General features: G+C 40.9%; 2 protein-coding genes across 2 annotated transcripts; both read right to left on the reverse strand.

The window, feature by feature from the left end:
• Positions 1–24,820: 24,820 nt before the first annotated feature.
• LOC130293256 (nicotinamide N-methyltransferase-like) lies at positions 24,821–47,215 on the reverse strand. The gene is made up of 3 exons (XM_056541757.1): positions 47,125–47,215; positions 26,604–26,811; positions 24,821–25,667 (listed from the first exon to the last, which is right to left on the reverse strand). The coding sequence occupies exons 1-3, from the start codon at positions 47,213–47,215 to the stop codon at positions 25,238–25,240; spliced, it is 729 nt and encodes a 242-aa protein (XP_056397732.1). The 3' UTR covers positions 24,821–25,237.
• A 597-nt stretch (positions 47,216–47,812) lies between these two features.
• Positions 47,813–59,790, reverse strand: LOC130293257 (nicotinamide N-methyltransferase-like). Its single transcript, XM_056541758.1, has 4 exons — positions 59,643–59,790; positions 55,966–56,173; positions 50,953–51,367; positions 47,813–47,890 (listed from the first exon to the last, which is right to left on the reverse strand). Exons 1-4 carry the CDS (start codon positions 59,788–59,790, stop codon positions 47,813–47,815), a joined length of 849 nt encoding a protein of 282 aa, XP_056397733.1.
• Between the last annotated feature and the right edge of the window lie 1,158 nt (positions 59,791–60,948).

Below are 60,948 nucleotides of genomic sequence, written 5' to 3' on the forward strand. Positions count from 1 at the left end.
GTTAGTGTTCAACTCATGTACAAAGAGGTCAGCTTCATGTTTGGTACCTACCCAGATCAAAAAAAGGTCGTCTATATAACGACGGAAGAAAAAAACGGACTTAAAATATAGGGACTGTGCCATGACAAGGGACTCGAATCGCCCCATGAACAAATTAGCGTAACTAGGGACGAATCGAGTCCCCATGGCACAGCCCCTATTCTGCCGATAAATAGTATGATTGAATTCAAAAACATTATTGAGAAGAATAAATCTAATAGACTCCAGTAAAAATTCTGACTGACTGGGGTTAAGTGAGGGGTCCTCTTGCAAAAAGTGTTTAATTGCAGGAACACCTAAATCAGTGGAGATGTTAGAATAAAGGGAGCACACATCCAAGGTAAGAAAACTATAATAAGGGGGTAGGGATAGAGCATGTAATTCAGAAATAAGTTGGGCTGAATCTCTCAGATAAGATGGTAATTGTAAAACAAAGGGTTGAAGAAATAAATCTATAAAGTGGGAAAGGTTTGCAGTAATCGAACCAATACCTGAAATAATAGGTCTACCGGGGGGATTGGTTAAACATTTATGTAATTTGGGTAGATAATAAAAAATAGGTAAATTATAATTTTTAATATTAAGAAATGTGTGCTCCCTTTTATCCAACAATTGTTTTTCTGTAGCTCCACCTATAAGCAAACAATACTGTGAAAAAATATGAGGGGAAGGGTCATAAGAAAGCGGAGTATAATATTCAAGGTCTGATAAAATTCTAAGGGCTTCATTTTTATAATCAGCCCTATTCAAAACAGCAACCCCCCCACCTTTATCTGCAGGGCGAACAATAATAGATTTGTTGTTCTGTATGGATTTAATTGCAATTCTCTCAGCAGAAGTTAGATTATCATTTTCCTTAAAAATAACCGATTTATCACATAAATTTGAAAAATCCTGCATGACCATATGGTAAAAAGTCTCAAGATGGCTGCCACGATTGTGTAGAGGGTAAAACGAAGATTTGGGTTTTACTGGTACATGACGAGCTGGGGTCATGTCAACTAGTGTGGTAACAGGAGTTGAAGTGTTATCAATATTAGAATTACAAACTCCCAAATTCGAAATTTGGGGGGTATTAGTAGTTTGATGGTCCGATCTGTTCTGGATAAAGAAGTGACGGCTCAATGTTAATCTACGAATAAAATCGTTTAGATCTAAAAATAACAGAAAATCGTTCGGACGTGCAGCAGGACAAAAAGACAGCCCTTTCGCAAGTAAATTCGTTTCATTTTCGGAAAGTATATAGCTAGATAAATTGAAAATTTTTATGATTTCTTTTTTTGTTATTAATTTTTCTGTCTTTGAGATAATTGTAGAGGTGGGTTGGCGTTTTCTCTGACCTCCTCTGCAACCTCTGGGTTTTCCTTTCTTTTTATAGATTGTGTTCGATTTGATGTCTTTATGAGGGGGTAATACTGGGTGATCGTGCGTAAGCGTACATCCAAATTGGCATTGCACGCTAAAGTGGCATCTGTAGTGAGAGGGCAATTGTAAAAAGAAGATGAGGAGGTGGAAGCAGGAGTAGAACTCCCTGGAGTGTCAAGCGTGTCATATTGTGAGCTATCAATAAGTGTGGAACTCATGTCAGACATGGAAACCTCGTGCACCGTGAGAAGGGAGGGATCAATGGAGCAGTCGAGAGAATTACAAGGCTGCCCAACATAGAGACCCCCCACTGCCCCGGAACCTGGGTCCAACCCATGACAAGGATCCGAAAAAGTGAGAGAAGGAAGCAAAGGACAGACCATGTTAGGTGCTGGTCTGTCTAATGATGAAAGAGTATTAGTGGTAGTGTTGTTAAGCACATTAGTGTTAGAATTAGCAGGGGTAATACATGTACTGGTAATGATTTTTTGGTTACAACTTGCATTGGTATTAGCAATAGGCATAAAAGATTTATTCGCTGATGATTTGGTTTCAGAAGTAATATGATTTTTCTTGTTATTAGAATTTTTTGAATTAGAGTGTTGGGAATTATTACGAGCTGAATTTACTATAGTTCTGCTGTGTTCAAATTTTCTGTCAGTCCCCAACGGAGTGACAGACGATGTTTTAAGAACAGAATTAATTGGGTTTTCCTGTTTTTTAGAGGATAAAGTGTTATTAGGCATTTGTTTCTGAGGATTATATCTTGGCCATTTATGTATTTGGCCACACATGTAATCCTGTTTGTCACGATTAAACTTATGTACTTTTTTATTTATGGTTTCTATCTCCAATTTTTGCAGTCTATTAGATAGAAGTCCTTCAAGTTTATGATATTCAGAATAACCCGAAAAGGTTGCCAGAGTATTTTTAATGGACCTAGCTTTGTCCCGATAATAGAGGACTAATGTATTTCTTTTGTCCAGGAGACGAGTGACAAGTCCCCTTGAACAATTTTCCGTAAATTCATCCCACTCTTTAGTAAAAAGAGGATCCTCAGGAAAGGAGGATTCAAAGGGTAATCTCAGACCCCTCGGAGTGAAACTATCATTAAGATATCTTTGTAAAAATAAAACATCTAAATTATGCTGCAATTCAGACTTACAACAACTTTCATAATCATTAAAAAGAGCCGTCAATTTACTAAGATCGTCCTCTGTGAGGGCTCCCGGAACAAAGCCACCAGGTGGTGCAGGTGCCACCTCTACAATTATCTCAAAGACAGAAAAATTAATAACAAAAAAGAAATCATAAAAATTTTCAATTTATCTAGCTATATACTTTCCGAAAATGAAACGAATTTACTTGCGAAAGGGCTGTCTTTTTGTCCTGCTGCACGTCCGAACGATTTTCAGTTATTTTTAGATCTAAACGATTTTATTCGTAGATTAACATTGAGCCGTCACTTCTTTATCCAGAACAGATCGGACCATCAAACTACTAATACCCCCCAAATTTCGAATTTGGGAGTTTGTAATTCTAATATTGATAACACTTCAACTCCTGTTACCACACTGGTTGACATGACCCCAGCTCGTCATGTACCAGTAAAACCCAAATCTTCGTTTTACCCTCTACACAATCGTGGCAGCCATCTTGAGACTTTTTATCATATGGTCATGCAGGATTTTTCAAATTTATGTGATAAATCGGTTATTTTTAAGGAAAATGATAATCTAACTTCTGCTGAGAGAATTGCAATTAAATCCATACAGAACAACAAATCTATTATTGTTCGCCCTGCAGATAAAGGTGGGGGGGTTGCTGTTTTGAATAGGGCTGATTATAAAAATGAAGCCCTTAGAATTTTATCAGACCTTGAATATTATACTCCGCTTTCTTATGACCCTTCCCCTCATATTTTTTCACAGTATTGTTTGCTTATAGGTGAAGCTACAGAAAAACAATTGTTGGATAAAAGGGAGCACACATTTCTCAATATTAAAAATTATAATTTACCTATTTTTTATTATCTACCCAAATTACATAAATGTTTAACCAATCCCCCAGGTAGACCTATTATTTCAGGTATTGGTTCGATTACTGCAAACCTTTCCCACTTTATAGATTTATTTCTTCAACCCTTTGTTTTACAATTACCATCTTATCTGAGAGATTCAGCCCAACTTATTTCTGAATTACATGCTCTTTCCCTACCCCCTTATTATAGTTTTCTTACCTTGGATGTGTGCTCCCTTTATTCTGACATCTCCACTGATTTAGGTGTTCCTGCAATTAAACACTTTTTGCAAGAGGACCCCTCACTTAACCCCAGTCAGTCAGAATTTTTACTGGAGTCTATTAGATTTATTCTTCTCAATAATGTTTTTGAATTCAATCATACTATTTATCGGCAGAATAGGGGCTAATTTGTTCATGGGGCGATTCGAGTCCCTTGTCATGGCACAGTCCCTGTATTTTAAGTCCGTTTTTTTCTTCCGTCGTTATATAGATGACCTTTTTTTGATCTGGGTAGGTACCAAACATGAAGCTGACCTCTTTGTACATGAGTTGAACACTAACACATGGGGTATAAAATTTACCATGCATTATGCAGAAAATTCCATCCAATTTTTAGACATCCACAAAACAGTCGATGGCACTATTTCTACGAAGACTTTTTTCAAATCTGTCGATATTAACAGTTTTTTACAGTTCGATAGTGCACATTATCCAAGCTGGCTAAGAGGGGTGCCATTCGGCCAATATTTACGAATTCGTAGAAATTGCACCTCTGATTCAGATTTTATCTCTCAAGCTGAGGTTTTAAAACAACGCTTTATACAAAAGGGCTATCCTAAATCGCTTCTTACTAAGGCATATATGAAGGTGAAAGATAAAAAACAATCTGATTTGGTTACATCTATTTCTAAAAAATCCAGTTTTAATCAGCTTCATAACCCCTTTAGATACAATTTTGTTACGAATTTCAATATTGAGGCATCTAATATTAGAAAAATATTAACTAAAAACTGGCCCATTATTCAAAATGATAAAATTCTAAACCAATTAATTCCCCCAGTCCCTAATGTCACCTATAGACGTTCCAAAAATCTCAGCAATTTATTAGCCCCCAGCAGATTTTCCGAATATCGTACGCCACAGAATTCCTGTTCTATTAAACCATATTGTTTTCCTTGTAAAAAAAAGTCGCTGCCTCTGTTGTGAATGGATTATCCAAACTGATACTTTTTCTTCCTTTTTTACACAACAAACATTTAAAATTAAGGATTCACTAAATTGTGACACCACTTTTGCTATCTATTTATTAACCTGTGGTTGCGATCGCCAATACGTTGGCCATACCACACAAACGGTGCGCTCCAGGATGAACAAACACAGATGGAACATAAAACATGGTTTTTTGTTGCATAGTTTTTCCCGTCACTTCACTCTTTATCATCAAAAAAACACTGAAACTTTAAAATTAATTATTTTAGAAACTATCCCCATTCATTTACCCAATAGAATACAAAGACTGAATAATCGCGAATCCTTTTGGATTCACAAACTACATACTTTGCACCCTCAAGGTTTTAATGAATGTATCGATACAGTTAAATAATCGTTCCTTCTGTACTGTTCACCCTGGAGCGCCCCACGGTGTATTTATTTATTCCTTATGTTTTATTATTTAAGTTTTGTTTATTTTTCTTTCTTTTCTACATATAAACATTTTTTGTAATTTCAATTTATTCATTTCTGGATTCTTGTACGAATATTCACACCCTGCGTTTTCGCCGGTTGCTGTATTCAATACCGCATTAGTTAATTGAGTTCATCTTATTTTCTAAGTAGTGTTCATACATTTCCTTTTTGATCAGTTGCGGTTTGGTTTATCGCACTGTCATTATTTTTTATTATTTTATTTTTTAATAAGGTAGCGATATACAATTAAATAATAATTTTTCTATCTCTTGAATCAATTGACATAACTCTTTATATCATATATATTTTTTGAAATAATATCCAACTTGTGTTGTTGAATGCCGCACCGGCGATTTAGCGGTGCGACTTCTTGAGTCGCTTGTGGTGTTACACTCACATCATATGCGATAATTATAATTATATTATATTATATATATTTATATACATATGTTTATAGGATTACATTGTGCTTTCATATTGCTGTCTTATTACTATTTTTGTGATTTCTGTTTATATTTATCTGTATATTTTCTTCATACATTGTTATATGGATATGTAATTCTATGTAACAACTCTTTTCAAAAAGCACTCTAATGGTTAATTCCTGGAGGTATATATACCTGTTACCAGCCTCCCCTTGTCATGCCTGATGAAGCTGCGCATGCGCAGCGAAACGCGTTGCATCTAATAAATCCATTGATTTTACTTGGCTGTCTGATGGTTCCTCTCTGCGCCAGACAAACTCCTGACTCCCTGGTCATTCGCCTTTGATTCTACACCCTGGAAAACGGAAGACTATTCAACTGATCTCGCGACATTACTGGTGACCGCACCTTGAACGCGATGTCACAAGTCTTGTTCGTTCCTGCGTTTCCTGTGCCCATAACAAAACTATTCTACAGAAACCTGCGGACCACTTACAGCCTTTGCCCACTCCTGAAACCCTCCAAGAAGAGGGGTAGACCAAAGGGGGGGGGGGGTACTGTAACATGAGTGGGGACAAGTCACTCACCTCCCTGGTCTTATGTGCCTGCCTCCTAGGGCGCGCAAATGCCGGAGCTCTGTGATTTAAAGGGCCAGTACACCCTAATTAGTGTGTGCTCTGCCCCCTGCCCTGGGCAAGATCTTTGTTGCCTTTGTGCCTGAGAGAAAGCTCCTGTGTTCCTGTGATCCTGTCTATCTGTGTTCTTGACCTTGTTCCGTGACCTGACCCTGCTACTGTGCCGCCTGCCCTGACCTTCAGCTATCCTTACCTCATCTTGTACTTATCCATCTGTACCATGCTTCATCCCAGCCAGCAACCTGTTTGGACAAGTCATGCCAGGGGTAGCGACCTGGATGCTGCCTGCTGCAGCAAGACCATCCTGCTTTATGGCGGGCTCTGGTGAAAACCAGTGTCACCTTAGACTCCGCTCCCTGGCTTGGCTCACGTCATCATCCACACAGGCCCAGAGGATCCACCACCTGCCGTGACCCTTACAGTTACATTAAAGGGGTACTCCGCTCTAAACATCTTATCACCTATCTAAAGTGGCGGATAAGTGGGGCAGTGGCAGTGTCCGGAACACAGAAGCTTGCAGCTTCCACGTTCGTGATGTCACGCCAAGCCCCCTCCATTCTTGTCTATGGGAGGGAGCTTGACAGCCAGTACAGAGTTTGCTCCGTGCACCAATTGACTGGAGTGCCACAGCGGAGATCATCTTATTGTGTATCCTTTGGATAGGGGATAAGATGTTTACAGTGGAGTACCCCTTTAAGTACCCTCTTTATTAAATAAAAAATATAAAAAAAAGATAGAATAAAATATTGCAGATGTTCAGACGTAATTAAAGATAACACCTATGCAAGAGTAACAAACATACTTTAAGATTGTAAAGATCAGTTCAAATAGATTTTTTCCACTCACTTAGGATCTATTGGCATTATGCATCTGCTACAAACAATAATTATTATTCTGCTTGTATTTATGCCCTTTAAATCATTTTTTGGGAAGAAAATGATACCAGTTCCACTATGAGGATAGATTGCTGTAGGGAAAAGTTTGTGATATGAACAATTATATTCTCTATGGAAGAAGTTGACTATGTCCCATACAGTCTTCAGGAAGTGGTGGTGCCAGGCACCCCTCACCAATCTGGCATGAGTAGAATCCTAAGCGCCATTCTTACCGTTATCCTTCTCCCTGCTCAGCCGATTGTGCCTGGCTGCTGCCCAATGGCAGGCTGACTTCACAAGTGAGCGAGGGGAGATTAGTGGCATCCTTGTGATCCTGGCATTGTTTGAGTGCGCTCTCGATGGTACATGGAGTGGGCCCAAAAAAATCCAGCAGGGCAACTACACTGTAAGACTATTCTCTAGTTAGTAGAGGATGGCCTGACAGTGTAGTTGTTGGTGCAGCAATATAGTGATAGATACTATTGCATGGCACAGTAGCATAGATTGTGGGCAAGTGATGAGAGTATCAGTTATGCTAATGACTCTTGGTGGATGCGGGTAGAAATGCTAGACACAATTCAGGGGCTCCTCCCCCTTTACTCAGTTGCAAGCTTGTGTGTTTTGGCCAAAATATTAACTAATACCTCATGTTTATCATGTCTTGTATATATTTTTCATGATGAGGTCTGGCCTTGTGATGCTGGGGGAGCATAGGGTGCCAGAGCTTTGTGGGTTGCCTACCTGATCGAATAGTATGGGCGTCACAAATAGGTTGTCAGCCAGCATGGTGTACTACACCCTGTCATGTAACTGCAACCCTTTGTATGCCTTATCTGTGTACAATTATAATACTAAGCAGCTACCCCCTCATAAATAGTAAAGTGTGAGTGGTTGTTCATCTGTATTTTGCACCTGTGCGACCTCCCCCATATAGTATTTTGGCTGACCTGCATCATGGTGGGAATAAGTGTCTAACCTGCCCTTGTATCAGTAACCAGTAAGTATGGCCTCTTTACTGTAATCTTTGAAAAATTAGATAAAAGTCAGAAAAAACAAGGCAGATGGAAAGATAGAAAAAATTGATAAAAAGAGCTGAGAAGCTGAGTGGTGCTAGCTCCCAGGGCCTGTCCCAGCACTGAATATGCAGCCTGGCAGATATGGGCCATGGATAAGAGCCCTGCCTAAGGGTCTTACAGTATATCCTAAAAATAGGGGTAGAAGCAGAGAATAAGAATGGTTAAAATGCAGTGATAAGGGGTCATAAAAAGCCAAATAACTCTAACCCTGTGTTCAGGCCTTTTGGTTCAAAGCTTTTAAATTCGTAAATTTTCTACAATTCTGCCTGAGACCCTTGGGCAGTTTAGTTGCCCCATGTCCAATTTTCCATAACATTTTGTATGGCTTCAAACATGAGGTCTTTGTTATGGTAAAGTGTGAAGTGAGTAGATACTGGGTGTTTCATGTTACTTCTTCTTATATTAAAGATGTGTTAATTATAGACATAAGAGTTTTCAATGTTCTCTGGGTTTTGCCAACATACTTTTTAATGCAGCCACATTGCAAATATCATTCCTTTACTGTTACTGGTCAAGAGTTCCAAGATTCCATTCGAAACTATATAGCAACCAAATCCTAGAGGATTCCAGGGTAATTAAATAAACACATCAACCTTTAGGGGTAACCTCACCAAAGAGGTAACCACCTTAACGAGAACCCCCCCCCCCCACACAAAACGCTTAAAATGTAACTTTTATTGACTCTTCCATGGCTTTCTGTATTCCTGGAGAACTGATTAGAAAGCACAGCAGAGGGTAAATAACCTTCGGCCATCATTCTAACCGGTCGGGACCTTGATCAGCCCCACACCCACCATCCCCAGAAATGTTATCGCTTACATTCTGCAATCAGCTTTGATAGCGGAATTTAAAGGGTTAGTACCAGGCATCTGCATTATCGCCACCGCCCGGCATTATCGGTAAGTCTTGGCTCCTTATAGCAGGCATTTCTCACTGTCTATGAACAATTATCACTTCATAAAGTGGTAAAATGGCAGGATGTAAATATATACATCCTATCATGTTAACATATTTATATAGGTTTTATTTTGTTTTACTACTTAAAAAAAAAAAAAATTATAACTTTTTGTACAAAAATTAGTATACCTAAAATCATCCTCTTCTGACCCCTATAACTGTTTTATTATTCCGTATACGGAGATCTATGAGGGCTCATTTTTTTCAACATGATTTGTAGTTTTTTTTATCTTTACCATTTATTGTAATGGGACTTTTTGATCTCTTTTTATGAATTTTTTTATGATATATAAAGTGACTAAATGTATGCAATTCTGGAATTTGGTATTTTTTTACACGTGCGACATTGACCGTGCAGTTTATTTGACATCATATTTTAATGGACATTTACGCAACACCACATACAACACCACATACAGTGTGGAGAACAAGTTTTTGATACACTGCCAATTTTGCAGGTTTTCCTACTTACACAGCATGTAGAGGTCTGTCATTTTTCTCATGTGTACTCTTCTACTGCGAGAGACGGAATCTAAAACAAAAATCCAGAAAATCACATTGTATGATTTTTAAAAAATGTATTTGTATTTCATTGCATGACATAAGTATTTGATCACCTACCAACCAGTAAGAATTCCTGCAGTCACAGACCTGTTATTTTTTCTTTAAAGGGGTACTCCGGTGCTTAAACATCTTATCCCCTATCCAAAGGATAGGGGATAAGATGCCTGATTGCGGGGGTCCCGCCGCTGGGGACCCCCGGGATCATGCACACGGCACCCCGTTTGTAATCAGACCCGGAGCGTGTTCGCTCCGGGTCTGATTATGGTCGACCGCAGGGCCGGCGGGGTGTGACGTCACGCTTCCGCCCCCGTGTGACTTCACGCTCCGCCCCTAAATGCAAGCCGACGGGAGGGGGCGTGATAGCTATCACGCCCCCTCCCGTAGGCTTGCATTGAGGGGCGGAGCGTGACATCACACGGGGGCGGAGGCGTGACGTCACACGCCGCCCGCCCTCTGGTCGACCATAATCTGACCCGGAGCGAACACGCTCCGGGTCTGATTACAAACGGGGTGCCGCGTGCATGATCCCGGGGGTCCCCAGTGGCGGGACCCCCGCAATCAGGCATCTTATCCCCCATCCTTTGGATAGGGGATAAGATGTTTAAGCACTGGAGTACCCCTTTAAGAAACCACTTATTACCTGTATAAAAAATGCCTGCCCACACACTCAATCAGACTTCAACCTCTCCACAATGGCCAAGACCAGAGAGCTGTGTAAGGACATCAGGGATAAAATTGTAGACCTGCACAAAGCTGGGATGGGCTACAGGACAATAGGCAAGCAGCTTGGTGAGAAGGCAACAACTGTTGGTGCAATTATTAGAAAATGGAAGAAGTTAAAGATGACGGTCAATCTCCCTCAGTCTGGAGCTCCATGCAAGATCTCACCTCGTGGGGCATCAATGATCATGAGGAAGGTGAGGGATCAGCCCAGAACTACACGGCAGGACCTAGTCAATGACCTGAGGAGAGCTGGGGCCACATTCTCCCAAAAAACCATTAGTAACACACTACGCCATCATGGATTAAAATCCTGCAAGCATGCAAGATCCCCCTGTTCAAGCCAGTGCATGCCCAGGCCCATCTGAAGTTTGCCAATTACCATCTGGATTATCCAGAGAAGGAATGGGAGAAAGTCATGTGGTCTGATTAGACAAAAATAGAGCTTTATGGTCTAAATTCCGTTCGTCGTGTTTGGAGGAAGAAGAAGAATGAGTATAACCCCAAGAACACCATGCCAACCATGAAGCATGGAGGTGGAAACATCATTCTTTGGGGCTGCTTTTCTGCATAGGGGACAGGACGACTACACTGTATTAAGGAGAGGATGGATGGGGCCATGTATCGCAAGCTCTTGGCCAACAACTTCCTTCCCTCAGTAAGAGCATTGAAGATAGGTCGTGGCTGAGTCTTCCAGCATGACAACAACCCACAACTCACAGCCAGGGCAACTAAGGAGCAGCTCTGTAAGAAGAATCTCAAGGTCCTGGAGTGGCCTTGCCAGTCTCCAGACCTGAACCCAATAGAAAATCTTTGGAAAGAGCTGAAAGTCTGTATTGCCTAGTGAAAGCCCCGAATACTGAAGGATCTGGAGAAGGTCTTTATGGAGGAGTGGGCCAAAATCCCTGCTGCAGTGTATGCAAACCTGTTCAAGAACTACAGGAAACGTTTGATCTCTGTAATTGCAAACAAAGGTTTCTGTACCAATATAACGTTATGCTTTTCTGATGTATCAAATATTTAGGTTAAATAATAATAATAATTGAATTTTTTTTTAATCATTTATTGTGATTTTCTGGATATTTGTTTAAGATTCTGTCTCTCACAGTTAAAGTGGTATTCCAGCTTTAAGCCATCTTATCCCCTATCCAAAGGATAGGGGATAAGATGTCTGATCGCGGGGGTCCCGCCGATGGGGAGCCCAGCTATCTCGCATGCAGCACCCACCTCTGGGAGCTGCACGCAGCGCTGCAGCCTTGGAGTCTGCCGGGTCATGACTACGGGGCCGGAGTATCATAGTAACATAGTAACATAGTTCATAAGGTTTAAAAAAAAGACCAGAGTCCATCAAGTTCAACCTATAACCCTAATGAGTCCCTACTGAGTTGATCCAGAGGAAGGCAAAAAACCCTCATACTCGAGGTAAAAATTCCTTCACAACTCCAAATATAGGAATAGATCCCTGGATCAACCTTATGTCCCTATAGATTTAGAATCCATAACCTTTAATGTTATTATTCTCCAAAAAAGGAATCCAGAGCCCTTTAAGTTAACCACCTCGCCAGGCAGAGAATTCCACAGTCTCACTGCTCTTACAGTAAAGAATCCCCATCTGTGCTGGTGTAGAAACCTTCTTTCCTCTAAACGTAGAGGATGCCCCCTTGTTATAGATACAGTTCTTGGTACAAATAGATCATGGAGAGATCTCTGTATGGTCCCCTGATATATTTATACATAGTTATTAGGTCGCCCCTAAGCCTTCTTTTTTCTAAACTAAATAACCCTAATTCTGATAGTCTTTCTGGGTACTGTAGTCATTCCATTCCCCAAATTACCCTTGTTGCCTGTCTTTGAACCCTCTCCGGCTCCACTATATCTTTCTTGTACACTGGTGCCCTGTACTTTACACAATATTCTATGTGTGGTCTGACCAGTACTGTACACAGTTTTCTATGTGTTATCTGACTAGTGATTTGTACAATGGTAGAATTATTACCTTGTCGTGGGCATCTATGCCCCTATTGATGCACCCCATGATTTTATTTGCCTTGGCAGCAGCTGCCTGACACTGGTCACTACAGCTAAATTTACAATAAACTAAGACTCCCAAGTCCTTTTCCACGTCAGTCGTCCCAAGTGTTCTCCCATTTAATACATAATCCCAGCCTGGATTTTTATTCCCCATGTGCATTACCTTACATTTATCAGTGTTGAACCTCATCTGCCACTTCCCAGCCCAAACCCGCAACCTATCCAGATCCATTTTTAACACTTCGCTGTCCTCTATAGTGTTTACCGCTTTACAGAGTTTAGTATCATCTCAAAGATACTATTCAACCCCTCTACGAGGTCATTAATGAATATAACTTTAAATAGAACAGGACCCAAGACGGAGCCCTGTGGAGTCCTCCACTAGTAACAGTCACCCAATCAGAATAAGTACCATTAATAACCACCCTCTGTTTCCTATCACTGAGCCAGTTACTTACCCACTTGCATACATTTTCCCCCAGTCCATGCATTCTCATTTTATGCACCAACCTTTTATGTGGTACCGTATCAAATGCTTTGGAAAAATCCAGATATATGACATCCAGCGATTTCCCCCTGGTCCAGTCTGGGGCTAACCTCCTCATAAAAACTGATCAGGTTATTTTTACGGGATCCATCCCTCTTAAAGCCATGCCGATATGGAGTCATACATTTATTTTTATCAAGATACTCCAAAATAGCATCTCTTAGAAACCCTCAAACAATTTACATACAACAGAGGTTAAACTAACAGGTCTATAATTCCCAGGGTCACTTAATTACTTAATTCCTTTAGAACACAGCGGTGAATGCCATCTGGACCTGGTGATTTGTTTATTTAGATTTTTTGTAGGCGGCACTGTACTTCTTCCTGGGTTAGACAGGTGATCTGTACTTCTTCCTGGGTTAGACAGGTGACCTGTACTAGGGAGTTTACCTTATATCGCTGTATTTCACCTGGCATTTAATTTTCTTCGGTGAATACAGTGGGTAAGAATTTGTTTAATATATTTGCTTTTTCCTGATCTCCATCTATAATTTCTTCATTATCGTTTTTTAAAGGGCCAACACTTAAATTTTTAACCTTTCTTTTTTATCAAATATGTTTTTATTTTTCAAACAATACATACAAAGAACAAACTGATGAACATGGAGGCAGACGCAGCTGCCTAAAAAAAGGGAATATGTAGTGTATACCACAGGTGGTAAAATAATGAGCATCAAGATAAGGTGTACAACATATTCAGTACTATGTCTAATATAGGAAGTGGAAAGACGGATTTTGTCGAGCAGCAAACCAGCAACTTTAATAAGGGATGGGGGGGGGGGGGGGTTGATAAAGAGTATTGTCAACAGAGCATCTCACAAGCACATAACCTCAGCACGACTCAAGGCTTGCTTCCTGGTCGACCGATAGAAGAGAGAAGCCAGGGTCTCCACATATCTAAAAATGTATGGTGTGACCTTGAGGACATTTCCTCAAACCTACACACCTGATGGACTTTTGTGATCCATTCCTGTACTGTAGGAGGGTTCTTTTGTAGCCAATGAAGCGGGATTAAAGATTTTGCTGCTGCTACCATATGGGCAATCATGGGATGTTTGATTGGGGAGAAACCTCCAGCTGAGAGACCAAGCAGGACCCCCTCAGGAGTAAGAATGATATTATTCTGTACGATAGAATTAATCATGGTACCAACCTCCCTCCAGAAGGATGCTATCACCGGGCATGTCCACCAGATGTGCAGTAGCGTCCCTGTGTGTTGTGCACATCTCCAACATAAGTTCGAGTCAGCCAATCCGTGATTATACAAAAACTCAGGGGTTCTGTACCAACGTGATAAGACCTTGTAATGGGATTCTTGTAATCTGACACAACGTGAGAACCCATGGGAATTACACAAGATCACTGCAGCTTCCTCCTCCGTAAATGATCTATTTAGTTCCTCCGCCCAAGAAGCAATGAAGTGAGGTGGAGACTGGCTACTCGCGTTTGTAATAAGTTTGAGGCACTTAGACAAACCACGTTGTCCGGGGCGAGTATGAGATATGGAGAATTGTTAGAAGCTTGTGAGATTTCTGAGAGGTAGATATTGTGATATAAATGGTGTGCAGCAGTGAGTGAAATGTCTACGGTGTAAGAAGGACAACCTTTGCATAGGCAACATTGACTCCAATGTGTCAATCTGAGGGACTACTCCATCCTTAAAAAAATTTAGTTATCGTAAGACCACTCAATCTATCCCACATCGCTTGAAAAGCAGGAGAATGGCATCCAACCGCCGCAGGTATAAGACTAGCAGGAAGAAGAGGGGAGAGAGAGGGAGAAAGAGAAAAGGAGAGATCCGGCCATGTGGAGGTGATTCCTTGATAAAGGAGATTTGCTGAGTCATACCAATATCTCGATCGTGTCACAAACCAAAGGTCCCTCAGTAAGGAGCCAGAGTGGTGGCCAGTCCCTTCATGTAAAGAGGTCTCAGGTGGCGTTAACGGCCTGACAATGTCAAGCCATCTCTGTAACCGGATCGATTTATATTTAGTTTTTACATCAGGGAGGCCGAGGCCCCCGTTCCTCGGCTGACGAAGCAGGAGTCCACGGGCCAGTCTAGGTCTACCCGATCTCCAGACATACTTAGAAATTATAGTCTGAAACTGGTTAAATAGAGACTGGGGAAGAGCGATAGGAAGCATTCTCATTTTATATAATATTTTGAGAACTATGTAGCATTTCACCATGTTCTTACGCCCAAACCAAGATATAAGCGGGATGTCATATTCTGAAAGGAGTTGCTTAATTTCCTTAACTAGAGGTGCGAAGTTAGTATCGAAGATTTCATTTATAGATTATGGGATATTGACCCCTAAGTACTTGATGGAGGTTTGTGCCCAAGGGAACTGGGAAATCATCTTAAGTTTGGACATCTGCGATGGAGGCAGAGTAACATTCAGTAGCTCCGATTTAGTAACATTCACCTTGAAATTTGAGAGATTTAACCAAAAACATCGAATAGGTGAGTAAGACTGGGTTTTCCCTCTAAAGGTTCACCCAATAGGAACAAAAGGTCATCCGCAAAAGCGAGTACCTCTAGTTCTTTTCCCTCTGTGATCAACCCCCGGATCTCAGGCGTCTGGCGAACTTTTTGCAACAGGGCCTCCATCACAAGTACAAACAATGTGGGTGACAAGGGACAACCCTGCCTTGTCCCGTTACTGATACTAAATGGCTAACAATGAGGCAGTGGGGCATGAGTATAGTGCGAAAATCGCATCTATGAAAGTGGGTGGAAAGCAAAATTTCTCTAAGACTAATCTCATAAAGGGCCAGCTAACCCTATCAAACGCCTTCTCGGCGTCAATACCGAGAAGGACGAGCGGGAGTTTGGAAACATGTGCATCATGTATGCCTGTCAGGAGTTTGATAGTGTTCATCCTTCCCTCTCTCCCAGGGACAAATCCAGATTGCCCATGTGCTATCAGCTGAGGAAGGAATTGTTTCATTCTCAGGGAGAGCAATTTAGCCCAAAGTTTTAAATCTAGATTCAGGAGGGAACTCGGTCTATAACTACCGCATTCCTCTGGATTTTTACCTTCCTTAGCCAACAAAGTCACATGAGCACTCAGAGTCTGTTGCGGTATGTGTTCCCCCTGCATAAGTGCTTTACATAGATCTGTGAGACGTGGAACTAAGATGTGAGTAAAAGCCTTGTAGTAGGAAAGAGGCAGACCATCAGGGCTTGGACTCTTTCCCGGAGGGAAGGAGGAGAGGAGTCTCTTAACTTCCTCCTCTGTCACCGGTGTCAATAGGACCTTTGCCATTGGGACTGACAGGGTTGGCAGATTGAGATCACGGAGAAAGGCTTCTGCAAGTCTCCTTCGGTCCTCCTTTTGTGACTCGGATTCGGTTAATCCAAGATCGTAAAGTGATGAGTAATACCCTCGAAACACCTCCGCCATGGTCAAGGAAGTAGTGTGAAGAGTACCTGTTGGTGACTTAATAGCATGAATGTGTGATTTAGTACGTGCTTCTTTCAGTAGAGCAAACATGAGTTTCCTGCCTTTATCCACGTGGGCATAAATCTTATGTTTATAATGTAAATAAGCCTTGGAGTGTTTAAGTTTTAAAAAGTCTCTCAACTTCTCCCTCAGGGCTCCAAGTTCATTTTACACTTCCAAAGCTCTCGAGCATTTGTGAGATCTCTCCAAAGTAGCAATTTGTGACAGGAGAGATGAGATAGCCTCATTCTTTTCTTTTTTCATCTTGGAGCCCCAAGAAACAAGTATGCCTCTTATATAGGATTTATGCGCCTCCCACCCTACGGGAGTCGAAGGACCAGAATTAACGTTAAGGTCAAAGTATGTATTGAGGTGCTTACTTATATCCTCCCTAACCCTAGAATCCTCCAAAAGGCATTCATTTAATCGCCACCTAGAGGCTGAGGTGGCGGTGAGAGAGATAGAGAGATAGTGATAGGTGCATGGTCCGAGACCGTTATAGAGTCTATACCTGCCGCCGTTAGGGAGTTGAGTAGAGGTGCCTGGATGAAAAAATAGTCCAGTCTCTGGTAGGAGTTATGTACGAGTGAGTAGAACAAGTAGTCTTTGCTCTTTGGATGAAGATAGCGCCAGGAGTCTAAAAAAGAAAAATCAGATAGTTTAGACTGCAGTTTTGCTAGTGCACGATATGAAATATGAGATCTGTTAGAAGTGGAGTCTATAAGAGGATTCATGGTAATATTGAGGTCTCCACCCAGCACAATGGGACCGTCTGCAAATAATGCTAGGTCGTCTAGTGTCTTTAACAGCTAGTCCACCTGTCCCGGGTTGGGGACATAGATGTTGGCCAAAGTGAACTTAAAAGACTGCAACTGTACTCTCATAAAGATGACCCTACCTTCGGAGTCAGAAAAGGAACCTAAGACTTTTAGTGGTAGGGATCTATATATGGCAATGGATACACCTTTTGATGCTGATGTGATGTTAGTGGAGTGATACCATCTATCATAATGCTTGAGAGGTAATTTGGGGAGCTTCCCCTCTTTAAAATGGGTTTCTTGCAGAAACAATACAGTAGCATGCTGTTTTTTGATGACTTCAAGTATTTGTTGTCTCTTTCCCGGGGAGTTAAAGCCCTTAATGTTGAAGGACAAAAGTTTGAGGTCTGACATTGAGATGCTAAGTTATAGTGTAATTAGAAGGATATATAAGGGAGAGGGTGGGGACGGGGAGGAGGAAACTGGAGATCTGCTGAAAACAACAATATAAGTAACCAAAAGAAGTGGGAAAATAGTAAGGGATTAAAAGAAATAAAAGAAAGGAAAAGAAGAAACAGAGAAAATAAACAATAAAATCAAGAGGGATTCAAATAGTACAAATCTGAGTGAACTAGGTCCCACAATAATACGATGTAATAATAGAGATATACTCAAGGGTTATAGCAGGGGGAAAGTAAACGGTATCTTCCACTGTATTCCTAGCCTTTGCAGTACAGGCCCTACACCTAGTGACATGGGCAAAAAGGCTGCTCAATGATAATACTCGCGGCCCTTTCAGGTCCCAGCAATGTCGTGAAGATGGTCGTAGATACTTTACGCAGCGCCTCAGGGGCCCACGACTCTGGGAGACCTTTGAAGCGAATATTATTTCTCCGGCTTCTATTTTCTTGGTCCTCAATTAGTGAGAGAGCTGAGTTAACATGGGCTTCCAATCGGTGTTGTCTCCCCGCCAGCACCTCCGAGTGAGCTGTGATTCCTGAGCAGGTTGCCTCCAGCGCTTCGGTGCGGTAACCGATGGCATGAACCTCTGTTTTAATTTCAGTGAGGTCCGCAATCACAGGTTTTAAGGCATCAGATAGAGCTTGTCTGAGGAAGGTCTTGAGAAATTGCTGCGATACCACAGCGGGAGCGACATCCTCACTCTCTTCTTCTGAGACCATGTCCTCTTCATATGATTGAGGGGAGGCTGTCCCCGGGTCTAGGGGATTCATTTGGGTCACAGTAAGTTCCCCGACCTATCTTGCCCATTTTTGAAGCTGATAATAAGGTAGAGTTAGGTGTAAGGAGCGTGCTATGGAGGAGAGCTCTCACTCACACATCCAGCTCAGTCCGCGGCTAGGCTCTGCCCCCAATTTTTAACCTTTTTGCTATTTATATAGTTAAAGAACATTTTGGGGTTAGTTTTACTCTCTTTAACAATGAGTCTTTCTGTCTTTATTTTGCAACTTTTATCAGTTTTTTTTTTTTTACATATTTTACATTTTTCTCTGTATCTTTTTAATGCTTCTTCACTGCCGATGTGTTTTAGTAGTTTAAATGCTTTATTTTTGTCGTTTATTGCCCCCTTAACCTTTTTATTCTTCCATATTGCTTTTCTTTTATTTCTGACCCTTTTATTCCCATAAGGTATATACATCTTATAGTGAGAATTTAAGATATTTTTAAAAGTCTCCCATTTAGTGGCAGTATTCTTATTTTTGAGGACAATTTATACTGTTAAAAGCTTCTCTGAGTTGATCAAACTTTGCCTTCCTAAAGTTCATTGTTTTTGTGGCCCCTCGAGAGATTCCCTTATTGAAGAACAAGTTATTTTTTTTTATTATTTATTTTATGCGCACTCTTAATTACATTCCAACAGAAAAAGCAAGCAAAGAATAAGAAACAATTATAATACATAATTTTAACCTGATTACAGCAAAAACTACCCTGCTCACATGCCTTATAATACTGTTGTTACTTTATCAATCACTCTATGTACTATAACTTTTATTTTTTTTAATCCTTTAACCCCCTTCCTCTCTCCCCACTGCCCCCCCCACAAAAAAAGAAAGCCCCTCTCCCTTTAACCCCCCCCCCTCATATTCCCACCCTCTCCTCCCTCTCTCTTTCCCCCTTGTTTTGGACATCCTCATACTCCAGTGAATCTTGACATTTTTCCATGCCTCCCTAGTACCCCAGAACAGGACCTCTTCATCCCTGTCTACTGAATGTACGTTCTCCAAATTCTTAACATCATTAACTCTTCTGTACCAACTTATGTACCAACAGAGATGGAGCTCTTTTTTGTCTCCACAACCCGACACAACTTCTAGCGTGGTTATCAAAAAACTAAGAAGTGAGTATCTATAATTCTTTAACGGGATATCATTATATTGTAATAAGAAAAATTCTGGGGTAAGACTAGAGGAATAAGTTGTCCAGTTACTTCACCAATAATCTTATGGACCTGTTTCCAAAAAACCCTTATCAAAGTACAAAGCCAAAAAATATGTAATAGAGTCCCTTCCACCTCTCCACAGCGCCAACATGTGATATCTGATCCACCTTGAATTCTACCTAGTGCTTTTGGCACTCTGTACCACCTCGCCATTATCTTGTAGTTGGACTCCTGTATACGAGGGGAAATAGCTGAACAATGTGTGAGACTGAACATCTTAGTCCATTCTTCTAGCGAAAAATGTCTGTTTAAGTCACTTTACCATTTTTGCGTAAATCCCGGTAGAATTTGGTCTGCTGATGTAATCCATATTGTATATATTTATGAGATAGCATGTTTAACCTGTGTCCGCGACAGACACATATCTTCAAATCTAGTGTTCACGCTCCTAAACCAATCTGGATTTGGGATTGAGGCCATATAGTGTCTTAACTGTAGCTCCCTCCAAAATCCCAGCTTGACTCCTACTCCTAATTCCCCAACATCCTTCCATTCCTTAAATTGTTCTTTTCTCCTCATGTGCTTTATTCTAAAGCTATCTGCTGCTATCCATTGTCTAAAGACTGGATCTTCTAAGATAACGGGGAAAGCTGGGTGTCCTATTATAGGCGTTTGTTGTGAATTACAGGGCAGAAACACTTCCTGTACTCTATCCTTTGTACAAATCGCATACGTGGCACCAATGGTTGGGTGTTCTTTCAAACTCCCCAAACAGCTCTTTTTGCACGATGGAAGAAATCTTAAAGAAATTTTTGTTTCTGCCTCCTCAACTCCCACCCAAAATTTGCATCTTGGTTGTCTACACCATTCCAAAACCCGTGCCAGATGTATGGAAATATAATAGCCCTTTAGATCAGGTAAGCCAACACCCCCTTATCTTTAAGACGGGCACATGGTCTCTCTTTTTATCCTAGCCTTCTTCCCCCCCCAAATAAAATCCTGTTGAATTTGAGTAATTTCCTTAAAAAAGGCTAGGGGGAACTTGATTGGAATGCATTGAAAAATATATAGAATTTTTGGTAGGATAGTCATCTTAGAAAGTGCGCATCTCCCGAACCAAGAAAAAAGGTTAGGAGACCATTTCTGACACTGTTGTCGTACTTCATTAAGTTATACAATTCTTTTTTTATCAGCCGATATCCAGACCCCCAATAATTTGATCTGCCCATTTTGAACTAAAATTCTTCTGCAAGAGAGACACAGTATCTGTCTGTAATGATACATTTAAAGGGGTTCTCCGGTGAAAACCTTTTTTCTTTTAAATCAACTGGTGGCAGAAAGTTAAACATATTTGTAAATTACTTCTATTAAAAATTCTTAATCCTTCCAGTACTTATTAGCTGCTGAATGCTACAGAGGAAATTCCTTTCTTTTTGGAACACTGATGACATCACGAGCACAGTGCTCTCTGCTGACATCTCTGTCCATTTTAGCAACCATAGCAGATGTATGCTAAGGGCAGCATGGTGGCTCAGTGGTTAGCACTGCTGCCTTGCAGTGCTGGGGACTTGGGTTCAAATCCCACTAAGAACAACAATAAATAAAGCATTATTATAATAACATCAGCAGAGAGAACTGTGCTTGTGATGTCATCAGAGAGCATTCCAAAAAGAAAAGAATTGTAGTATTCAGCAGCTAATAAGTACAGGAAGGATTAAGATTTTTTAATAGAAGCAATTTACAAATATGCTTAACTTTCTGGCACCAGTTGATTTAAAAGAAAAAAGGTTTTCACCGGAGTACCCCTTTAATGCTGAAGACATTCTCAAATTTATCATATAATTAGACAAACGATTGTAGCTTTCAAATTCCTTCAAGAGCGTAGGCAGTGACATTTTTGGTTCTGTGATAAAAAAAAATCAAATCATCGGCGAACGCTGCGACTTTATGGGTAATACCCTGAACTGTAGTTCCATGCAGGTCTATGTTTTGTCTGATTTTATATTAAAAAGTTTCCAGCACCAAGGTAAAGATCAGTGGTGAGAGTGGGCACCCTTGTCTAGTACCATTTCTTAACTCCAACTCACCCGAAAGGATCCCGTTAACCCTTAGCCTAGCCGCAGGATATCTATTATTTCCATGACCCAGTTTAGGAAGCTTTTTTTGACTCCCAGATGTTTAAATGTTTCTTCCATAAAAATACAGTTCACCTGGTCAAATGCCTTCTCAGCATCTGTAGATAATAACATTGCCGGGATCCATTTCGACCGGGCGAACTGGATTAGATCAATTGTCTTAGTGGTATTATCCTTTGCCTCTCTACCTGCCATAAACCCCACTTGGTCTAAGTGGACAATTCCCTCCATTGCATTAGCCAGTCTATAGGCCATAATTTTAGTAAACAGTTTATAATCTCCGTTTAACAACGACATTGGCCTATAATTTCCACATTGGGATACATCCTTCCCTTCTTTAGGGATAACCACTATTATTGCCCTAGTGGTATCTTTAGGTAGGGGTACCCCTGCACTTACAGAATTAAATGTTTTTAAGAAGTAAGGAGCAATATTTCCTTTATGCTCTTATAACAACACAGCGAAAACCCATCTTAGAACAAATTATAATGTATTATATTATGATCACAATTTCCTAGGTGTCCTTCTACTTGCACATTAGTTACTCTGTCAGGTCTGTTGGTTAATATTAAGTCCAATAGGGCACCCCCTCTGGTTGGGCCTTCACCATTTGGGACAGATAATTGTCTTTAGCTATAGTCAGAAAACCGTTTCCTTTATGAGATTCACAGGTCTCAGTCTCCCAGTTAATATCAATGCAAGTCATGCCCCCTCCCATCGACATAGATTTTCCATTATGGGGGCGGGGCGTGACATCACATGGGGTGGAGTCGTGACATTACGATACTCCGGCCCCGTAGTCATGACCCGGCGGACTCCCAGGCTGCAGCTCCCAGAGGTGTGTGCTGCATGTGAGACAGCAGGGGTCCCCAGCGGCGGGACCCCCGCAGACAGACATCTTATCCCCTATGCTTTGGATAGGGGATAAGATGTCTTAGGGCCGGAGTACCCCTTTAAAGAGTACCTATAATAAGAATTACAGACCTCTACATGCTTTTGTAAGTATGAAAACCTGAAAAATCGTCAGTGTATCAAATACTTGTTCTCCCCACTGTATGTTTATATTTATTTTTGTTTACATTATTTTATTTAAAAAATAGGAAAATGGGGGTGATTCAAACTTTTATTAGAGAAGGGGTTAATCAACATGCAATACCCAGATTGCATACATTGTGCAATGCTATGCCATAGCACAGCATTGATCAGTATTATTGGCGCTCCATTGCTCCAGGCTGCCATGGCTTCCTGGAGCATTGGAGCGCCAATTGCACAGTGAGGAGGCAGTCAAGGGCCCTCCCACCATCCTCTAAGCTGATCGGGACCCAGCGATTTCACAGTGTGTTCCAATCAGCTCCGCTGACTAGCCGGGGAGGAATTTTTAGATGCAGCGATCAACTTTGATTTTGGCGTCTAAAGAATTTATCTTGGATATCACCCAGATTCGTGATGTCCAGCATTAACCACAGGTCCCAGCTGCTGATAGCCACCTTGACCATCTCAGCTCCTTAGCACGTTTCATAGAACGGTAGCGGGTGCAGGGTGTGCATTTAGACCCTGTGTCCTTGAGGATGAGGTGGTTTCCAATATAATTGTTCGATTTCCCCAGAGTTGATGCGTTCCTACAACTTCTGTCTACCATATTAGCCCCTCTGCTGTACTTTGCTTTGTGCAGATTTGTGCAGTAATGTGTAAATGCAACAATATTGAAAGATATGGTGGTGCGTAAAATAAACCTTAAAGAAGATTGTAGATGACGATGGAAACTGTATTCACATTGATATTAATTCTGATTTATTATATTTAAAAAATATGGACAAATAATAATCACATAATATTTGTTGCTTTATTGATCATTCACAGCTGTATTATTTTGTAGGCAGATAAAGAGGAGTTACAAATAGATGAAATTTCAAGCACTAAACAAATATGTAGCAACTATCTGAATCTAAATAAAGATATGACTAGGATATCTGTATTGCTATTGCTTATGAGAATTGTCTGACCCAAATTTTTTGTATTATTATCAATCATTTTTGTCTGGAAAATCCCTTTAATATCATGTAGGTTATAGCTTGCAGTTTTGCAACTTATAATACTTCCATAAAAACTAAGCATTTTACTAATATACTTCATGAAAAAAATATGATTGCTAAAGATGTGATTTAAAAAAAAAAAATGCTGTCTCTTTAATTTTGCAAATGAACCCTGGTATGCAAGTCTTTTTAGTCCTAATAACTATTTTGGACCTATTTTTTTGAGAGGGGTGTGACTATGTCCCTAATGTGCCTCAGTGCAGTGTGAGCTAAACCACTGTAAGTTTGAGACAAATATCCAGACAGCTTGCAGTATTTGAAGAGGAGCAGTTCCATGCACACTGACAAGAAATACAATGTGCTCAAAAATTATATATATATATATATATATATATATATATATATATATATATATGCAAAGTGATTTCTCTTTGGTCATGTTATGAACTTATTTCTTGTGATTTGCACCATATAGGTTCCACATGGCTGCCTTAAAGGGGTACTCTGGTGAAAACCTTTTTTCTTTTAAATCAACTGGTGGCAGAAAGTTAAACATATTTTAAATTGCTTCTATTAAAAAATCTTAATCCTTCCTGTACTTATTAGCTGCTGAATACTACAGAGGAAATTATTTTCTTTTTGGAATGCTCTCTGATGACATCACAAACACAGTTCTCTCTGCTGACATTATTATAATAATAATGCTTTATTTATTGTTGTCCTTAGTGGGATTTGAACCCAAGTCCCCAGCACTGCAAGGCAGCAGTGCTAACCACTGAGCCACCATGCTGCCCTTAGCATACATCTGCTATGGTTGCTAAAATGGACAGAGATGTCAGCAGAGAGCACTGCACTTGTGATGTCATCAGTGTTCCAAAAAGAAAGGAATTTCCTCTGTAGCATTCAGCAGCTAATAAGTACTGGAAGGATTAAGATTTTTTAATAGAAGTAATTTACAAATATGTTTAACTTTCTGCCACCAGTTGATTTAAAAGAAAAAAGGTTTTCACTGAAGTACTTTGGGCACAAAGCTTTGCAAATGTAAAAATATTTAATTTCCAACACAAAATTGAGGTTTTAAATGTGTACTTATACCATGTAGGTTCCACATGGCTGCATTAGGGTTATATAAAGCATACACTTTAGGCAAAAAACTTTGCAAATGTAAAAATGTTTGTACAAGCCTCATGACAAGGGAGAGGGAGGGGGGGGGGGGAGGAGCAAGTTATTCATGCTCCTAAATAAACTCCTCCAGGAGAACTGCTAGAAGAGAGAGCATAGCTAGCCATAGATCAAAAGGTATTTTACACATAAAAACATGCATATTATCATGCTTACAGGTCTTAGGGCACATTACTACACTGACTTGTGCATTTTATTTTAAAATGTTCTTACTAATGACAGTAAATCTTAAATTGTTTCTATTTAAGAATCCAGTTATCATATATTTTTCAACTGTTAGTGATTATATTGATATCTTTTTTAAATATAATTTATTGTAAATTTTGCATCTTTTTTATAAGCATTAAGCATCTTTTACCTTGCGGGCTACTATGAAGTGCAAATCCTCATAATCAACGTTATCACTCTCCACTGAGGTGGGGATGATCTTGTCTTTCTCAATGACAAAGCCAGCATTATTTATGGCTTTTCTTACAAACTTCTCATTTACTGCCAGTGTAGAAAATTTGTGGTCACCAATCTTAAAAAAAGTCATATTGAGAGCAATAAAAAAGACCAGATATCCACCAACTTTCAGCCAGGATGTAAAGGTTTTCAAGTTGACCTTAAAGTCCTCTTTAGTCCTGCAGACGCCGTTTAAGAAGTAAACCATGAGCACGCAATCCACTTTAGGTATAGGCACCGATTCCTTAGACCCTTCATCGGATAAATTATACCTAAAGACCCCTTTAACTGCTCTTCTCACTTGCTCTTCTTTTTCCTGCCATCCATCTCTAAAAAAAAAATAGAATTTAAGAATTATGACAGATAATTTCATAGTTTTATGCACAAGCTAAACCAGTCTAAATGATGTCCAGCAGGATAAAAATAGTTTCTCCTGGGGGTCATTAAAGTGGTAAGGGACATTAAATTCCTCATTATATTAACCCCACCTCCCCATATTCATTGTATTCGTTATCTGAATAGGACAGTCTGCCAGATAAGAAATACTTTATAACACGTAACAAAGAGAGGGGAGGGGGGGGGGGGGGGTCATCTGCTATAAGGGTCGTCTGCTATGAAAAGAATTCTGGACCTTTTACCAATTTTAGATATTTCTGCCGGATGGGCATGTTATTTTCAATTTAACAGAAGACTATTAAATTAGGCCAAGCTGATACAAAAAATTTAAGGTTATTGTTTGATTTTTCTGGTATAGTAGTATCATCCACTACATTAAGGCTGCAATCACATACGGTGGCTTATTAGCGGCTTTGCTGCAAATGACCGCAATTGCTTTTTAAAAATGATGCATTTTATCCCAATTAACATAATTCTTCCATTTTTCTTACATATAGGGAGAATACCAGCAGTTCAATAACAGGAGGGAGAGCACTAAAATCACCTTGACACTACTCTAAAAGGTTAATGTGACAAAACCATGCAGATTTTTAAAAATATTTTTAATGGACCAGCACGCTTTAATATATCATTTTTGACTATTGAAATAAGTTATACCCTGGCCAAGTGTATCTCTCTATTGCTCCCATATTTCAATACTTTTACTCTCATTCTGGACAAACCATACTTTTGGAACAAGGAAATACTGGCTATGTGAATGGTCAGGAGGATCTCATTTATCGTGTAATTTTTAAACAAATGAGTATCTTCTGTATCTATTAGTTCCAAAATACCCAAGTTTTACAATTTATATGAATTAGTCTACATACGCGTTGCCTTCAAGTTCACATGTTAATTTTGCAGCATGTGACCAGTCTGTTGCCTCGTCTCCTTTTTCCAGCCATTTCTTGATGTGCCTGACACTGGTATTCGTGGTGTCCATGACATAGATATTCTTGAAGACGTTGCTGGCAGAGAAGAGTGGGAAGACCATTCCGGCAGCACCCATTTCAAGCAATGAGTCTCCTTTCACGTGTCCTGTAGAAAAGAGGAGAAATAAGAATTATCCAAATAGAGAAGGGGACAGACTTTACTACTATCACATGTCCTGTAGGGAGATAGGGATTAAATTACACTTGCCTACAAGAAAACATGGGAGTAAAGAAGCCAATTTCTACATAGGGCTAGTCATCAGGATTTCTGGTATACATTTTTTTTTCATAGTCCTTTCAGTGCTAAGATATAAACCTATTTTGTTGTTATGCAAATGAGGCTCCAAATCGCATGAGGGCATTTCTCTGGCCCAGGTAGGGCCAGCCCATGACCTCTTTCTCTAGTTCTGGCTTAGTGTGTCAGCCAAAGGGGGTAGGTGGATGGAAGTGGGCCAGTGGGCAGTAATACCCATTTACCCTTTAGCAATACAGGTTTATTTTTTACCTTAAGGTTGACTTTGGTCCCTGATGATCCAGTGCAGGGCACAATTAAAGGTATTGGAAAAAGGGACTATGGAGCATTTTAAATTCCTGTTGCAATTCAGAAAAGTGCTTAATACCGTAATATGTATATACCTGATAGAGGAATCAAATACCTGTCCTTTTTCACGACGGGAAACCAGTGAGTTTGACCAGATCAGAAAGCGCAGGGGATGTTCCACAACTGAGTATAAGGGGAAGCATAATTTATGGTTAAGATGTAAGGTAGGTGATGATTGGAGTTGAGACAGACACCATTGTGCTCCACAATAGCTAAAAGGTAGGGAGATCTAAAGAAGCGAGTTTGAACAGCATGAGTAGAGCCCACCCCTGCAGTACTGGTTCACCTCTTAAGGTGCTGGGTCTGGGTGGCGAAAAAATACATCTCCAGACTTGGAATTGCTAAACCACCTTCTGGTTTACTATATTATAGTGTTTCCAAACCTGGAATCACCTTTTTTCCAAACCAATTCACCAAAGAGAAATGACAGTAAATAAGATATGAAAATCCCGCACTCACCGCGTCCATCGCTAAATCAATGAAGGCACATGGAAAGGAAGAGGGTGGAGAAGGTAGTTGGGGGCTAGGAGGCCGGAAGAAGTGCTAATTAGCACAAAACCACTGGTCGTTGCCTCTGAGCCCCCGTCTACCTACACCTCCTTCCTTTCCATGTGCATTCATTGATTTAGCGATGGACACGGTGAGTGCAGGATTTTCATATCTTATTTACTGTCATTGATTTTACCTTACCTCTTTTATCAGTGCACCACCTATACCATCCTACACATTTTTTGTTTGAGTTGCATCCACGTAGTTTCTCCATTTATATTATGTTAGTGAACTGTGCCTCCTTTGTTCCTTCCTTACTTGGATCACCAAAGAGAAAGTCAATCTCTCTAATCGGCAACTGGAGAGTTATGCAAACAGTTCAAGTTGCAGCATCCATATCATCTTAACCAAGTTCAACCTCCACACTACCGAAGCTGGTAACTTACCCCACAAGTGCAATTTTAGGTGAAACTTAGTAATCAACATAGATACACACTGTAGTGGTGTGGAAGGAGTGTAAGAGTCCTCAGAAAGAGGAGCCATCGGCATAAAGCAGATTTGGTTCAGTTAATGCAGAGACCAAAGTAGCCACCAAAAGTTTAAATGGAGATATAATGGCAGGGAAGAGCGGTACGCTAAGAAACAGAAGCATGTAGTCCATGTACAAGGTGATACGCTCCTCTAGTGCCGCATAGCGAAAACCTTAGATCATAGCGAAATTCTAAATAAGGCAGTAAGCAGCTCTATTGTGAAGAAAAGCAGCAGGGGTGATCGAGGGCACCTGTGTGACCTGCAGGAGTCTGTTCAAATATCCCAGGGTGAGAGAGCATGAGACTAGCAGTGGAGCTGGTGGCTAGTGTTGCGCTTAACTGGTGGGGAACTGGAGACACTGTGCCCATCGCTGGAATGAAGCAAAGTAAGAATTACAAAAGAAATGAACTATCAGTGACATCTATGCCAGGTGTGTAGTGTTAATAAAGGGGTAACTCTGTTAAAGACAATGGTCATGAAATGTTTTATCCACCCATTGTCAAGGGAGGCTGCTTTCTTTTTGTGTAACATTGTGACATGCATTTGCCATGTAGGCAGCACATTGCGGCCATGAGTGGTCAGGAAGTAACTATTAGAAGTTGATGTCTTAGTGGTTGTGAAGAATCCTTAAAATTACCATGGAAACCCTGTCACTGCATCAAGTCTAAGGTATTCACCCAAAAGGTTGTTTCCAGTCCATACTGTGAGGGCCTAGTTCTTCAAGTATCCTGTCTCCAGCTCAAAGGAGGATTGCTGCTTAGCCACAAGTGAAAAAGTACTTCTTTACATACTCTAATCTCTTTGTGGACCTTCTTTACATACTCTAATCTCTATGTGGACCTACTTTACATACTCTAATCTCTATGTGGACCTACTTTACATACTCTAATCTCTATGTGGACCTACTTTACATACTCTAATCTCTTTGTGGACCTTCTTTACATATTCTAATCTCTATGTGGACCTACTTTACATACTCTAATCTCTATGTGGACCTACTTTACATACTCTAATCTCATGTGGACCTTCTTTACATACTCTAATCTCATGTGGACCTACTTTACATACTCTAATCTCTGTGTGGACCTTCTTTACATACTCTAATCTCTATGTAGACCTTCTTTACATACTCTAATTTCTTTGGGGACCTACTTTACATACTCTAATCTCTATGTGGACCTACTTTACATACTCTAATCTCTTTGTGGACCTTCTTTACATACTCTAATCTCTATGTGGACCTACTTTACATACTCTAATCTCTTTGTGGACCTACTTTACATACTCTAATCTCTTTGTGGACCTACTTTACATACTCTAATCTCTTTGTGGACCTTCTTTACATACTCTAATCTCTTTGTGGACCTTCTTTACATACTCTAATCTCTTTGTGGACCTACTTTACATACTCTAATCTCTTTGTGGACCTACTTTACATACTCTAATCTCTTTGTGGACCTTCTTTACATACTCTAATCTCTTTGTGGACCTTCTTTACATACTCTAATCTCTTTGTGGACCTTCTTTACATACTCTAATTTCTTTGTGGACCTACTTTACATACTCTAATCTCTATGTGGACCTTCTTTACATACTCTAATCTCTTTGTGGACCTACTTTACATACTCTAATCTCTTTGTGGACCTTCTTTACATACTCTAATCTCTATGTGGACCTACTTTACATACTCTAATCTCTATGTGGACCTTCTTTACATACTCTAATCTCTTTGTGGACCTACTTTACATACTCTAATCTCATGTGGACCTTCTTTACATACTCTAATCTCTTTGTGGACCTAATTTACATACTCTAATCTCTTTGTGGACCTACTTTACATACTCTAATCTCTTTGTGGACCTAATTTACATACTCTAATCTCTTTGTGGACCTAATTTACATACTCTAATCTCTTTGTGGACCTACTTTACATACTCTAATCTCTTTGTGGACCTTCTTTACATACTCTAATCTCTATGTGGACCTTCTTTACATACTCTAATTTCTTTGTGGACCTACTTTACATACTCTAATCTCTTTGTGGACCTTCTTTACATACTCTAATCTCTTTGTGGACCTACTTTACATACTCTAATCTCTTTGTGGACCTTCTTTACATACTCTAATCTCTTTGTGGACCTACTTTACATACTCTAATCTCTATGTGGACCTAATTTACATACTCTAATCTCTTTGTGGACCTAATTTACTTACTCTAATCTCTTTGTGGACCTAATTTACCTACTCTAATCTCATGTGGACCTTCTTTACATACACGAATCTCTTTGTGGACCTTCTTTACATACTCTAATCTCTATGTGGACCTACTTTACATACTCTAATCTCTTTGTGGACCTACTTTACATACTCTAATCTCTTTGTGGACCTAATTTACATACTCTAATCTCTTTGTGGACCTAATTTACATACTCTAATCTCTTTGTGGACCTAATTTACATACTCTAATCTCTTTGTGGACCTATTTTACATACTCTAATCTCTTTGCGGGCCTAATTTACATACTCTAATCTCTTTGTGGGCCTAATTTACATACTCTAATCTCATGTGGACCTACTTTACATACTCTAATATCTTTTTGGACCTACTTTACATACTCTAATCTCTTTGTGGACCTACTTTACATACTCTAATCTCTTTGTGGACCTTCTTTACATACTCTAATCTCTTTGTGGACCTACTTTACATACTCTAATTTCTTTGTGGACCTACTTTACATACTCTAATCTCTTTGTGGACCTACTTTACATACTCTAATCTCTGTGTGGACCTACTTTACATACTCTAATCTCTTTGTGGACCTACTTTACATACTCTAATGTCTTTATGGACCTTCTTTACATACTCTAATCTCTTTGTGGACCTACTTTACATTCTCTAATCTCTTTGTGGACCTACTTTACATACTCTAATCTCTATGTGGACCTACTTTACATACTCTAATCTCTATGTGGACCTTCTTTACATACTCTAATCTCATGTGGACCTACTTTACATACTCTAATCTCTATGTGGACCTTCTTTACATACTCTAATCTCATGTGGACCTACTTTACATACTCTAATCTCTGTGTGGACCTTCTTTACATACTCTAATTTCTTTGGGGACCTACTTTACATACTCTAATCTCTATGTGGACCTACTTTACATACTCTAATCTCTTTGTGGACCTTCTTTACATACTCTAATCTCTATGTGGACCTACTTTACATACTCTAATCTCTTTGTGGACCTACTTTACATACTCTAATCTCTTTGTGGACCTACTTTACATACTCTAATCTCTTTGTGGACCTTCTTTACATACTCTAATCTCTTTGTGGACCTACTTTACATACTCTAATCTCTTTGTGGACCTTCTTTACATACTCTAATCTCTTTGTGGACCTTCTTTACATACTCTAATTTCTTTGTGGACCTACTTTACATACTCTAATCTCTATGTGGACCTTCTTTACATACTCTAATCTCTTTGTGGACCTACTTTACATACTCTAATCTCTTTGTGGACCTTCTTTACATACTCTAATCTCTATGTGGACCTACTTTACATACTCTAATCTCTATGTGGACCTTCTTTACATACTCTAATCTCTTTGTGGACCTACTTTACATACTCTAATCTCATGTGGACCTTCTTTACATACTCTAATCTCTTTGTGGACCTAATTTACATACTCTAATCTCTTTGTGGACCTACTTTACATACTCTAATCTCTTTGTGGACCTAATTTACATACTCTAATCTCTTTGTGGACCTAATTTACATACTCTAATCTCTTTGTGGACCTACTTTACATACTCTAATCTCTTTGTGGACCTTCTTTACATACTCTAATCTCTATGTGGACCTTCTTTACATACTCTAATTTCTTTGTGGACCTACTTTACATACTCTAATCTCTTTGTGGACCTTCTTTACATACTCTAATCTCTTTGTGGACCTACTTTACATACTCTAATCTCTTTGTGGACCTTCTTTACATACTCTAATCTCTTTGTGGACCTACTTTACATACTCTAATCTCTATGTGGACCTAATTTACATACTCTAATCTCTTTGTGGACCTAATTTACTTACTCTAATCTCTTTGTGGACCTAATTTACCTACTCTAATCTCATGTGGACCTTCTTTACATACACGAATCTCTTTGTGGACCTTCTTTACATACTCTAATCTCTATGTGGACCTACTTTACATACTCTAATCTCTTTGTGGACCTTCTTTACATATTCTAATCTCTATGTGGACCTACTTTACATACTCAAATCTCTATGTGGACCTACTTTACATACTCTAATCTCATGTGGACCTTCTTTACATACTCTAATCTCATGTGGACCTACTTTACATACTCTAATCTCTGTGTGGACCTTCTTTACATACTCTAATCTCTATGTAGACCTTCTTTACATACTCTAATTTCTTTGGGGACCTACTTTACATACTCTAATCTCTATGTGGACCTACTTTACATACTCTAATCTCTTTGTGGACCTTCTTTACATACTCTAATCTCTATGTGGACCTACTTTACATACTCTAATCTCTTTGTGGACCTACTTTACATACTCTAATCTCTTTGTGGACCTACTTTACATACTCTAATCTCTTTGTGGACCTTCTTTACATACTCTAATCTCTTTGTGGACCTTCTTTACATACTCTAATCTCTTTGTGGACCTACTTTACATACTCTAATCTCTTTGTGGACCTACTTTACATACTCTAATCTCTTTGTGGACCTTCTTTACATACTCTAATCTCTTTGTGGACCTTCTTTACATACTCTAATCTCTTTGTGGACCTTCTTTACATACTCTAATTTCTTTGTGGACCTACTTTACATACTCTAATCTCTATGTGGACCTTCTTTACATACTCTAATCTCTTTGTGGACCTACTTTACATACTCTAATCTCTTTGTGGACCTTCTTTACATACTCTAATCTCTATGTGGACCTACTTTACATACTCTAATCTCTATGTGGACCTTCTTTACATACTCTAATCTCTTTGTGGACCTACTTTACATACTCTAATCTCATGTGGACCTTCTTTACATACTCTAATCTCTTTGTGGACCTAATTTACATACTCTAATCTCTTTGTGGACCTACTTTACATACTCTAATCTCTTTGTGGACCTAATTTACATACTCTAATCTCTTTGTGGACCTAATTTACATACTCTAATCTCTTTGTGGACCTACTTTACATACTCTAATCTCTTTGTGGACCTTCTTTACATACTCTAATCTCTATGTGGACCTTCTTTACATACTCTAATTTCTTTGTGGACCTACTTTACATACTCTAATCTCTTTGTGGACCTTCTTTACATACTCTAATCTCTTTGTGGACCTACTTTACATACTCTAATCTCTTTGTGGACCTTCTTTACATACTCTAATCTCTTTGTGGACCTACTTTACATACTCTAATCTCTATGTGGACCTAATTTACATACTCTAATCTCTTTGTGGACCTAATTTACTTACTCTAATCTCTTTGTGGACCTAATTTACCTACTCTAATCTCATGTGGACCTTCTTTACATACACGAATCTCTTTGTGGACCTTCTTTACATACTCTAATCTCTATGTGGACCTACTTTACATACTCTAATCTCTTTGTGGACCTACTTTACATACTCTAATCTCTTTGTGGACCTAATTTACATACTCTAATCTCTTTGTGGACCTAATTTACATACTCTAATCTCTTTGTGGACCTAATTTACATACTCTAATCTCTTTGTGGACCTATTTTACATACTCTAATCTCTTTGCGGGCCTAATTTACATACTCTAATCTCTTTGTGGGCCTAATTTACATACTCTAATCTCATGTGGACCTACTTTACATACTCTAATATCTTTTTGGACCTACTTTACATACTCTAATCTCTTTGTGGACCTACTTTACATACTCTAATCTCTTTGTGGACCTTCTTTACATACTCTAATCTCTTTGTGGACCTACTTTACATACTCTAATTTCTTTGTGGACCTACTTTACATACTCTAATCTCTTTGTGGACCTACTTTACATACTCTAATCTCTGTGTGGACCTACTTTACATACTCTAATCTCTTTGTGGACCTACTTTACATACTCTAATGTCTTTATGGACCTTCTTTACATACTCTAATCTCTTTGTGGACCTACTTTACATTCTCTAATCTCTTTGTGGACCTACTTTACATACTCTAATCTCTATGTGGACCTACTTTACATACTCTAATCTCTATGTGGACCTTCTTTACATACTCTAATCTCATGTGGACCTACTTTACATACTCTAATCTCTATGTGGACCTTCTTTACATACTCTAATCTCATGTGGACCTACTTTACATACTCTAATCTCTGTGTGGACCTTCTTTACATACTCTAATTTCTTTGGGGACCTACTTTACATACTCTAATCTCTATGTGGACCTACTTTACATACTCTAATCTCTTTGTGGACCTTCTTTACATACTCTAATCTCTATGTGGACCTACTTTACATACTCTAATCTCTTTGTGGACCTACTTTACATACTCTAATCTCTTTGTGGACCTACTTTACATACTCTAATCTCTTTGTGGACCTTCTTTACATACTCTAATCTCTTTGTGGACCTACTTTACATACTCTAATCTCTTTGTGGACCTTCTTTACATACTCTAATCTCTTTGTGGACCTTCTTTACATACTCTAATTTCTTTGTGGACCTACTTTACATACTCTAATCTCTATGTGGACCTTCTTTACATACTCTAATCTCTTTGTGGACCTACTTTACATACTCTAATCTCTTTGTGGACCTTCTTTACATACTCTAATCTCTATGTGGACCTACTTTACATACTCTAATCTCTATGTGGACCTTCTTTACATACTCTAATCTCTTTGTGGACCTACTTTACATACTCTAATCTCATGTGGACCTTCTTTACATACTCTAATCTCTTTGTGGACCTAATTTACATACTCTAATCTCTTTGTGGACCTACTTTACATACTCTAATCTCTTTGTGGACCTAATTTACATACTCTAATCTCTTTGTGGACCTAATTTACATACTCTAATCTCTTTGTGGACCTACTTTACATACTCTAATCTCTTTGTGGACCTTCTTTACATACTCTAATCTCTATGTGGACCTTCTTTACATACTCTAATTTCTTTGTGGACCTACTTTACATACTCTAATCTCTTTGTGGACCTTCTTTACATACTCTAATCTCTTTGTGGACCTACTTTACATACTCTAATCTCTTTGTGGACCTTCTTTACATACTCTAATCTCTTTGTGGACCTACTTTACATACTCTAATCTCTATGTGGACCTAATTTACATACTCTAATCTCTTTGTGGACCTAATTTACTTACTCTAATCTCTTTGTGGACCTAATTTACCTACTCTAATCTCATGTGGACCTTCTTTACATACACGAATCTCTTTGTGGACCTTCTTTACATACTCTAATCTCTATGTGGACCTACTTTACATACTCTAATCTCTTTGTGGACCTACTTTACATACTCTAATCTCTTTGTGGACCTAATTTACATACTCTAATCTCTTTGTGGACCTAATTTACATACTCTAATCTCTTTGTGGACCTAATTTACATACTCTAATCTCTTTGTGGACCTATTTTACATACTCTAATCTCTTTGCGGGCCTAATTTACATACTCTAATCTCTTTGTGGGCCTAATTTACATACTCTAATCTCATGTGGACCTACTTTACATACTCTAATATCTTTTTGGACCTACTTTACATACTCTAATCTCTTTGTGGACCTACTTTACATACTCTAATCTCTTTGTGGACCTTCTTTACATACTCTAATCTCTTTGTGGACCTACTTTACATACTCTAATTTCTTTGTGGACCTACTTTACATACTCTAATCTCTTTGTGGACCTACTTTACATACTCTAATCTCTGTGTGGACCTACTTTACATACTCTAATCTCTTTGTGGACCTACTTTACATACTCTAATGTCTTTATGGACCTTCTTTACATACTCTAATCTCTTTGTGGACCTACTTTACATTCTCTAATCTCTTTGTGGACCTACTTTACATACTCTAATCTCTTTGTGGACCTACTTTACATACTCTAATCTCTTTGTGGACCTACTTTACATACTCTAATCTCTATGTGGACCTTCTTTACATACTCTAATCTCTATGTGGACCTTCTTTACATACTCTAATCTCTATGTGGACCTTCTTTACATACTCTAATCTCTTTGTGGACCTACTTTACATACTCTAATCTCTTTGTGGACCTTCTTTACATACTCTAATCTCTTTGTGGACCTTCTTTACATACTCTAATCTCTTTGTGGACCTAATTTACATACTCTAATCTCTTTGTGGACCTACTTTACATTCTCTAATCTCTTTGTGGACCTAATTTACATACTCTAATCTCTTTGTGGACTTAATTTACATACTCTAATCTCATGTGGACCTTCTTTACATACACGAATCTCTATGTGGACCTACTTTACATACTCTAATCTCTTTGTGGACCTACTTTACATACTCTAATCTCTTTGTGGACCTACTTTACATACTCTAATCTCTTTGTGGACCTTCTTTACATACTCTAATCTCTATGTGGACCTAATTTACATACTCTAATCTCTTTGTGGACCTAATTTACATACTCTAATCTCTTTGTGGATCTAATTTACATACTCTAATCTCTTTGTGGACCTAATTTACATACTCTAATCTCTTTGTGGACCTAATTTACACACTCTAATCTCTTTGTGGACCTTCTTTACATACTCTAATCTCTTTGTGGACCTTCTTTACATACTCTAATCTCTTTGTGGACCTTCTTTACATACTCTAATCTCTTTGTGGACCTACTTTACATACTCTAATCTCTTTGTGGACCTAATTTACATACTCTAATCTCTTTGTGGACCTAATTTACATACTCTAATCTCTTTGTGGACCTAATTTACATACTCTAATCTCATGTGGACCTAATTTACATACACGAATCTCTTTGTGGACCTTCTTTACATACTCTAATCTCTATGTGGACCTACTTTACATACTCTAATCTCTTTGTGGACCTACTTTACATACTCTAATCTCTTTGTGGACCTAATTTACATACTCTAATCTCTTTGTGGACCTAATTTACATACTCTAATCTCTTTGTGGACCTAATTTACATACTCTAATCTCTTTGTGGACCTATTTTACATACTCTAATCTCTTTGCGGGCCTAATTTACATACTCTAATCTCTTTGTGGGCCTAATTTACATACTCTAATCTCATGTGGACCTACTTTACATACTCTAATCTCTTTTTGGACCTACTTTACATACTCTAATCTCTTTGTGGACCTACTTTACATACTCTAATCTCTTTGTGGACCTTCTTTACATACTCTAATCTCTTTGTGGACCTACTTTACATACTCTAATTTCTTTGTGGACCTACTTTACATACTCTAATCTCTTTGTGGACCTACTTTACATACTCTAATCTCTGTGTGGACCTACTTTACATACTCTAATCTCTTTGTGGACCTACTTTACATTCTCTAATCTCTTTGTGGACCTACTTTACATACTCTAATCTCTTTGTGGACCTACTTTACATACTCTAATCTCTTTGTGGACCTACTTTACATACTCTAATCTCTTTGTGGACCTACTTTACATACTCTAATCTCTTTGTGGACCTACTTTACATACTCTAATCTCTTTGTGGACCTACTTTACATACTCTAATCTCATGTGGACCTACTTTACATACTCTAATCTCTTTGTGGACCTACTTTACATACTCTAATCTCTTTGTGGACCTACTTTACATACTCTAATCTCTGTGTGGACCTACTTTACATACTCTTATCTCTTTGTGGACCTACTTTACATATTTTATTCTCATGTGGACCTACTTTACAATCTCTTTGTAGACCTACAGTTGGAGTTAGTGCTGTGTGGCTCAACATGTCAAATAAGTTTTTCAGTGTATGCTTTGCACATAGGGTATCGAGCAACAAACCAACCTGTATAGGCCGTTGACAGTAGACAACAACTACTTGGACTATATCTTGCCTGCAAATCATTTACCAATAACAACACCTTCTAGTACGAGAAGCTCTTTTAAGACATTACAGTCAGTATATCTGCTATTAAAGCAACTCTTAATTGGACAGTGACCAACTATTCACTCATGTTCCTAAAACCTCTAACTTTTCATCTCTGTGCCAATGAGCCTGTGTTTGCTTGGACCTGCACAGAACATTCAGTCAATTTTTTGTTGTTGTTTGCCAGTTATGTTGGATTTCCTATTCCTGCACTTTATAGTATGGGTATACCCCTTTAACAAAAGGGTTGTTTGGGATCACAGAAGATTAACAAGTTAACCATACCCCCCTGCCAGGAGACATCCCCATCTGCATAGGACTACTACTCCAAGTCAGCCTGTACTACAACACATATCCTCCTCTTGGGCACAAAAATAAAGACATATGCTACTGTATGCTATACAGTACATGTATATGCAATGTACACTGCAAATTTTGTGAATAGAACATTTGTTACTTAAAGGTGCTACAACAATTCCTGGATTCTTCTCTTACTCACAGAGGCAGAGCAGGACAAGTAGTATTACTGTACCAAACCACCTTGAAACCATGGCCTTATACAGTACCTTACATGGTGATTTTTATAGTGGAAATAAAAGCGATGTGGACTTGTCACATCCTCAGCGACCCTCGACCCCACTAAGTTACAAATGATGTCTAGATGTCCCCTAGAGATACATACCTGAAGAAAACAATTCATGCAATAGTTTTGTAGGTTCAACAACGTTTTCTTCAATGATGTCGACTCCTCCATGGGAAAAGTGACTCTCCACAAAGTCTTTGGCATTGCACTCTTCGTCATGATAATGCTTAAGGATGGTGAAAGACATTGTGACTGCTTTGTGTCCTGTGAAGAGATTCTGCTATCTGATCCTTATATACCATCCAGGAGAACAACATGACATGAGTCCTTTATAATATATTATGTTATTTATGGATGATATTTGACCAGAGAGATGTTTGTCTAGTATACTTTATTATGACACTTGTGGCTGTATTCGTCTAGACACCTTGTGGTTTCTAAATGTGTGTTCAGTGGGGGTAAAACTTTATCAGGTGGTTTCTGTATAATATTTGATTAGAGAGATGTTTGGCCAATATACTTTATCATGGACCTTGGGGCTGTATTCACAGCTTATAGACTGTCTAGGCACCTTGTGATTTCAAAATGTGTGTTCGGTGGGGGTATAACTTTATCAGGTGGTTTTTGGATAATATTTGATCTGAGAGAGGTTTTTATTACTTAAAGATTACTTTATTATGGACCTTTCTGCTGAAGTGTTTAGTGGGGTAAAACTTTTAATACATTTCAAAAGATGTTATTGGTAGTGACCCAAGTGCTGGGTCCTCTCATAGACCTGAATAGAGCTGTAAATGTATTGAGTCCCCGTTCACATCTATAGCGATGCCATTAATATATTACTTTTTGAAGATCACATGGACTCCAGGCGAAATCCAGGAATAATGATCTTTTTTAAATAATGCTGGCCATATCAAAAGAATAAACAAAATAAAGCCTTACCTACCCACTCTGGTCCCCCGCAGGTCTTTGGCCACTTTGCTCTTTTTCCTGCCTGAAACATGATGCATGCTTCCGCAGCTCTCGTTTGGCTCTGCCTTGTCCTCCAGTGTTTTCATTTCTTTCTTGATGTAGGACCTGCTGGTTTAGCCAATTACTGGCGGAGATGGGACACTGCTTTAGCCAGTGATTCGCTGGCCAGCAGGTTCTTACAGCCAGCACTCGTCTTGGAAGACTGCGGGTCTGGGTGGGGCCGAACAAGAGCTGCAGAGGACCATGGCTAATTAAGTATATGTTTTCACTCCCTCTTACCACCATATTATACCTTTTCCTTTTTAATCCTGTAGTACCCCCTTTAGAGCCTATTACATGTTATTGATAGTCTGACAAAACTGAAGGTACACCCACAGCCACATGGGTGGTTTATATAAATGTCTACAAGCCCTTATTATACTGGATAATTCATAAAAAGCTACAGAGCTAGAGGTCGCTTGTTCTTGGTATGGACTAAATATATTTGTATAAAATCTATGCTGGTAAATGCAGTGTGTGTACATTAGTTCCCAAATCGAAGTCATCCCCATAACTGGAAGCTCCTGGGCTCCAATTCAATGATGACAATAATGTGGAGGCCTGGCCAGAATCCTTTGCCAGTATTATATACTTTAGATTTTTCTGAAATTAGTACAGTCTTTTCTCTTTAATGGATGGAAAAAAGCTACGATGATAAAATGTTTTCTTAAATTTTAGCATTTCGGTAGGATATTCACAAGGATAAAGCTGCACAAGGGCCTTGTGTTTTTACTGGATTCTGTATTTGCCTTTGGTCATACCAGTGCCCACCTTAATTCAGGGAACTTCACCCGGATATGTAGATTGTAGTTTCACAATTTGCCACAAAAGTAAGTGAAATTAGGTGCTACAGTCTATATATCTGCATTTGCCATGATTACCCCCTTTTGAGATCCTTGTCCAGTTAGTTTCAGTTAATTGGGCATTAAAGGGGTACTCCAGTAGAATTGTTTTTTTTTCTAAATCAACTGGTACCAGAAACTTAAACTGATTTGTTAATTAGCGATAAAAGTAACTTCACCTTTATTTTCACCCAGATTAAAACATTGACATGGATTCGTCTCAGAAACAATGGCAATAACATAAAACTCAGGCAACGTCCAGCTTGACGTGTTTCAGGTCATGTGACCTTTCATCAGATGCATGATGGGTAGTGGGGAGATGGAAAGATATATAAAGCTGAATAGAACAGGTGTGAATACCACAGGTGAGGGTTTAACCCCATACGTTCCAGGTTCCAAACATTTCACCACTACAAATCATGAAATCGAACATAATATATGATTGCAAAAAAACCTTTATCCATAAAGAAATATAAGGAAAAAACATCTAATATCAGAACATCAGACCTTAAATTAAGACCATATGGCTGCAATGTATGTAATGAGTAGATCCAGAAAACTTCTCTATTGTGCAAAACCTTTCTGGTTGCTGAACTACTTTGATACCATAAAATTGAAAATCAGACACATCGCCTGAATGTACAGTTCTAAAGTGTTTTTATACATTCGAAGTAAGACGTACTGTTGACCCTTTCAGGTGTTCTTGAATCCTTTTATTCAAAGCTCTTTTTGTACTGCCAATATAGGAAATGTTGCAACTTCTGCAGAAGATCCTATATACTACATATGTGGACTGGCAATTAATGAAATGTTGAATGGCAACAGGTTTAAGATCATTCATAGCTATTGAAGAATACCCCTGTTCCATTCAGCTCTAGATATCTTTCCATCTCCCCACTACCCACCATGCATCTGATGAAAGGTCACATGACCTGAAATGTGTCATGCTGGACTTTTCCTGAGTTTTATGTTATTGCCATTGTGTCTGAGACAAATCCATGTCGATGTTTTAATCTGGATGAAAATAAAGGTGAAGTTACTTTTATCGCTGGCTTCTGCTGTTCTATATCACCATTGGAGGTTTCTCTGCCGTGTGAAAGGATTGGGTGAGCTGACGTCTTCTGCTCCATACATGAACTGTGTTTAGGTGTACCTCACACCTGTCGTGCTTCCCAATCTATCATGTCCTCACCATTAGAGACCAACGCCATGCCTCCGATTCCAGACGAGGGTTTACTTCTCCTCAAAGATGTTGAAAATCGAATTTAAAGGCGTGATGCGGCTCTTGAAATTTTCAACATGGATCAAAATGCACCTTAACTCATTGGAAAAGTTACTTGTGAAAGAAACAAAATTGTGGTGGGAAGTTACTACTATTGAAATGTATTTGTCTAAAGGACTTATTCCAAGGTGTTTATGCCGGAAGAAAATTCCCACCATTAACATCGGTGAAGACCGGCAAAAATCTTGGAATGCTGCGTTGAGTGTTCTGCTAAACTTATCAATATTTCATTGGAATCTGAGAAATAATCTTTATTGCATGTTAAATCGAATATTAAAACAACACAGGACTTATTTATGGACATTTATCAACGGGTTTAGTCAGGTTTTCTTTCCTATAATTGTCGCAAAATTGTCGCAACTGCGACTACGCGATTTTTCGTGCAACATTTTGACTGGAAAGCGAGAAAAGCAAGTTTTCCAAAAATTAACTACGTAGTAATAATTTTAAAATGGACTACGGGTAGTCAGGTATTTATTAACTACAACAGTCGCAACTGCGCAAAAAAAAGTCACAACAGGGTTAAAAATTAACTAAATTTACTCCAGCTCAAACATGGAGCAGAAAAAGCTACTACCAAAGTAAAAAAGGAAAAATTGCTTACGTGAAAGAAAATTATCAACAGGCTGAAACCAGTTGATAAATAAGTCACACATAAGCAAAAAAAAGGAAGGAAAAAATTACTAAAAAAAAGAATACACAAGCAAACATTGATAAATGTCCATCATTGTCTCCACATGCGGGCACCACCTTAGTGTGTGAACATGACACAAAGTTGAAACAAAATATTGCCAGGTTGGAGCATATTATCAAAGAAATGAAAAAAAGTTAGTTTCAAAGAGATCTGTATGATCATCAACCCAACAAAAGCGTTGAGCACAGTATGACTCATCGTCCCCAGGAAGCAGGAAGAAGACCGGCACCGTAGGACCAGGACACCGATATCGGTGCAACAGGGGAATGTGGGAAAGGTGAGTTAAAGTTTGTTTTGTTACTTTTTGCAGCCCGGGCACAGGAGATTATAAAAAATTTACACTTGGAGGGGTTGTGTGGGACCATTAACCCCTTAAAGACCCAGCCATTTTACACCTTAGGACCCGGCCATTTTACACCTTAGGACCCGGCCATTTTTTGCACATCTGACCACTGTCACTTTAAACATTAATAACTCTGGAATGCTTTTAGTTATCATTCTGATTCCGAGATTGTTTTTTTGTGACATATTCTACTTTAACATAGTGGTAAAATTTTGCGGTAACTTGCATCCTTTCTTGGTGAAAAATTTGAAAATTTTACATTTTTCTAACTTTGAAGCTCTCTGCTGTAAGGAAAATGGATATTCAAAATAATTTTTTTTTTTATTCACATATACAATATGTCCACTTTATGTTTGCATCATAAAATTGACGTGTTTTTACTTTTGGAAGACACCAGAGGGAGTTGTAGTTCTGCAACATCTGAAGGGCCAGATGTTACAGAACTACAACTCCCAGCATGCCTGGACAGGAAGGGCATGCTGAGGATGTGTAATTTTGCAACATCTGGAAGGGCACAGTGGTTTCCAAACTGTGGACCTCCAGATGTTGCAAAACTGCAACTCCCAGCATGCCCAGACGCCAAGGGCTGTCTGGGCATGCTGGGAGTTGTAGTGTAAGGGGACCAGATGGAGCAGTCCAGATCGCTTTACGGCGGTCTGGACTGCTGCAAAGGTCCCACAACGCTGCCGAAGATCAACTCACCTGTCGCCACCGCCGCTGCCTCCCCGGCCGGGATCCGGGTCTTCAGGGACGAGGTAAGTACTGGGGCCGGGCCCCAGCACTCCCCTGTCCCGCGCCGCGTCCTCCGGTCTTCCAGGGGCCAGGCAGGGCGGGATGAAGTAACCGCCCCCCCCCTGCGATTGGTCGGTTGGCTAACCGACGGATCGCAGGGGATAGGAGGAGGTGGCAGGCTTGCCACCTCGCTCCTATACTTCAGCATGGTCCTGGCTGTCTGTGACAACCGGGATCGTGCAAAGTTACCGTGCGGTAAGAGACCCGATCAGCCCGGTATCGCCGCAGATCGCAGGGGCGATTTCCCTCGCGACTTGCGACGATCGCCGGCATGGGGGGCCTACATGGCCCCCCTCGACGTTTGCCTTTGATGACTGCTGAAACATTTCAGCAGGCATCCACTTCTGATCTCTGCCCGGCGCGCGTCAGGGACCGGAAAACGCCAGGAGGACGGAAGAAGGACGTTCCTACGTCCGAAACAGCCGGCGTAGCCTCTGAGCGCCCCTTACGTCTCCGTCTATGCTGTGGTGATCCCGGACCTCGGGCCTGCAGCTGTTTACCCGCGGTGAGTGCACGCTACTCCCTTTCATTGTATTGTTTGATACTTTATCTAGTGTGTGCACCCCGCAGGTGCTGCGTTGCTACTTATCGGGTCCGGAGGCTGCCTGTGTATACCAGTGGTATCGTATATCTGCATGTTTAAGCTGCACGGTGTGCTCTCTCCCTCTCTAGTGGCTTAATTTACAAATCTGTTTACCTTTCTGGCACCAGTTGAAAAAAAAAAAAAAGGTTTTCCACCGGAGTACCCCTTTAATCAGAATGATGTGATCATGAGTTTTACCCACATATTTGTGGATCAGAATCTTAGTTTCTAAGATGTACATCTTGAGATCCATGATGGAAGTATTCGTATGTCAGGGTATCCAAAGCCTATAGCGACCAACTCGTTACTCACATTGACACGTTAAGTCATCATTACTAGATAGATCTATAATGTAATAATAGAGAGAGAGCTGGTGGCCTTCGGTTAATTTTACCTTTCGGTAGTGATTGTGTTTTGGATTGTGTGTAACTTTCACATATGAATTCCAATTCCCCCTCCCCTCCATAATTTGCTGTAAATCCAAAATCCAAACCTGACCAAATAAGAAAAATATTGTTTATGAAATACAAATGTGATATCATGTGCTGTACAAATGGGTTAGGGGATGGGAAGATATATCTATAAAATGTTCCATCTTTCGGCCCAAATCACCATATTCAAACATTTTAGCACAAACTCTGATACTTCCAAACAAAAATCAGTAAATTTTTTTTACTTTTATTTATCCTTTGCAAAAAACTTTTGGTTGCCACTGTAGTGGAAAAAGGCTTTGAATATAGCTCTAGTGTTGATTGTGTTATATACCTTTTGTCATGTGTTTTGCATATTCTCCCTGATTTATCCTAGCTTGAACAAATATCCACCTTGTCTGTTAATGGAGAATGATATTTCTAAAAATATGCTTTTTATTGGCTTGACATAGGATGAGTTGAGTAATGACTAGATCCATAAAGTACACACCATACCCTTCCTATAGAGTACAAACATGCCCCAGTTGCACCTGTAGATCAAGCTGTACGTTTCCCTGCCTTTCAATGTTTCATTACACCCCTCTATGCTTCCAGTTGAAATGTTCGCCTAAACAAAATGGCATGAATGAATGAATGGACTCCCATCTATGTCATATCTTCTGTATACGGTGAGAGTTATGTGCTATGAAATATACAATTCTGTGTTTGGAAAGAAGGTGGAACATTATTCCAGGAGGGATGTAGTACCCTCCCTGTGGGCTTACCAAGATGGAGGTGGAAACTCCTTCCAACCCACCCCCTGCTGAAAGGCATAAATATCATAGCCCAACATTAAAACTGTTTTGCAAGGGGAACCTTTATGTTTTTCTCCCTTTTTATTTAACACTATTTCACACAATTTTGTATGTCTTGTTATACCATTACAGTGATCCCTCGACTTATGAGGGCCTCGACATATGATCATTTCAACATATGATGGCCTCTCAGAGCCCATCGTATGTTGAAGGCAGCCTCGACATATGATGCTGCTGTGTGTCGGGGCCATCGTACAAACAGCTATCTGACAGCGCTGACAACTTCAGCAACTGAGAGATAGTTGTTTAATGTGCCCCGTGTGCCCCGTTCTGCCTCCTGTTGCTGTCCTGCTAACTCATACAGGCTTCCACTGTGAGCTCCGTGTAAGCCCCGCCCCCCCAGTGCTACCATAGCCAATAGCCTGCAGCATCTTGCTGCAGGTACCCAATGAGCTGCTGGCTGCCCTCCCCTTCCTTTCCTATAGAGCTGTAGTCGGCAGGATGGTAATGGAGGACATTCTGTCCCCCCTGAAGGTATTTAAAGAGCTGTAAAGTACTGTATGTGATGTCACACATCATATACAATACATAGACACACTATACACCCCATACATCAATGTTTCCCTATCAGTGTGCCTCCAGCTGTTGCAAAACTATAACTCCCAGCATGCCCAGACAGTCAATGGCTGTACATGCATGCTGGGAGTTGTAGTTGTGCAACAGCTGGAGGCACCCTGGTTTGTTAAACACTCCCCATACACTCCACATACAATGGTCATCCCAGAACCAATTGGCAGTTTCCCATAGAGATATGTATTCAACATACAATGGTTCCGAGGCCCCAGAACCAATTACTATTTTTACATAGACATATGTACTCGACATATGATGGTTTCAACATATGATGGTTCTCCTGGAACCAATTAATATCATATGTTGAGGGACCACTGTATCTCTATCTCTTTTTGTAAACTAAAGTACTTTACCTTTGTATACTTAATTCAAAAACATAAATATGTTGCGTTGGTGCTCTTACAATTCTAGTCCCATCGAGTTTAAGTTGGGGCTTGTGCATGTTACCGTTTTAACCCTAGAGATAGGGGGCATGTCTGTCTGTCACTTGCCCTCACTCTGCATGACTCATTTTCCTCCCTGAGTCAGCTGTGCTGCGCTGGGTCTCTTCATACAATCACTGCAGGCAGACATACCTGTTACAGGAAGAGGCTTGTCATATCGAGAGTTAGGATCGGCCATCCCAGCTGCAAAAATTTGTAAGCTGTAAAACTTACCTCTCCTGTTTACTGCTCTCCATGTCCGACAGGGTGTCCTGAAGTGAGCGCATTCCCTGCTTATCTCACACAGCCCGCCCTGCACAGTCATGTGACCTCACTGCGTACAGCGTCAGGTCATAGTGCGTTCTGTACACAGTCAGTCTGGAGGAGACCAAGGAGGAGGGGGAGGCTGGAGGGGTAAGTAGCACTTCACAGAGCTGTAGTTAGTTCCTTTTGCGCCCGAGGCAAGCCCAGAAAATTGCGGGGAAAAGTGGGGGAAAGTAGATAGGTAGCTGTTCTGTGGAGATCCTAAGTTTTTTTTGCTGTTTAAATAGCTATAGGGTGGCACTGGCAGGTGGTAGCAAAAAAAAATCACCACCATATAGTGATAGGATAATACTAACATACGGATACTGAATAAAGCCGCTGCGATTTTCCGACCGTAGGCAAAAACGCGGTCGAACACGGAGGCTGCGGTTCAGTCCGGCTCATAGACATGCATTAAATACGGTTCCCCTATATGGCTGAGTGCGGGAGCCACGATTAAGCCCCGCCCCCTCCTCCCAGCCGTATACGGGAACCGTAAGTACAAAACGTGGTGTGAAACCACCCTTAGTAAAAATAATAAGAGTGTGTTTGCATGTGCTGGTGGGGTGTGAGAAGGTGTGTGGGGACTGTGTGAGTCACATCCCAGAGTTTATATCAGTTATATAGTATAGCCACACCAGTCACCATTTCTAAGTTCAGTATCAGGAAATCTTCCCTTTTCCCTGGCTGTGTCCAACTTTAAGAGGAAGACATTTTTGTATTATTGTACTTGTGTTTATGCTATATTGAGTTTAACCCCTTAAGGACGCAGCCCTTTTTCACCTTAAGGACTGAGCCCTTTTTCGCAATTATGACCACCGTCACTTTACGAATTAATAACGCGAAAACACTTTTACCGAATATCCTGATTCTGAGATTTTCGGCGTTACTTGCATCCTTTTTTGGTGAAAAATCCCCAAATTTCATGAAAATTTTGAAAATTTTGCATTTTTCTAACTTTGAAGCTCTCTACTTGTAAGGAAAATGGATATTCACAATAAATTTTATTTTTCTTCACAAACACAATATGTCTACTTTATGTTGGCATCATAAAATGGACATACTTTTGCTTTTTGAAAAAATTAGAGGGCTTCAAAGTAGAGCAGCAATTTTCAAAAATGTCATGAAAATTGCTAAATCTGAAGGGACAGATGTTACAGAACTACAACTCCCAGCATGCCTGGGCAGTCGAGGCATGCTGAGAGTTGTAGTTTAGCAACATCTGGAGGGCTACTGTTTGGGCACCACTGTAACAGTGGTCTCCTAACTGTGACCCTCCAGATGTTGCAAAACTACAACTCCCAGCATGCCCAGACAGCCTTTGGCTGTCTGGGCATGCTGGGAGTTGCAGTTTGGCCCCCCTAGTGGTTGCCACAGTAAAGATCGATTTACTTTCACTTTCAATTCCTCCCCCCACTGTCGATTCCCTACCTGAGCAAAGATCCAGCAGGCTCCAGCGAAGATCCCAGGTCCCCAGGCATCTTCTCCTGCAGGTACGGCCTCCATCTTCTTCCCAGAGCCCCTCGACATCCAGGGGCGGGCAGGACAGGGGGTTGTCCTGCCATTGGTCAGAACTCCGTTCTGAGTAATGGCAGGGGATGGGAGGAGATCGCAGCTTTGCAACCTCACTCCTATCCTTTAGGCTGATCGGGGCTGTTGCTGACAACTCCGATCAGCCCTATTTTCCGGGTGATCGGGTGACCAGAGACCCGATCAGTCCGGAATTGGAGAAAATCGCATGTCTGAATCGACATGCGATTTTCTCCGATCGCCGACATGGGGGGGTCTCCGGACCCCCCTGGGCGATGTGCCAGGGTGATTGCTGAATGATTTCAGCAGGCATCTGGCTCCAGTCCCCAACCGGCTAGCGGTGGGGACCGGATTTCCCACGGGCGTATGGATACGCCCTCGGTCCTTAAGGACTCGGAATGCAGGGCGTATCCATATGCCCTGTGTCCTGAAGAGGTTAACATTACCTGTGTTCTCATAACCCTTCTCTCTGTGAGTGCTTCACTTAGTGTACTCTGTGTGTACCTTGCAAGGCTGGAGATTCAAGACTCTGGAGGTGGAGGAACTTTTCTAAATGAGAGGTGAAAATCATTGCAACCCGCTCAATTAGGGGTGTTACATGTGTAAATACAACATTAATGGAAGATATATTTATGCAAGAAAAAGTGAATCCTTTGCTTAATGAAGCTTAAAGTAGATAGGGAAGGTAAAAAGAAACCTGACATTATTAATATTTATTTCAGTTGTGCTTTATTAGATTTACAAATTTGAATAGACATAATTTGAATAGACATAATAGATTTACAAATTTGAATAGATAGTAATAATGACATAATATATATTGCTTTATTAAAACAGGGTATTTATGGCTGTATTATTTTCTAGGCAGATAAAGAAGGGTTGGGGGTATGCAGTAGATTTTTGAGTAAGTAGCACTGTTTTTCTATTCCTAGATAACCCCATTAACTTTTTAAAGGTTTACAGGTTACAATTTTAAGAATGTTAGAGGCCAGAATGCAAATGTTGTTTTTCTTTTAGTACATTCAGTGCGGGTAAATTTTAGCAGTTAAAGGAGTACTCCGGTGCACACTTTTTTCATGTTATCCCGTCCGGGCTGCAAAATAAAAGAAAACGCACTTTATCTTACCTGCCAACGAGCCCCCGGAGCTCCGGTACAGGTGTTCGGTCCCCGGGCTGTATTCTTCTTACTTCCGGTTAGCCTGGCACGTCACACGGAGCTTCAGCCTATCACTGGCCGAGGCGGGACATCGCTGTGATAGGCTGAAGCTCCGTGTGACGTGCCAGGCTAACCGGAAGTAAGAAGAATACAGCCCGGGGACCGAACACCTGTACCGGAGCTCCGGGGGCTCGTTGGCAGGTAAGATAAAGTGCATTTTCTTTTATTTTGCAGCCCGGACGGGATAACATGAAAAAAAGTGTGCACCGGAGTACTCCTTTAATGATTGTATTAAAGGCTTATTCCGGGCAAAAACATTTTATCCCCTATCCAAAGGGCCACCGCGATCTCCCTGCAGCGCCCTCATTCAATGCGGGGACTGCGTCTCCAGTTTCGGAAACCTCCGGACTGGGGATGTGATGTCACACCACGCCCACTCCATTCATGTCTATGGGAGGGGGAGTGACGGCCGTCACGCCCCCTCCCATAGACATGAATGTAGGGGGGATTAAATGTTTTTGCCCGGAATACCCCTTTAACGTGTGTTGTTAATCATTAGTGTTGAGCGGCATAGGCTAAATTCGAATTCGCGATATTTCGCGTATATATGGACGAATATTCGGCATATATTCGCTACATTCGCATATTCGTAATATTCGCGTTTATTTTTGCATATGAGAAAATTCGCATAAGAGAAAATTCCCAGAAGAGAAATTTCGCTTATGCGAAAATTCGTATATGAGAAAATTAACATATGCGAAAATTAGCATATACAAAAATTAGCATAAGCGAAAATTCGCACGCCAGTCTCACACAGTAGTATTAGAGCCTTCTTTACACCACACAAGCTGGAAGCAGAGAGGGGTGATCACTGTGATGTGTACTGTGAAAAAAACAAAAAAAAAATAATATTTATAATTGCGAATACATAGTGCTATAGTCGCGAATATTCGCAAATTCGTGAATATGCGATATTCGCGAATAAAATTCGCATTGCGAATATTTGCGAGCAACACTATTAATCATGTTATGCCATTAACTCTCCCTATGTGCCAATATTAAACATTTCTCACCTTCCGGGCTACTAAAAAAAGCATATTCTCATAATCAACTATATCATTCTCTACTGAGGTGGGCAGGACCTCGTCTTTCTCAATGGCAAATCCAGCATTAGTCACCGCCTCTCTAACAAACTTCTCATGTACTGTCAGTGTGGAATATTTCTGATTGCCCACCCGATAAAAGGTCATATTAAGTGTAATAAAGAAGACCAGATATCCACCGACTTTCAGCCACGATGTGAAGGTTTTCAGACTCTTCTTGAAATCCTCCTTAGTTTTGCAAATGACGTTGAAGATGAAAACTGTGAGCACACAATCTACTTGAGGTATGGCCACCGAACCAGTAGAACTATCATTAAAGAGATTATACTTAAAGACGTCTTTCACTGCTCTTCTCACTTGCTCTTCCTTTTCCTTCCAACCATCTCTAAAAAGAGTATTATTGTAAATATTAGCTTTATGAACTTCATGAACAGGCCAATCCTGACCAAATTATATCCAAGAAGATAAACATTAAACTAATGAGATTTCTATATCTGGGCTATCTGTGTATGTCATATACCAATTGTTGGCCTACTAAGTATTAGATACCTGTTTCCTAGAAGAAGTCTCAAGTGGTCTATTTTTTTTATTTATTTTTTGCATTTTGACAACTAAAGAATTGCTAGCTGTTGTCAGGTCATATATTGTTCAATTTATATACATACTAGCTGAGTGCCCAGCGTTGCCCGTTTTTTCCTTCCTAATCCTTATTGGGGAGGAAAATCAACAAAGGAGCAAGCTTTTGACTTCATATCCCATCCTCATATATTGTTGTCATATCCCAACCCCATATCCTGTCCTCATATCTCAATCTCTTATCCCGTCCTCTTATCCCGACCTCATATCCCATCCTTATATCCCGTCTTCCTATCCCATCCTCCTATTCCGACCTCCTATCCCGTCCTCCTATCCCGACCTCCTATCCCGACCTCCTATCAAGACCTCCGATCCTGACCTCATATCCCGTCCTCATATATCGTCCTTATATCCCATTGAAAAAAATGCTGTCTTGTCCCTGCAGCTATTGCCTGTGTGTCACTGCGCAGAGACAAAATGCAGGAAGTATGGGCAGACAAGCAGGGCTCTGTGCACTGAGGACAAGCAGGGCTCTTTACACTGAGGACAAGCAGGGCTCTGTACACTGAGGACAAGCGGGGCTCTGTACACTGAGGACAAGCAGGGCTCTTTACACTGAGGACAAGTAGGGCTCTGTACACTGAGGACAAGCAGGGCTCTGTACACTGAAGACAAGCAGGGCTCTGTACACTGAGGACAAGCAGGGTTCGTACACTGAGGACAAGTAAGGCTCTGTACACTGAGGACAAGTAGGGCTCTGTACACTGATCACAAGCGGGGCTCTGTACACTGAAGACAAGCAGGGCTCTGTACACTAAGGACAAGCAGGGCTCTGTACACTGAGGACAAGCAGGGCTCTGCACACTGAGGACAAGCAGGGCTCTGTACACTGAGGACAAGCAGGGCTCTGTACACTGAGGACAAGTAGGGCTCTGTGCATTGAGGACAAGCAGGGCTCTTTACACTGAGGACAAGTAGGGCTCTGTACACTGAGGACAAGAGGGGCTCTGTACACTGTGGACAAGCAGGGCTCTGTACACTGAGGACAAGCAGGGCTCTGTACACTGAGGACATGCAGGGCTCTTTACACGGAGGACAAGCAGGGCTCTGTACAGTGAGGACAAGCAGGGCTCTGTACACTGAGGACAAGCGGGGCTCTGTACACTGTGGACAAGCAGGGCTCTGTACACTGAGGACAAGCAGGGCTCTGTACACTGAGGACAAGCAGGGCTCTGTACAGTGAGGACATGCAGGGCTCTTTACACGGAGAACAAGCAGGGCTCTGTACAGTGAGGACAAGCAGGGCTCTGTATACTGAGGACAAGCGGGGCTCTGTACACTGTGGACAAGCAGGGCTCTGTACACTGAGGACAAGCAGGGCTCTGTACACTGAGGACATGCAGGGCTCTTTACACGGAGGACAAGCAGGGCTCTGTACAGTGAGGACAAGCAGGGCTCTGTACACTGAGGACAAGCGGGGCTCTGTACACTGTGGACAAGCAGGGCTCTGTACACTGAGGACAAGCAGGGCTCTGTACACTGAGGACAAGCAGGGCTCTGTACAGTGAGGACATGCAGGGCTCTTTACACTGAGGACAAGTAGGGCTCTGTACACTGAGGACAAGCGGGGCTCTGTACACTGTGGACAAGCAGGGCTCTGTACACTGAGGACATGCAGGGTTTTGTACACTGAGGACAAGCATGGCTCTGTACACTGAGGACAAGCATGGCTCTGTACACTAAGAACAAGCAGGGCTCTGTACACTGAGGACAAGCAGGGCTCTGTACACTGAGGACAAGCAGGGCTCTTTACACTGAGGACAAGTAGGGCTCTGTACACTGAGGACAAGCGGGGCTCTGTACACTGTGGACAAGCAGGGCTCTGTACACTGAGGACAAGCAGGGCTCTGTACGCTAAGGACATGCAGGGCTCTTTACACTGAGGGCAAGCGGGGCTCTGTACGCTGAGGACAAGCAGTGCTCTGTACACTGAGGACAAGCAGGGCTCTGTACACTGAGGACAAGCAGGGCTCTGTACACTGAGGACAAGCAGGGCTCTGTACACTGAGGACAAGCAGGGCTCTGTACACTGAGGACAAGCAGGGCTCTGTACAATGAGGACAAGCAGGGCTTTCTGTACACTGAGGACAAGCAGGGCTCTGTACACTGAGGACAAGCAGGGCTCTGTACACTGAGGACAAGCAGGGCTCTGTACAGTGAGGACATGCAGGGCTCTTTACACGGAGAACAAGCAGGGCTCTGTACAGTGAGGACAAGCAGGGCTCTGTATACTGAGGACAAGCGGGGCTCTGTACACTGTGGACAAGCAGGGCTCTGTACACTGAGGACAAGCAGGGCTCTGTACACTGAGGACATGCAGGGCTCTTTACACGGAGGACAAGCAGGGCTCTGTACAGTGAGGACAAGCAGGGCTCTGTACACTGAGGACAAGCGGGGCTCTGTACACTGTGGACAAGCAGGGCTCTGTACACTGAGGACAAGCAGGGCTCTGTACACTGAGGACAAGCAGGGCTCTGTACAGTGAGGACATGCAGGGCTCTTTACACTGAGGACAAGTAGGGCTCTGTACACTGAGGACAAGCGGGGCTCTGTACACTGTGGACAAGCAGGGCTCTGTACACTGAGGACATGCAGGGTTTTGTACACTGAGGACAAGCATGGCTCTGTACACTGAGGACAAGCATGGCTCTGTACACTAAGAACAAGCAGGGCTCTGTACACTGAGGACAAGCAGGGCTCTGTACACTGAGGACAAGCAGGGCTCTTTACACTGAGGACAAGCGGGGCTCTGTACACTGTGGACAAGCAGGGCTCTGTACACTGAGGACAAGCAGGGCTCTGTACGCTAAGGACATGCAGGGCTCTTTACACTGAGGGCAAGCGGGGCTCTGTACGCTGAGGACAAGCAGTGCTCTGTACACTGAGGACAAGCAGGGCTCTGTACACTGAGGACAAGCAGGGCTCTGTACACTGAGGACAAGCAGGGCTCTGTACACTGAGGACAAGCAGGGCTCTGTACACTGAGGACAAGCAGGGCTCTGTACAATGAGGACAAGCAGGGCTTTCTGTACACTGAGGACAAGCAGGGCTCTGTACACTGAGGACAAGCAGGGCTCTGTGCACTGAGGACAAGCAGGGCTCTGTACACTGAGGACAAGCAGGGCTCTGTACACTGAGTACAAGCAGGGCTCTGTAAAGTGAGGACAAGGAGGGCTCTGTACAGTGAGGACAAGCAGGGCTCTGTACACTGAGGACAAGCATGGCTCTGTACACTGAGGACAAGCAGGGCTCTGTACACTGAGGACAAGCAGGGTTTTGTACACTGAGGACAAGCAGGGCTCTGTACACTGAGGACAAGCAGGGCTCTGTACACTGAGGACAAGCAGGGCTCTGTGCACTGAGGACAAGCAGGGCTCTGTACACTGAGGACAAGCAGGGCTCTGTACACTGAGGACAAGCAGGGCTCTGTACAGTGAGGACAAGCATGGCTCTGTACACTGAGGACAAGCATGGCTCTGTACACTGAGGACAAGCAGGGCTCTGTACACTGAGGACAAGCAGGGTTTTGTACACTGAGGACAAGCAGGGCTCTGTACACTGAGGTCAAGCATGGCTCTGTACACTGAGGACAAGCATGGCTCTGTACACTGAGAACAAGCAGGGCTCTGTACACTGAGGAGAAGCAGGTCTCTGTACACTGAGGACAAGCAGGGCTCTGTACACTGAGGCTCTGTGAGATGCTCCCAGCTTACTCAGCAGGCTGATTGAATGGCCAGCAGCCTGCACAGAGCCCTGCTTGTCTTCAGAGCACAGTGCCCTGTATTTTCCGCACGAGATACACAGGCAATAGCTGCAGGGACAGCATTTCTTCACCCTAAAATATACAATATCTTTAACCAGTGTATATTACAAATTTATATATAATGTTATTATCTATATTAAATTTAAAAAAAAACTTTAAATAACGGACTTGACAATGGATTGTGATTCCTGTTTTAAACAGAATTATCTATGATGTTGTCATTTGTTTACAGCAAGCATTGGGCTATCTAATAGGGCACCATGTCTACACATACCGTTTGGCACTAGCCTCAAGGTGAAACATTACCCCTTCAGTCTCACAATAAATGCCTGCACCCTGTTCTGTACTGACATTGGGCAATAGACCCAGGACAGCTGTCTACAGATGGGTAACTTTCCCTTTTGGGAAAAATTCTGGCTTGGCTAATAAATCCCCAGTCATTTGCCAAGACTTTTAAATGAGCCGAACATTGATTCACGGGGATGCTACATCCAATAGGTGACACCAGAGGGCAAACCCTTTACTTCTAGATGAGAACCTCTTTGCATTCACCTTTTAACTTTTATACAAATAAGTCTACATACACGTTGCCTTCCAATTGAGAAACTAATTTGGAAGCAAATGACCAATCTGTGGCTCCATCTCCTTTCTTCAGCCATTGCTTGAAGTGGTTGACACTGGTATCTGTTGCATCCATTACATAGATATTCTTGAAGACATTGCTGGCTGAAAGGAGTGGGTAGACCATTGCCCCAACACTTATGTGAAGTAATTTGTCTCCTTTTACTAGTCCTGTACGAAAGAGAAGAGATAAAAATCTGTCACAAGATGATGGGTTAGTGGTTAAAGAAAGTTGACTTAAATAGGCACTGTCAGATTCAAAAACTTTTTATATGTTGTACATCTTGGCAAAACATTAAAGTGGTATTCTAGGCAAAAACTTTTTTTTATATATCAACTGGCTCCGGAAAGTTAAACAGATTTGTAAATTACTTCTATTAAAAAATCTTAATCCTTCCAATAGTTATTAGCTTCTGAAGTTGAGTTGCTGTTTTCTGTCTAACTGCTTTCTGATGACTCGCGTCCCTGGAGCTGTCAAGCTCCTATGGGGATATTCTCCCATCATGCAAGGGATATTCTCCCATCATGCACAGCTCCCAGGACGTGACATCATCATTGAACAGTTAGACAGAAAACTTCAGAAGCTAATAACTATTGGAAGAATTAAGATTTTTTAAAGTAATTTACAAATCTGTTTAACTTTCCGGAGCCAGTTGATATATATAAAAAAGTTTTTGCCTGGGCTAGCACTCCTCTGTACTCTCTTGTGTCTGACAGTACTCCTCTGTACTCTCTCCTGTCTGACAGTACTCCTCTGTACTCTCTCCTGTCTGACAGTACTCCTCTGTGCTCTCTCCTGTCTGACAGTACTCCTCTGTACTCTCTCCTGTCTGACAGTACTCCTCTGTGCTCTCTCCTGTCTGACAGTACTCCTCTGTACTCTCTTCTGTCTGACAGTACTCCTCTGTACTCTCTTCTGTCTGATAGGACTCCTCTGTACTCTCTGCTGTCTGACAGTACTCCTCTGTACTCTCTGCTGTCTGACAGTACTCCTCTGTACTCTCTGCTGTCTGACAGTACTCCTCTGTGCTCTCTCCTGTCTGACAGTACTCCTCTGTACTCTCTTCTGTCTGACAGTACTCCTCTGTACTCTCTCCTGTCTGACAGTACTCCTCTGTACTCTCTCCTGTCTGACAGTACTCCTCTGTGCTCTCTGCTGTCTGACAGTACTCCTCTGTGCTCTCTGCTGTCTGACAGTACTCCTCTGTGCTCTCTCCTGTCTGACAGTACTCCTCTGTACTCTCTTCTGTCTGACAGTACTCCTCTGTACTCTCTTCTGTCTGACAGTACTCTTCTGTGCTCTCTCCTGTCTGACAGAATTCCTCTTTGCTCTCTCCTGTCAGACAGTACTCCTCTGTACTCTCTTCTGTCTGACAGTACTCTTCTGTGCTCTCTCCTGTCAGACAGTACTCCTCTGTACTCTCTCCTGTCTGACAGTACTCCTCTGTACTCTCTCCTGTCTGACAGTACTCCTCTGTGCTCTCTCCTGTCCTTTCAGACAGGAGTGAGCACAGAGCAGTGCTAGCCCATCCTCACTTACTGAATTTTTTCCATGCCTGTTCCTTCGCTTAGACAAAGCCATGATTTCTATAAATAGGAAATTACATTTTCTTATGAAGGATATTAGAAAGGTTAAAGGATACCGCCGGGATGTACAAATTATCCCCTATCCTAAGTATAGGGGATAAGTGTTAGATCGCCAGGGGCCCCAGCTCCCTGCATGGAATGGGCAATTTCAACCACCGCTGGAAGCGGCGGCCGACACACCCCCTGCATACAGTTCTATGGCAGAGCCGGAGAGCTGATTTCGGCAATCCTCGACTCTGCCATAGAACTTTATGGAGGGGACATGTCGGCCGCAGCTTCGTGCTGTGGTCGAAAATGCTCGTTTCATGCAGGGAGCCAGGGCAGAAATTGTTAAATCTTAGCATTGATTTAGAAAATATGACTGACCATGTAAAAAAAATTATTTTATTTAAGGCTAGTGATTACATGAAGCCATTTATTATCAAATAGTTGTTTTGCTCCTTTTTATAATAATAATGATATCAACAACAGAAATCACCCAAATGGCCCTGATTATATGTTTATATCCCCTTGAATGTTGGCCTTGTTAAAGACACACAAGGTGACACACAGAGGTTTAAAGGGGTTCTCCGGTGCTTACACATCTTATCCCCGGCCCCTGTAGTCGCCCGTAATCAGACCTGGAGCGAACACGCTTCGGGGACTGATTACAAACAGGGTGCCGCGTGCATGATCACCGGTGTCCCCAGCTGCGGGACTAACGCGATCAGGCATCTTATCCCCTATCCTTTGGATAGGGGATAAGATGTGTAAGCACCAGAGAACCCCTTTAAATAGGAATTATTGGTTATAAATCCATGCCTGTGGATTTTTCAATTGCAATTAGTGTCTGTGTATAAATAGTCAATGTGTTTGTTAGCTCTCACATGGATGCATTGAGTCGGCGAGATACTGAGCCAGGGGGAGCAGAAAAGAACTGTCATCTGCTTTGGAACTTTCTAAAAATGGAACGACAAAATTACCATGAATATAAATAAACATTAACCTGAGAAAAATGACATTGAAAACAATTAAACAATTCTACTAATAGGTACAACGAACCACATGGTCCAACCCCCAGCCACTGTGAATGACCCTACCAGTAGCCTGCAAGGTGTTAGCCATCACAAAGACATTGATCCTCTTACAGATGCATCTTTAGTTGGTGCAGCAGTAGGAATCCTGTCACTCTAACAAAGTCAGTAGTAATCCTCCTCCTTTAAAGTGTTAATAGTGTGACTGGCACCCCAAGATTAAATGGGTTATCCACCATATGGTGATTTTAGTACGTACCTGCCAGACAGTAATGGACATGCTTAGGTAGGATCTGCGCTTGTCTTGGGGCTAAATGGCTATGTTGTGAGATACCATAACACTGTGGCTAGCTTTTTGTGAACTGGTATTACCTTTTTAAGTTTTCTTCTTTGCCTACAAATCCCATAATTCCATTTTCCTCCCTCCCACACATCAGCCGCCTCACCCATTGAAACATAAATGAGCTGCATCCGTTCAAAAGACCTGTGGTTTTCAATCAGGGTGCCTACAGCTGTTGCATTAGTTGCAGATTGATCTCTCTCCCACCAAGCGATCGCTCCACCCATTGAAGCAGACAGGCTCCCTGTCATCAGCTGACTAGTGAGTCAGATCTCGGCCGCATTGCAACCTGGGAAAAATCTGAGACGACAGTCATTTTTCATGCTGTTAAAAATAAATATTGGGGTGAAAATCACATAAGAATTGTGAGAAAACTGTCACACACAGGTACAGACACTATATTATGAGCTACACTAACTTTACAACCCCTGTAGCATAGTCAAATAAAAAAAGAAAAACCTGGAATACCCCTTTTAAAGTAACACAAATCCGGCAATGTACATTGAAAACTGAGTAATTAGAGCTTCAGTCACTCAGTAGAACCACTGTCTCTGTTAATCTCTAATCAGACATGGAGGCAGAGCAGAAGGAGTAGTATTACTCTACCAAACCACAATAAAAGCATGACCTTATATATCACAGGTGATACACTTTATTTCCGTATTACTATATTTCCTTATGTACCCCTAGCTCTACAAACCTGAAGAAAACAATTCATGCAGTCTTTTTGCAGGCTCAACCGTGGATTCTTCTATAATGCTGACATCTCCGTGGGAAAAGTGAGTCTCCACAAAGTCTTTGGCATTGTGATCTTCCTCGTGATAATGCTTAAGATTGGTACAAGACATTGTGACTGCTTTGTGTCCTGTTAAGAGATTCTGCCGTGTTCTCCTTATATACCATCCAGGGTAATACCTTGTGTTTTCATAGTGTGTGTTTATCATATCGTTTCTGGATGATATTTGACCAGAGATGTTTTGCTAAAATATTTTTATATGGCTCTTGCGGCTATATGTACATATATATATATATATATATATATATATATATATGACTGTCTAGACACCTTGTGATTTCTTAGTGTGTGTTCAGTGGGATCAACTTTTAATAATATACAAAAGATTTTATTGGTTGTGGAAGTGCTGGGTCTTCTCATAAACCTAAATAGATCTGTTAATGTATTGGTAGCTAAGGGAATTGCATCCACATATTACTTGGAGAGGAGCACATGGACTCCATTAATAGAAACCTGATAATTAAACCCTTTACTTTGTCTCTATGAGTTAATACATAGTTGAATCATTGATAAAGTTGATGTTTAACAGGTTCAATCAATAAACCTTCTGTGTTGATCCAGAGGAAGGCAAAAACCCTTATGAGGTCGATGCCAATTGTCCCACACCAGAAGAAAAACCTGAAGTTACACTCACCGGTAACTGTATTTACTGGAGCCCATGACTGCACCCTAGGAGAGACCTACTCCAGGGAACAGGAAACCAGAAAAATTTGATTAGGCCGATTCGCCAAACTTTCCCCCAAAATTTGGATCGGACCAAATTTATTTGCGGCGAATCGTTACTAAAAATGGCTATTTCTGACCTCAATAGGGGGTGTAGAACACTTTGCCTTGCCGTAACATGCATATGGAGTGTGCTGTGTTACTGAAATAATACTGTTATTCAGTATGACATGCAGATTAGAGGCGTCACTATTAGACGTCTGGAGGAGTCTGGAGGAGTATGAGAAGACCATATAGTGGTTGAATGACACAGCGTGGAGGTGGCAGCAGCTTGAGGAGAACATATAGTGCCTGAATGACACAGCTTGGAGGAGTTGGCAGCATGAGGAGGCCATATAGTGGCTGAATGACCCAGCCTGGAAGTGGCAACAGCCTGACAAGACCAAGAGGCCTCACAATTGAAAATATTGAAGATATTTTTTAACATTTAAATTAAAGATTTCTAATAGATTAACCTAAAAAGTTTTATTTAATGTGCCAACAGCAT

This window comes from Hyla sarda, chromosome 10, assembly GCF_029499605.1.
Source record: "Hyla sarda isolate aHylSar1 chromosome 10, aHylSar1.hap1, whole genome shotgun sequence".
Lineage (NCBI taxonomy): Eukaryota > Metazoa > Chordata > Amphibia > Anura > Hylidae > Hyla > Hyla sarda.

Bases quoted from the DNA above. Each gene is read 5' to 3' on its own strand.
- LOC130293256 (XM_056541757.1), bottom strand. From the start codon at position 47,215: ATGACTGTGCAGGGCGGGCTGTGTGAGATAAGCAGGGAATGCGCTCAC. The intron at 26,812-47,124 runs GTAAGTTTTACA...TCTTTTCTACAG, and splicing joins GAGAGCAGTAAACAGGAGAG to GACACGTGAAAGGAGACTCA. The intron at 25,668-26,603 runs GTATGTAGACTA...TTTTTTTTTTAG, and splicing joins TGTGAACTTGAAGGCAACGC to AGATGGATGGCAGGAAAAAG.
- LOC130293257 (XM_056541758.1), bottom strand. From the start codon at position 59,790: ATGTCTTGTACCAATCTTAAGCATTATCACGAGGAAGATCACAATGCC. The intron at 56,174-59,642 runs GTTTGTAGAGCT...TCTTTCGTACAG, and splicing joins GCATGAATTGTTTTCTTCAG to GACTAGTAAAAGGAGACAAA. The intron at 47,891-50,952 runs GTGAGAAATGTT...TTCCTCTTAAAG, and splicing joins TTTTTTTAGTAGCCCGGAAG to TTGGACACAGCCAGGGAAAA.